Here is a 61,448-nt window from a genome sequence, read left to right as displayed (position 1 = left end):
AGACATGGGCAGCCAACAAGAAGCATATGTGTCTGTCCTGTCATTCTGTCACATGCTTACATGTGTCCTGTCTATCTCATAATAGATGTCTTTGCTTGTCCCTCAAAATTCATTTCATCATTTTGATGCCCTTAATTGATGTTGCTATTTGTAAAGCTCCTAGATTTATGGAATTTTGAGTCTTACCTGCAGTTGCCTTGGCAGGGCCAGAATGAAAGATCTCTCATGCTGTAGATGGCCCAGAGGCTTCCTAGCTGTTCTTCACCACTGTCCTAAATATTACAACATAATATTTACTTCTGTAAAATTCACGGTAGCTATTATAAATCATTTCAAGGTGATTTAAACTCCACAGGAGTTCTGGGCAAGAACTCTTTTTTTTTTTTTTTTTTTTTTTTGCCAATCCTGGGGACTAAACTCAGGGCCTAAGTACTGTCCTTGGGTTTTCCTCAAGGCTAATGCTCTACCACTTGAGCCACAGCACCACTTCAGAGCTATGGGAAAGCACAATGGCTGGACACCCCAGTAACAACAAAAAAAGCAGGAAGTGGATTACAGTCCAGGCAGGCCAGCAGGACATAAAGCAAGACTTGATTTTTTCTAATCTTTATTTTTCTTATTGTTAGTGTAAAACTGATGTACAGATGGGTTACAGTTAGATAAGCCAGGCAATGAGTACATTTTTTTTTGAACAGTGCCTTCCTTTTCTGACCTTTCTCACAGTTTTTCCCTCTGATCATCTTCCCACAACTTTTAAGAGTTCATTTTCAACTTAGTATCTAGTGAGTATCGCTGCTGCATTGATTCATCCTTTGTCTCACCATTTCTCTGCTCCCCCCTATCCTCCCCAAAGCAGATAAAGTTATAGAGAAGACAAAAGATACAGAAAGCAAAAGCAAAATCAGCCATAAAGGAGAAAACAAAAAAATACAAAAAAAAACCCTCAATTCAATTTTTTGGAGTTCATTTTGATAAATATAATTTTATATGATCATATATATATATATGCATAGTTATTGAACCTTTGTGATCCTCTCCTAAGAATATCCTCCTTTGGTATCACTGTGTGACTGTCTAGAATCTTGTATAATTTATCATGACCCTATTTTAAAAGGGAGCTTATAACCTAAGGGAGGACACATTTGTGTTCCATGGGTATCTCCATGTATGAATGTAATGTGTCCCAAACAAATCATCCGTTCTATTTCTCTTCCTGTTTTTTTTTCTCATCCTCAATCACCCTCTCCATTTTCCCACAGAATCAGTTTTATTTTCCTAGTAAGGTATAAAAAATAACCCAAACCAGAAAGGGGCTAGCAAAGGACTCAAGCAGTTGAGTATTTAGCAACTTGAGATGTTAAGTTCAGATCCCAGACAGAAAATTTTAACAGCACATTCACTATAGCTTATGATAGCTTTATTGGTGGAAGTGCCTAACATCACATGAATAAAATATTTTGACCAGGCAACAGAAGGAAACAGATATGAGAATTACAGCTCAAAGCCAGCGCAGACAGGAAAGTCTATGAGACTCTTATCTCTAACTAACCAGCAAAAAGCCAGAGGTGAAGTTGTGATTCAAGTGTTAGAATACTAACCTTGAGTGAAAAAGCTAAGGGACAGCACTCAGACACTGGATTCAAGCTCCAGTACTAGCACAACAATAATATTAATAATATATAATGATAAATTTACTACAATAATAATAATTATTCATAGACTATGAAAGGACCACATAATGAATTTAACATAGTATCTGGACATAAAGAAAACACTTCTAAGTGAACTTTCTTTTTTTTTATTACCATTTTTGGGCAACCAGTTATGGCAGAAACAAGTGGTTTACTAGCTCAAAGCCCTCGAAAATCAAACCTAAATTTTTAGTTGCGTGGCTATGTATCTAGCTAGTAGTCATGGGTCAGCTTTCTTCACAGAAGTTTCTTGGCTTTTTCAGTTGTTTTGTTTTGCACGACAAGCAACATTAAGTGTTGTACTCTGACAGGAAACCTTTCTGAGGGGGAGTGGCTTCCTTTCTCCATCTTCTAATAGTTGGTTCCTCTCGAACTCCAAAAACCATGTTGAGCTGTGTGGCCAGGGTCATTTCCTCAGGAGGAAAGGGGTGAGCAAGAAGCAGTGTGGGTCTCTGTCAACCTCATGAATTTGTTGTCTTAGCCCTAGACTGCCTTCCTTTTAAGCTGTTTTAGAGCACCAGTTCTAGAATCACTTGGAGGGTTAAAACAGATTTCTGTGCCCCTACCACCAAGGTTTTTGATTGAGTGGATTTGGCTCAAACCTCAAGTGTTTACATTTTAACAAATTCCCAGGTGATATACCAAGAATCGCATTTTCAAAGGTGAGGTTTTCTGTATTTATTTTGACATGCTTTTTTGAAATTAAAAAAATAAATGGTTTGAATACATGATTAAATTTTGCAGTTCAATCTTCTTGATCTGGTGAATGACAAAAGAGCATTACAGTGGTTTCAGTCCTACACAAAGTGAAGCAGAAAGCCAAAGCAAACTGCACAATGAGTTGTTCATCAGATGAATACAGAGCACCTAGGATGAGTCTGGAAGATACAACCATAAGCAAGACAGGACGTAATGCCTCACTGATACTCCTGTGGAATTTGGTTGCATCATAATGAACTCCACAACTGGCCAGATGAAATCAGCCCAAGAGTTTTCCATTACTCACAAGCTCTGAAAATGGGGCTGTCAGTGGGCTGTCTCCAGCTCAGGAGCACAGAAATCCCCAAAGAGAGAGCAACTTAGATCATGTTAAATGTAATCATCAATCAGTTTCCACCTGTGCATCAGAAATACCTGAAGAACATGAAAATATGCATGCCTGGCCCCTCCCTCTAGGAATTTTTATTTAATAGGAGAAATACCTGAATACCCAGGTAACTCCTTTGTTGAGCCTAACAGGCATCTAGCCTGACTCAAGAGAAGTGAGGTGCTGCCCTAAAGTTACCTACACAAAAGGGTCACAGTTAAGTGGGGCCTGTCAGATATTTCAAGATTGGGCGCAACATCTGGTTAATTCATTGTCTATGGCAAAAGATGTGTGGGGCTGTAAATAGATTTGCTCCCAGCTTGGGAAAAGAAAACTCCTCACTGTAGCAAGAGATTCCCTAGCAAGAGTGTTCCTTGGTGACAGCCAAACAGATCATTTTAATTAGCACTAGCAAATGAATTTAAGCAGCATCCCAACAATTCCACAGTCTCCCTTAACTACCCTAAATCACTTGTAGGAGGTACTCTAGTGGGATGTGTTGCTGAGAAATAGCAGCACTAAGAAAAAGTAAGTACAAGGCTCTGTGTGTGAGACAGTTTCCCTGGCTTTTATTTTGAAGGTATAGTCAGGTTCGAATGGCACTGTCACTGCAGGGACTCCAGTGTCTCCTGGTGGCCTTGCTCCTTGCCTGAGTAAACACTCTCCTACCTCTGCAGTTGAGGAGCAGAGGAGACTTCCATTCAGAAATTCATTCTACATAGTCTGCTGAAAAAGTCCCCTATACCTTCCAACTTTGTTCCCAGTTCTGCTTTCTGGGAATTCTTTCTCTGCTATCCTGTGTGGAGGCATAGGGACAGCTGGTCTAACGGTCCTATTTGAGCTGACTACTTGTTCCTGAAGGAGCTGGAAAAATAATAAACCTGTTTGTGAACCCTGAAATATCTTCTGCTTAGATTTCTCTACCTGCTGCAGTTCTGTGGGATGGACTGTGGGTACTTTTGATCCACCTTTCACTGCAAGAAAAGGAAGGGAAGTCTTGCTTAACCTTTCACCACAGGCATGAGCCTGTTCCTTTTGTGTGGGGAGGGAGAAATGTTTCTCAGGCCCTATCAGAGAGCTGTGGGTTATCTTTCCAGCTGGCCTACCTTCCTGTGGACAAAGTCCCACCAGAGTCCTTACTCTATGTAAACAATATGAAATTGCATGAGCTCAACATTCCTGTGTTCCATTTTTAATCTAGTATCTTTTGAACATAAATCCAGAAAGAGACAATTGTTTAATACTGATTTGGGGGATGAAGGTAATAGTGTTGACTTTCTTTTGTTGGTTCTCTGCTTTAAAAGCAACTACAGTTTGGAATCGCGAGGCATTTTAAAGATACTGAAGATTCATATCTCACGTCTTTCTTTTTTTCCATATATTTTTATTGTAATTAATAGAAGGGTTACATTATATTCACCAGATAGAAGGTGCATTACTTCACAAACATTGATACCCTTTCTCATGTCATGGTCCCCATTTCCCTCCCCCACCCCTGCCCCTCATCTTGTTTCCCCCCCTTCCTTATCCTATTTCAAATAACCAAATACACGTATATCCAATATATCAGATAAAAAGGTGAAATACTGTATCAATATAAGATAATCAAGGGACAGCAAAAGAGATGAGAGATAACATAGTACATTAAGGACAACAATCACTCATTATAGGGTTTTGTTTCTATATCCTGGAGGTCCTTTCATCTAGCGTCATACTATATGGTCTTATGTATCAAGGTTTTGCTCTATTGCAAATATTTGCTAAGAGAGCCCAAGGTTTCTACTGAACATGACAAATGAGGGAAACCATTGAGCCTATGTTCCTTTGAGTCTGGCTTACTTCCCTTAATATGATTTTTTTCTAAGTCTTTCCATTTCCTTACAAATGGTCATATCCCCACATCTTTCTTATTTCTCTTTTTCTTTGTTTTCTGTGTGTGTGTGTGTACACATGCGTGTGTATGTTTCAGTCCTGGGGCTTGAACTCGAGCCCTGGATGTTATCCTTAAATTTTTACATTTTTACACTCTACCACTTTTTTATAAAGAATTTATTAACGTTGATTTTTACATCATATTTTAAATGACAGGTTAACAAATGAATGTTCAAAAAGGGAATCTATTTACAGTCACTGGGACTTAGTATTTAGAACCTAATCAAAATTAGGCTAAGGGTTTATACATCATAGAAACATATTAATTTATGAAATAAAACATTATGTCTATAGAGTCATAGGTTTTTATATCTATATAGTTATGTTTATATTTCCATTACCATGTCCATAGCACTGGGTATGCAGATACTGAGTCCTCACTCTTGTACTCTTTGGATTTAATAGCCACATATTAAGGATACCATGCACCTTTTGTTCCTTAGGTCTTGACTTGTCTCATCAACATGATTCGCTCTAGATTCATCCACTTCCCTGGGAATGCCATTATTTTATCTTGTCTGTTGGCTATGTAGAATTCCATTGTGTATATATACCACATTTTCTGTATCCATTCATCTGCAGTAGGGCATCTGGATTGTTTCCATGGCCTGGCTATTGTGAATAGTGCAGAGATGAACATGGCTGAGCAGGTGTCCTTATCACATGTTGGGTTATGATGTTCAGAATAGATGCCCAGAAGTGGTATGGCGGGATCATAGGGAAGGTCTATTTTCAGTTCTTTAAGAAGCCTCCACATTGCTTTCCAGACTGGCTGAACTAGTCTACATTCACATCAGCAGTGCAGTAGGGTTCCTTTTCCTCCACAACTCCACCAGCAACTGTCATTGTCTGAGTTCAAAATCTTGGCCATTCTTGTTGGGGCAAGGTGGTATCTTAGGGATGTTTTTATTTGCATTTCCTTTATGACCATAGATGATGAACATTTTTTCATATGCTTTTCTGCCATTTTAATCTCTTCTTCTGATAAGTCTCTCTTTAGTTCCCTTGCCCATTTAGTTAATGGTTTATTGGATTTGGGGGGATTAATTTCTTGAGTTCCCTGTAGATACTGGATATTAAGCATTTGTCAGATGTATTATTGGTAAATATCTTTTCCCAGTTGGTTGGTTGTCTCTCTACTTTTGCGACTATGTTTTCATCTGTACAGAAACTTTTTATTTTTAGGTAGTCCCATTTATTGAGTCTCTCTCCTATCTGTTGTGACCCTGGGATTCTGTTCAGGAATCTTTTGCCTGTGCCTATGAGGTCCAGTGTCTCTCCTACTTTATCATGTAGCAGTTTCATGGTTTCTGGTCTGACGTTGAGGTCTTTGATCCACTTTGAGTTAATGCTTGTGCATGACGAAAGGCTAGGGTCAATTTTTAGTTTTCTGCATGTGGCTGCCCAGTTTTGCCAGCACCAATAATTGAATAGACTGTGTTTGTTCCACTGCATATCTTTGGTTCCTTTGTCAAATACAAATTGCCTATAGGTATGTTGTTCTATTTCTGGGTCTTCTATTCTGTTCCACTGATCTTCTGGTCTGTTTTTGTGCCAATACCAAGCAGTTTTTGTTATTATGGCTCTATAATAGAGTTTGAAGTCTGGTATTGTAATACCTCCAGCATTGCTCTTTTTGCCTAGAATTGTTTTGGCTATTCTAGGTCTTTTCTTGTTCCATATGAATCTTTGAATTATATCTTCTATTTCAGTAAAGAATGTCTTTGGGATTTTGATGGGGATTGCATTGAATTTGTATATCAATTTTGGCAGTATAGCCATTTTCACTATGTTGGTTCTCCCTAGCCAGGAGCATGGGATGTCTTTCCATTTCCTAGTGTCCTCTTTAATTTCTTTCATTAGGCTTTTATAGTTTTCATTGAATAATTCCTTTACATCTTTGGTTAAGTATATTCCTAGGGGGTTGGGAGTTTGGCCTAGTGGTTAAAGTGCTTGCCTGTATGCATGAAGACCCGGGTTCGATTCCTCGGTACCACATACATAGAAAAAAGCCGGAAGTGGTGCTGAGGCTCAAGTGCTCTATCCTTGGGAAAACCCAAGGACAGTGCTCAGGCCCTGAGCTCCAGGCCAGGACTGGCAAAAAAAAAAGTATATTCCTAGGTATTCTTCTTTTGGGGGCTATTGGGAATGGGATCATTTTCTTGATTTGACCTTCTGTTTGTGTATTGTTGGTATACAAAAAGGCTACTGACTTCTGTAGGTTAATTTTCTATCCTGCCACTTCGCTAAAGTGGTTTATTAATTCTAGAAGTTTGGGAGTGGAGTTTGTTGGGTCACTCAAGTAGAGGATCATGTCATCTCCGAATAGGGATAGTTTAATTTCTTCTTTCCCTATGTAGATCCCTTTGATATCCTTTTCTTACCTTATTGCTCTGGCTAAGGGTTCCAGCACTATATTGAAGAGAAGTGGAGAGAGTGGGCATCCCTGTCTAGTTCCTGATTTTAAGGTGAATGGTTCCAGTCTTTCACCATTTAGTATAATACTGGCTATAGGTTTTTCATATATGGCTTTAACTATTTTGAGGAATGTACCTCTTATTGCTATTTTTTCTAGTGCTTTCAACATGAATGGATGTTGTATTTTGTCAAATCCTTCTCCACATCCAGATAAATTATTATATGATTCTTATCCTTAACTCTATTAATGTGATGTATTACATTGATTGATTTGAGAATGTTAAACCAGCCTTGCATCTGTGGGATGAAGCCCACTTGATCATAGTGTATGACTTTTTAAAATTTGTTTCTGGATTCTGTTGGCTAATATTTTATTGAGGAGTTTTGTGCCTGTGTTCATTAGAGAGATAGGTCTGTAGTTTTCTTTTTTTGTTGGGTCTTTCCCTGGTTTGGGGATGAGAGTAATATTAGCTTCATAAAATGAGTTTGGTATTGCTCCTTCTGTTTCTATTTCTCAGAAGAGTTTCAAGAGTATAGGTGTTATTTCTTCTTTAAACATCTTGTAGAATTCCGCAGTGAAACCATCTGGACCTGGGCTCTTTTTGGTTGGCATTTCCCTGATTGCTTCCACAATTTCATTGTAAGAGATTGGTTTGTTCATTGTTCAGTATGGGTAGTCTATATTTATTTAAGAAATCATCCATTTCTACTAGATTTTCTTGTTTCTTTGAATATAAGCCCTGGTAGTACTTATTCATTATGGACTGAATTTCTTGGAAATTAGTTGTGATTGTTCCCGTGGGGTCTCTAATCTTGTTTATTTGAGTCTTCCCTCTCCTTTTTTTGATTAATCTTGCCAGGGGTCTGTCTATTTTGTTGACTCTTTCAAAGAACCAACTTTTTGATTTATCAATTTTTTGTATAGTAGATCTTATTTCAATCTGTGATATTTCTGATTTTATTTTTGTTATTTCTGTCCTTCTAGTTGTTTTAGAATTAACTTCTTCTTGCTCCTCTAGGTGTTTCAGGTTTTTTTAAGGTTATTTACATGATCTTCTGTCTTTTTAATATGCGCTCCTAGTGCAATAAATTTGCCTCTTAGAACTGCCTTTGCTGTGTCCCATAAGTTCCTTTGTGATGTTTCTTGATTGTCATTACATTCAAGGAAGTTTTTAATTTCATTTCTGATCTGATCTGTTACCCAGGAGTTATTTAGAAGTGTGTTATTCAGTTTCCAAGTGATTGAATGTTTTCTGACTTTGACTGCATTGTTCAGAATTAGTCTGACTCCACTGTGGTCTGATAGGATGCATGGGATTATATCAGTCCCCTTGTATCTGCTTAAGTTTTCTGTATGAACTATTATATGATCTATTTTGGAGTGTGTTCCATGTGCTGCTGAAAAAAATGTAAAAAGTTTCGCCGTTGGGTGGAAGACTCTGTGTATATCTGTTAAGCCCAGCTGGGCTATGGTGTCGTTTAAGTTGATTGTGTATTCTTAACTTTTGTTGAGTTGACCTGTCATTTGTTGAGAGTGGTGTATTGAAGTCTCCCACTATGATTGTGTTTGAGTCTATCTTGTTCTGTAATTCTAAGAGAGTTTGTTTGACGAATTTGGGTACTCCCGTATTGGGGAAGTAAATGTTTATAACTGTAATATTATGGGCATGGATTGTACCCTTTACTAATATGTAATGGCTGTCTCTATCTTTATGTACTGATTTTACTGAGAAGTTAATTTTGTCGGAGATTAAGATTGCTACTCCTGCTTTTTTGCATGATGCATTGAAGTGGAAAATTCGTCTCCATCATTTCACTTGGAATTTCTGTCTTTGGTGGTAAGGTGAGTCTCTTGGAGGCAACATAAGGATGGGTGGTGTTTCTTAATCCAGTCTGCTGCTCCATGTCTTTTGATTGGATTGTTCAGCCTGTTCACATTTAGGGAAATTATGGAGAAGTGGTCAGTGTCCATTGTCATTATTTATTTTTACTTCTAAGTTTCTTTCTCTCTTTTCCCCCTTTTTATGTTTAGTGAATTATAGATATTTGCTTCTTGATGGGGGTTCTTGATGTTCTACAATTTTTTCTCGATTAGTTAATATTTTTTGTAATGCTGGTTTAATGTGCACGTATTCATAAAGCTTCTCTTTGGAGTGAAATATTCTTGTTTCTCCCTCAAATGTAAATGCTAGCTTTGCTGGATATATCGGTCTGGGTTGGTAGTTGTTGGTCTTCAGGACATCAATGATATTTTTCCAAGCTTTTCTTGCATTTAGGGTTTGCGTGGAGTGATCTGCTGTAATTCGAATTTTTTCCCATTGTAGTATAGCCCTTTCTTTGTTTTTGCAGCATTTAAGATCAATTCCTTGGTATTAGGGTCTAGGGTCTTTAGTATGATATGTCTAGATGAGTTCCTTCTAGGATCTTGCCTGTTTGGAGTCCTGAAACCTTCAATAATGTATTTTCCCTTTTGAGGTTGGGGAAGTTCTCTGCTATGATTTTGGTGAATAAGGGTTACATTCCTTTGTCCTGAAATTCTGTGCCCTCCTCAATCCCTATTATATGAAGGTTAGACTTCTTTGTTGCATCTGCTAGGTCCTGGAGTTCTCTCTGGTGGATTCTGACTAATCTTTCCAAGATGGTGATTCTCTGTTCCAGCTCTTGTGTTTTATCTTACGTTCCTGATGTTCTATTCTCCATCTCAGTCAATCTGCTGCTTAATGCCTCCATTTTTGCTTGAAGTATGGACACTGATCTGATCAAGTCTGCTGAGAGGGCACTGAACTTTTCTTCCACTTCTCTTTTGAATTCGAAGAGTTCCTTGGAAATTTCTTGCTTTTTAACAACACCTCTACTTCTAGATCTTTGCTACTTAATGGGAGATGGACTTTCATAGATTTTTCTGCATGGGCTGGCTTTGCACTTCAATTATCAGATCTCAGCCTCCTGAGTAGCTAGGATTACAGGTGTGAACCACCAGTGCCCAGCTAGTTTTGATATTTAATCCAACCCTAGATGGACATTTTTTTGTGTGTGACAGCAGATTCACTGTCTTAAGTGTCAATACATCTGATGGTTGTGCAGGCCTCTCGCGTTCCTTTCAAGTGGTGCTCATAAATTTCTTTCCATATATGGTTTTAGGAAAATGTCTATTAGACTTAGGATAGTTAAAATCATTTATAAAGTACAAGACCAAAACCCCAGTACAATATTTCAGGAATGATTAAACAATTACAGTAAAACTGTTACGGTTCTTAATTTGATATTCTGTGTTCATTAACTTAAGCACACTATGAGGACACTCATTTTAGCTGAATTATAGTGGTGCAGTTGTTTTCACGGACCAAATAAATGTGCTTGGTGGGCATGTGTTGTCTTTGGATTCCCAGCATCCATCCCCTTTCTTCATGTACCTTCTTCTTGGCTGGCCACTTGTTTCCTTTCCTAGTCTGTACTTAGGAATTGACCATAACCCAGGACTGAAAAATCAGAGCATTTTTTCCCCTTACCAAAGTGACTGGACCTTTTTTTTTTTTTTGTAGAAGTGCTGAGATGAAGTCAGAGGAGCTCTTTCCCCACAAGATTACAAGGCTGCTCTCAGAAGTGCTTTTAGTTACTGCTGAATTAGTCACATGAAAGAAAGTAGAAATGCATAACAAGAGAGAGACATTGATCTTCATGACTTCATTTAAGTTAGAAACAGCTTCGCACTGCACCCAAAATCAGACTTAACTTGGAGATCAAGGTAGAAAAATTTAGAAGTTCATATCATATATTCGGGGGGAAATAAAAAAACAGGTTGTATTTAGGAGAAACCTCAACAGTTATAAGAAATTGAGTACATAACAACGATAGAAAGTACAAACGACCATTGTTCCCTATCACAACTGGTGGCTTGAAACTTAATTCCATTTAGGGTAGGACTATTACATGAGGTTTATGAGTTATAGCTGCTTGGCTAAGAACTTTGAAGTTCAAGCTGATCTTGGAAAGCTTGTGTTTTGTTTTGGTTAGAGTTTGTGTTGCCAACAGATAAGAACAGTTTGAAGTCTGGGATATATATGGTTATGGATGTTTGTTTTAGGGGTAGATTTAAACTATGGTGTCCAAAAAAGTTTACCTTTAAGAACCTTTACTCTCCCTTTTGGTCTCTCAGTTGACCCAATAATGTGAGCGTTACAATTACTGAGTGTTACCTTCAGTCCTTGTTCTTATTTTCTTTTCCCAAGGTCATTCCCAAGGTCTAGTATACTAGAATACCAATGTTGTTACTACTACTAATAACAAGGGCAGCGAATTTGGCCTAGAATTAGAGTGCATGCACAAAGACTTGGATTTGATTCCTCAGTACCACATACATAGAAAAAGCTGGAAATGGTGCTGCGGCTCAAGTGGTAGAGCTCTAGCCTTGAGAAAGACCAAGGACAGCACTCAGGTCATAAGTTCAAGCTCCAGGACTGGAATAATAATAATAATAATAATAATAATAATAACAACAACAACAGCAACAGCAACAGCAGCAACAACTTAGATTTCTGTCATGCTGTTCATATGGATATCCTCTGGTAAGTTAATGGCTTCTGACAAATATTTAAGCCTCTTGAGATAATACAATTCAAGAGATATCAATATGACTAATAGGAGGGTAACCCCAAGAATAAAATAATATTCCCAAGCCAAGGCCCCCTAGATGGAAAATTCAGCCAGTTGAATAGACCAACTATTTTGAAATTTCTCCAATAGATGGGCTATATAGATTTGACTTTTTAGCTCTTTAAGACTGAGGACTCAAATTCCTGGTTTACTCACATAAAAATACCATCTCCTCCCCACCCCTGATTCTAATAAGACCAAAAAGGTTCTCCTTATTAAGCACTCAGTTATCAAGAAGGTTCTGTATTGATGTGGGCCTGAACTAAACAGCTCATTTCAGATCGTATCTCTTAGAGAGAATTTAAGGAGCAATTAAGTGTGTTTAAAGTGTTTAAAAAATATTGATTCATGCTATTTTCTGATTCAAAGACTTGAGAGAAGAGGGCTCTAACAAAAGAAGTAAATATACAGCTTCTTCACAGTAAAAACTTATTTATGAAATAGTAGTCTACCTATAAATAATCACAATTGAGAATTTGTTTTGCAGTTAAGAAAGTTACATTTTGCTATCTGAGTAAGAGAAAAACCCAATCACAATATTCAGAGTACTTTGGTGGAAAATCTTTTTATATTTTATTATCACAAAGAATGAACAACCTGGTAGCATTAATGGAATAAGGATTAATATGAATATTGTATAATTTTCTTCATGTTGGGTACCTGCAGATTGCCACTTTGAATATTGATGGCTTTAACCAGGTTAAGTGCATGAAATACTATTCATGATTTTAATAGAATAATCCATGCATTTTACTATCAAAGACAATTGATTGATCTCCTTTCCAGATGTACCATAAATACTGATCCACTTGATATACAAAAGAGTCATCTACCTTACATAATGGCACAAAATAGAGGTAATTCCACGAACCGGTATAATTTCCAGTGGATGGTGTCAAGTGAGTTCCTTAATGATGCTCTAGAGTTTCACTCACTTTCAATTCATGATTCCTTGTTATTACACATAGAATCTCCATTATCTGAAAGAGTTTGACCATGGAGAGAATCTGAGAGGGTACTGAAGATAAATCTAGTACCATTCAGTTTTTTGTGCAGAAAATGAGTCACCAGAAACAGTTTCCAGCCCTTATGGATCATCCTTGGCTTCCAGATGCCTCATCCTAATGCCAAACCAGGGCACCATGAAGATTTAGCTGACTTCAAGGTCAGACATTTTGGTAAAATCATTTTCCTGAATTCATCACCCAGGTCTGTCTAAGAATTGATTCCAATATGAATTATAATTCTCCCCAAGATTCAAACGGCTACGTAACCATCAACAATTATTTTAGTTAATGGAGGAAGCTGTTGAACTGTAGACTGTACAATGTGTTAAACCTGAGTAATGCAGGTTATTAAAGAGGTAAAAATATATGAGTTTAAGCATTGTGTTGCTTTGCAAAGTAATAGGATCAAAATGACGTTATGGGAAGTAAGGAAAAGTTCTAGAAAGATAAAGGGGAATTCAATGAGACTTGGTTCTGTGTCCTCAGACAAACAGTTGTCCTTCTTGTGTCCATTAGTTGTGTTGTCATCTGCTCCTGGGGAAACCTTTCCCAGACATCTTAAGTAAGCAGTACACAGACAAAGAGTCTTAGGAGCTGTCTTCAGTTCAAAGATATAGAAACTATGAAATGTAAGTGTTCTATGAGAGATTAAAGGAAGCTTAGTGGGTCCTATTTGGTGTGGTGTTCATTTGTACTAGAATATCCAGGTACTGAATTCTAATAAATAAGACAAACAATCATCGGGTCTCTCAAAGCTTCTTGTATTTATTACACATAGCCTTTGGAATCTGGAATGGGTACTCTGAGTTATTGTGTCACGGGAGAGTTTCCCTAATTGGATGAACATGGGACTGTATTACTGAGGGGCTGGTTCTCTCTAGTAGGAATCTCTTAAGGAGTCATTTTGTGTTTTTCAGAAGGTACAGCTTGTAGAAACTAAAGGCAACACTGAGGTGAAGACAATCTTGTGCTTTCAATTTATTTCTCCTTTTAATTTTAGAATATTGTATGTTCATTTAACTTTTCCTGAAGATTAAAAATGGTAAGGCCCATGATAGTATGATATTTGACAGACCTTGTTTATTTCACAAAAAATTTCCAGCAAGATTAATTTGCTACCAGAAATTTTGTTTAGGATTTGCCTAAAAGTTTAAAAAAGCATTTAAAAAAATTTTTACAGCAATTTCGTGTATCTGCGGCCTGAAATGAGGGCTGTGGTTCAAGGGGTAGAGCACTAGCTTTGAGAAAGCTCAAGGACAGTGCCCTGAGTTCAAACCCTCACAAAAAAAATAGTTACCTCTAAACATGAGTAAATGAAAGAAATCGATCTAAAAATGTTCAAGTAGTCTTTCAGATTGATAGGTTTAACAGATCAGACCTGTCTACACATCTTGGCCATTGTGTAGTAATCACTCCACTAGTGGGTTTTCATGATTTCCATCAATTTCATATTGAACTCAAGGCCTTTTAAGAGGACATTTCAAGGACTGGGGAAATACCAAGAAAATATCTGGACCTTCCATGAGTCTTCATTTTGTATTCACTTTACATATTTTGCTATTACTATTCTTGCTACTCTGTTTCATGAACATGCTACTCTTCATGAAATAAATGTCCTAGGTTATTGCTTTGGAATGCAACTTTATGGGGTTCCTTCAAGTTACAGAGTTTTTATATACTAGGTACCTCTTGAGTGGCTGTCTTACCATGAACATCACTCATCAAATTTCCTTGATATTCTGATTTATGAGTACGAGCTTCAGATTATAAGATGGCAATTTGTGAAGGTTGTAATAACACTGAAATTCACTTTTAATAAGACACTTAAAGCAATCTCCTATTCTGATTACATACAAAGTATCATGGACTGTTCTGAAAGCAAACTTGCTATTTATAGTCTTACCTGTAACTAGGCTTGAATAGAGGTAAATAAGTCTACCTTTTGGGTTGAATTAAGGTAATGAAGAAGTACTTCTCTTTCTAATAATCCATGCTGTGTTGTGAAATCATACACTGTTTGGTATATTCCTTTTGAATTTTTGGTATGGAAGTCAAAAATATATAGGATGCCAATTCTGAGTGTCTAATGAATGTGAATCTAGTCTTGTTATTGTGAATCTAATCTAAGACTCAGATTTTGAGAAACCAATTTGATATAATTATGATTCTTAACCTTTGTTGAGCAAAACTCAGAATGAAACAACATTCAGAAGTTCAATGAATAGGATATAAAGATTGTGTGTGTGTGTGTGTGTGTGTGTGTGTGTGTGTGTGTGTGTGTGTGTGTGTGTGTACGTACTATGGCTTAAACTCAGAGCCTCATGCTTTCACTCAGCTTTTTCATTCATGGCTGGCACTCTTCCTTTTGAGCCATGCCTGCAGTTCCAGCATTTTACTGGAATAAGAGTTTCTTGGAGATAAGAGTCTCTTGGTTTCTCAACTGGCTTCAAACCACATTCCTCAGATCTCAGACTCCCGAGTAGCTAGAATTATTATAGGCACGAGCTACCAGGGCCAGCTGAGATCTAAATTCGAGAAAGCTCAAAGCAGAATATCTTAAGATCTCTTAGGTGAAAAAAAAATTGGAAGCTTCAGTATTTAATACCTTTCTAAACCATAAGGAAACTGCAGACATAAATGATTTCATTGAATGAGCTCCTGAAAGGATTGATTCTATAATTTTAGCATCTGCTGTGACTATTTTTAGACAAGTTACATATGTCCTAACTAGTGAATCCAGTTATGGGCTGTTACAAGCTAGATATCTATTTTGTAACTCTGTGTTATTGAATGAGGATACATAAAGTATTGTTATATGGGAAATTTAGAGTAACTGAGTAAATTTAGAGTCCTAATGCAGGAGAATTTTGTAAAACTGTTTGAATGTAGTTGACACCTTTTCATATCTTGTTTTCTAAAAGAAGAGGTTTCAGGTACTGAGTAGTTAGGTCATAGAGTGAAGAGATCAACTGAGGAAAAACTGGGTTCCCAAGATGTACAGTTGTTTTTTTCTTTCCAGGTTTGAGGAAATCTGTGATTTGCTTTGTCACTAGTCTGAGATTTTATATAACATTTATTCTTTCCTGAAACAGGAAGATTTTTTTTTGAGGCTAAATCCTGACCTCAGCAATGTACTACTATTTGTGAGAATTGAAGTTTACTCAGGAAGCTTTATGGCCTTTGAAAGCCATTTGTTGTAGTAATACATTGGATCAGTTTCAGAGACCTCTTTGGTTGAAAAGCAAAGAAGCAAATCATCTACATATTGATCTTCTGGGAAATGGCAGGGTTTTAAAATCCTGATGTAAAATTTCTGAAAGCACCAAGGAGACTCAGCTCATTCAGAGTCATTACGATCCAAGTTTATTGCTAATTTTCCCAAGTAAAAGCAAATGTATTAGTTCTTTTTTTTCCCTTACAGGAATGCTAAAGAGAACTGAACAGAAGTGCTCTCGTGCAAACCATTTGGTTTCAGTTAGCGTATTTGCCAATGGATTTTTGCATAAGATACCACAACAAATCTTGGGATAACTTTTATTTATAGCTCTCAAGACTTTGTATGAGTCTCCATTTTTGTCCTGATGATTTTTTTAAGAGCTCAGTATAAGGAATAAAAAGCCTGTGATTAACTGCATTTTACTACTATAAGAGTGAATTTTTATATGGCTTTAGATTTTTGAGTTCTTAGGAACCTAAAAGATGGCTTTTACTTATAAAATAAAATAAAATTAAGCTTTAGGTCAATCTAAATTTCAGTAGGTCTAACTTTTTAAAAATTCTTTTTCCACAGAGTGTCCAGATTTATACTACTTATATTTTTAATGGACTTCAATAATCTCATTAGGATAATAAATTTAAATCTGGATTATACATCATGCTTCACTGTCAGGTGCATCTGCAATTTATATAGTTATTTCTCCTAGGTAAAATGTTATTTGGCCTCCTAATTTAGAAAAAACATCTCTGCCTAGGCTATCTTAGAACAGTATCACATTGTAAAAAAAACACGGTCCTTCAGAGACAGAGCCAAGAGTGACAGATACGAATTCCTTCCTTTTCACTAATTTATTATTAGTAGTAGTATTGTGGTAGTTGTTGTTGTTACTATTGCTACTACTATTATTACTATACTACTACTATTATTATTATTATTATTATTATTATTATTATTATTATGCTGTCCTGAATCTATCACAGAAAGGTTTGGAATACAGTGAATTGCTTAGAGTCTACCAAAATAGTACAAATTTCTCTGTTCAAGTCAGTTTCTTGTTGTTGACTTAAAGCAGTTATTTAAAGTAGTTTATCAAGGGATTCCTTGAAGCTCCAATAAAATAGAGAGGTATCAGGAGAGATGGGAGGTTAAGAGTCTTCCTTTCATGGTCATGCTCAGTCAGGTTGTAGAGATAGCTGTATAATAAGGAAACCCTTTCTCCAACATCCCTGCTGTTTGCAATGATAAGTGTCTTTGTCCAAAGAGTTATAAGGGATATGTGTTTTCAAGTTAGGTCAAGGATCTTGAATGGAAGTGAAAGTGTAGCTCAAGTGGTTGAGTGCCAGCCTTGAGTAGAACAAGACAGCAAGAGTGTGATACCCTGAATTTAAGGCCCAGTATGGGCACACACCTACATGCACAGACACGAACACACACAGACACACACACACACACACACACACACACACACTCACACTGGGAATTGTTGAAAATGTAAGGCCACATATATGCCAGATAGTTTCTTTCCTGTAGGTTCTTTAGAAATTGTTATGCTAAACATTGTAACCCTAAAGTCACTTTCTGTTCCAGTTTACATTTCTTCAATAACTTTCTTATTTCTGTATACTACCCATTGATAATAATGGGATAAGAAGACCATCTCATCAGCCACTAAGAACAGAGAGCTTTTCAAGTATCTCTATAATAGCCCACAGCAGATTCTCCCATTTTTCTTTTTCTAGGACTAAAATATGGCTCAATCTATTCTTAAAGGATAGAGCTCAAGAATGGCCTCAAGACTTAAATGTCCAGTTTTCCACATCTTTGAAAAAATTCTGCCCTGATGGGTATATTTGGTAAGATCTTCAAAATCTTTAGTGAGATCCCTTCAATCTATTTTTGAAAGTTTTTTATATAGTATATCTAGGATGGGCTGTAGGATACACAAATTGATACAAATTGTGTATTCTTGGATCACAAACATTTTGACCAACTAGTCATCTGTATAAATAGTTTGATTTTCTTTTGCCATGAAACCCAATTCTGCTAAGTCTGCCACCCTAAGTTAAGGGCCTGGGTACTGTCCCTGAGCTCTCTAGCTCAAAACTAGCACTGTACTTCAGCCACAGCTCCACTTCTGGATTTTTTGATCATTAATTATAGGTAAGAGTCTTATGGGCTTTCTTGCTTGGGCTGGCTTCATCATGATTTTCAGATCTTAGCCTCCTGAGTAGCTAGGGCTACAGGTGTGAGTCAATGGCTCCTAGATTATTTTAATTTTCTTTTTTAAAGTTTGCATCTAGTAATTTCACAAGGGTGTTTCCATATTGCTTGCAATTTACCCTGAGCAGATTTAACTCCTCTATGACCCTCTGCCCTTCCTTAAAAACTATTTCAACAAGCTATACTGTTCTATTTCATAGATGTGTATACAGAACTTCGATCATATTCACTCTCTTTCACCCTCTCCATTCACTCTCCCTTCTCCCACTTGCAGCCTCCATTTACCATACAGAACCTGTTCAGTATTTCTCTTGTTCATGTTTAGGTGCATGTTGATTTTTCAAAGATGTCTGTCTCAGCATGCATTTCTCAGATGGGTCTACTACCCTCATCGGAGTTAGCCCAGGAATTATTCTCTCTCCTCTACTGTATCCTGACATATATTCCCTGGGACCTGTGCATAGCAGTTCTGCTGCTGAACTGTGATGAAATTTCTATTTTTAGATGTTCTCTTTTGTGCAGTCTCTACACTGGTTTCCATAGCGACTGTTCTAGTTTACATTACCATCAACAATGTGCTAGTGTTTCTTTTTCTCTGCAACCTCAGTGTTTGTGTTTTTGGATGACCGTACTGAAGTTTCAATGCCACTTTGATTTGTACTTTCTTTGTGTGTGTGCGTGTGCGTGTGTGTGTGTGTGTGTGTGTGTGTGTGTGTGTGTGTGTGTGTGTTGTGGTCCTGGAGCTTAAACTCAAGGCCTTACACTCTCATTTGGCTTTTTCACTCATGGCTGGTGGTCTACTATTTGAGCAATCTCTCTTGCGTTCCCTTTATGGGCAAGGATGGTTGGGCAGTTCTACGTGTATTTATTGGTGATTTGCGCTGTTTTTGTTGTTTGAGAATTGTTTGGTCAGTTCTGTTGTCCACTGTTGGTTGATTCATTGTGATTTCAGTTTTTGAACTCGTGTATTCTGATTATTAATGTATTATTAATTGTTAATGTGATGGATGTGTAGCTGGATTTTCTCCTGTTCTGTAGCTTATTGCACCGCTATAGTATCTATCTCCTTTGTTGTGCAGAAGCTTTTATTTCTGTGCAATGCCAGTTATTGCCAAGGCCTATATTGTTACAGTGTTTCGTTTCCCCTCTCTTTTTCTTTTTCTTATTTCAGTTTTATGTTGAAAGACCTTTGGTATGCTTTGAATTGATACTGTTACAGGGAGAGAGGCAATGATCTAGTTTTGGTCTTCTATATGTAGATACTAAGTTTTCCCAGAACCATTTGTTAAACAGGCTGATTTTTACTTCAAAGTATATTTTGGGCTGCCCTGTCAAAAATCAGATGACTGTAACTGTATAGATTCATTTCTGGGTCTTCCATTCTGTTTCCCTGATTTTCTGTTTCTGTGTCATGCTATTTTTTATTAATACAGTTCTGTAATATTGTTTGAAATCTTGGCTGTTGATACCTCCAGCAATGCTTTAAAAAAAAAACCCTGCAGATTGATTTAGTTGCTCAGGTCTTTTGTGCTTCTATAGAAATTGTGGGATTAATTTTTTTCTTTCTGTGAATGACCTTATAACTTTTGTGGGTAATGCATTGAATCTCTGTCTAGATTTTGGTAGCGTGACCACCCCCATAATATTAATTTTACTAATCTATGAACATGGGTGGTCTTTCCAGCTTCTGTGTTTTTTTCCTTCTATTTCCTTCTTCAAGTCTTTATAGTTTTAGTTGTAGAGGCCTGTCATGTCCTTGTTTTTTTTTTTTTTTAATGAGAAGACTAGAATAGTTTCCTTATTCCTTTCTTAGCCTGTTCACTGTTAGTATATGAAAAAAGCTTTTGATTTTGTATGTTTTTTTATAACCTGCTATATTGTTGAAATCATCATATCATTAGTTTTTATTTGGAATCTTTGGGATCTCATAAATACAGGCTTATATCATCCATATATAGAAATACTTTGTTCTCTTTATTTCCTATTAGATATATTTTATTCTTTATTTTTTCCCTATTGCTCTGTCTAGATTTCTATACATTTAGTGAGAGTAAAGACTGTAGACACTCTGTTTCCTAACTTTAGAAGGAATATCTTCAGTTTTCCCTTTGAATAATGAATTTAGGTCTATTAGAAAGATAGTTACTATCATGTTGAAGTTTATTTTTTCTATTTCTAGTCTCTTCCGAGTTTTTGTAATGAAGTTATGTCAAGGTTGTCAAAGCCTTTTCTGTATCAGTTGGAATGATCTTATGATTCTCATCTTTGATTATTTTTATGTGGTGGTTTATCTTTATAAATAAGCAACTTAGGATGATATATGATCTTTTTCATGCGTTGTTGAGTTGTGTTTGTATTTGAGCGAAAATTTTGTATTTGTGTTCAACAAAGAGATTGGTCTATAATTCTCTGTGTTTTTTCTTATACAGTTTGGAGCTTCATGGAATGAGTTTGATAGTTTCCCTTTTCTTTCTGTTTCATGGGAAAGTTTGTTGAATATTGGCATTAACCCTTCTTTAAAAGTCTGATAGAATTCATTAGTGAATCCATCAAATTCTAGATTTTGTTGGGAAAATTCTTATTTATTTATACCTCCTTATCCTTAATGATATAAGTCTGTGTAGATGCTTTATAGCCTTTTGGTTCCATTTTGTTAAGTCCCATCCATCCAGAAACATACCCACCTCTTCTAGGATTCCAGTTTACTTTGAGTATCGGTATTTAAAATATTCCCTCAGAGCAAAGTAGAATAGATAAAGAAAGACACATTTTGAAAAAGAAACAAAAGAGACTCTGGTATGGAACAGATTCACACAGAACATTCCGTCTTGCTTCTATAGATTTATTGAGTGAAAAAATTCAAATTTCTGGGGCCGGGAGTTTGGCCTAGTGGTTAAAGTGCTTGCCTAGCACGCATGAAGACCTGGGTTCGATTCCTCGGTACCACATACATAGAAAAAAGCTGGAAGTGGTGCTGAGGCTCAAGTGGTAGAGCTCTAGCCTTGAGAAAGTCCAAGGACAGTGTTCAGGCCCTGAGCTCAAGCCCAGGACTGGCAAAAAAAAAAAATTCAAATTTCTCTACCTACTCTCTGGCACTTTACCAACACTTTACTAACTTGAACTCAGGGCCTGGGCACTGTCCTTAACTTTTTTGCTCAAAGCTAGCACTCTACCACTTGAGTAATGGCTCCACTTCTAGCTTTTTGGTGGCTAATTAGACATAAGAATCTTATGGACTTTCCTGCGCTGGCTAGCTTTGAACCATGATTCTTAATTGCATCTTCCTGAGTAGCTAGGATTGTAGGCATGAATCAATGATGCTTGACTTTTAATTTCTTATTAGTGCATTGTAAAGATTTTTTTTAGGGAGAATTATAGGATCATTGTATCTTTTAGAAACTTCTGTATGTCAGCCAAATAATATATGTCACTATTTTGAGGAAATTTTATAGCCCTTTTTAAGAGTACCTCTAAGTTTTATCTAAGTTAAAATTTCCTCAAAGTGGGCACTAAAATTTCAATTAAACTTAGTAAAATTCTTACATTTTCCCCTTAAAATCTTGATCTTTAATTTAAACAGGTAACCAGCTAGACTTCTACATCAAAGTTTTCTGGTTGCCTTAGACTTGAGAAAGAAAAAAGAAAAAACCCATTCTGGCCTTTGATTTTGCAAAAATGTCAAGTAAACTATGGTGAATCTAACTAAATGAAGAACTGATCCCAGGAGAATACAGAATAATCACATCTCCACCACTTCCTATTCCCATCCCATTTGAACAGGAAATGGCAACATACTCAAACTCAGAGAAATAGAAATGGAATAGCTTCTTTATGTACAACAGAGATCCCCAATACACAATTAGATTTTAAGATGAGAAATACAAACCCTAGAACTCTGGGGCAGCAATAAAAAAATCACTATAGTGGGTTCTGGGGTTCCAGCATCTGGTTATTCTTAGGCTTGGACTTGTGATCTTCCTGACTCAGGCTCCTAAGTGCTAGAATTGTATGTATGTACTACCACCATACCTGGTTGTCTATCTTCATCATCATCACAAGTGTGTGTGTGTGTGTGTGTGTGTGTGTGTGTGTGTGTGTGTGTGTGTGAATGTAAAATGGCACAGATCAGAAACAATTGGATCTGGAATTCAGTCTTTGTTATTTTCAATTTTGTGTCTCTGATATTTTTCTTCCAACAAGTTTGTAATTTCATATGGGTCTCCAGTTCTGCATCTGCTGTATTTAAAGAAACAAATGAATTATTTTCCATATCTTTCTTCAATTTTAGATGTATTTCTCTCTTGAATAGTATTTTCTAGAGCTTTAGAAAAATTTGGAGGTACTGGGGTTTGTACTTGAACTTGCTAGGCAGATTGTTTGCCACTTGAACCACACCTTTTTTGTCTTCCATACCTCACAGTCCTTTTAAAAAATACTATTTCAGGTCTTGTTTATTTTTGGCTAGGGCTAGCCCCAGATTACAACCCCCCACTTAATATTCTCTTGTGTAGCTAAGATAATATTCATGTGCCACTATACCTGGAGTATTTATTTATTTATTGGGGTCATTCTTGAGGTTTGAACTCTAAGCCTGGGTGCTGTCTCTGAGCACTTTAGCTCAAGGCTAGCCTTCTATCATTTGAACCACAGCACCATTGTGGTTTTCTGCTGGTTAACTAGAGATAAGAGCCTCCTGGACTTTTGTGCCCAGGCTGGCTTTGAACCTCAACCATCAGTTCTCAGCCTCTTGAGTAGCTAGGATTACAGATGAGAGCCACCAGTGCCAGCCTGGAGTATTTATTGAGATGAGATCTTGCTGACTTTTTATCTTAGCTTGCCTTGAACCATAATCCTCCTAATCTCTCTCTCCCCAGCAGCTAGAATTACATCTATGAGCTATCATGCCCACCCTTCTTGTTTAAAAGCATGCCTGCACAGGTAGAATTTAGATTTGTTTTTCTTTTTGCTTGGCCCAGATATTTGTACCCAGCATGATCAAGCCTATGATCTTCCAACTATGACTATAGCCTTTTAACACTTCATATAACCATCCTTTCAGTTATTACCCTTGAAGGATTTATCCTCTAAATGAGGTAATATTTTAGGTAAGATCCTCAACCAAATCTCTTGGATAAAACTGTAGTTTCTTCCTTAAATTCAATGTTCATATTTATGATGATTATTCATAGTATTTATGCTTCCCTATATAGGCCTCTGAGATCAGAAGCACTATAGCTGAACTCATTAGCATTCTTATAAGAATCATCTCCACTTTTTCTCCTCTTTATCTCTTCTTTCTTCTATCTTTCAGTTGAAGAAACTCTTTCTCTGGTTAGGGCCATGAACTGGTCAATGCATTCTTCCTCATCCCCAGTATTGCGTCCCATCCCTAGCTGGGATTTAGCCTTCTGTAGCTTTGTCATAATTTTGCTTAGCCGACTCCTGTTCTTGAGTAGCACCTACACCGATGGTGCTTCACACCCAAAGTCTCTTTATTTCAGTTTATTTAGAGGAAAAGGATATGAAAATGTAGTCAAGGCAACCAAGTCTCTCACTTGTCAAATCAGGAAGCTATATGGTGACATCATTCAAAGGGAGCTACTTTTCATGGATTCTAGTCCCACCTTGGCTACTTGCTGAGTCTGTGATCTTGAAAAAGCCACTCTAACTCTCTAGTCTTCTTTTTACCATCTGCTAGGTAGAAATATATTCCATGACTATATCTCAGAGCTATGCTCCAAATGCAATAAGATGCTGTACATACAGATGTTTGAGAAATACATACAGGGGAGATTCTATTAAGAACATCTGAAGACTTCTTTAAAAATGTGGGAGATAAAATGGACAGATTTGTTATCCACTCATGATAAAATAATTTACTTTACTAATTCAACATCACAGGGAAAACAGAAAGAAGCCAAATTGATTTGCTGAATCCATTGATCTTTTCCTTCCTTTTTTCCACACACATACATACATACCACACATATATATGCATGCACCTAGACACAGGCATGCATAAAGACACAAACAATTCGACATAAAGATATAATCATAATTATATTATGCTTGATTAAAAAAGACACGCCCCTTTCTTGTTTGTTTGGTTTTTTGCCAGTCCTGGGCTTGAGCTCAGGGCCTGAGTCCTGTCCTTGGACTTTCTCAAGGCTAGAGCTCTATCACTTCAGCCTCAGTACCACTTCCAGCTTTTTTTTTTTTTCTATGCATGTGGCACCGAGGAATCGAATCCAGGTCTTCATGCATGCTAGGCAAGCATTCTACCACTAGGTTAAACTCCCAGCCCCAGATACAACCCTTTCATATTCGCTTATCATTGTTTGCTTTCCTTCCTCCCTCCCTCCATTCCTTCCTTCCTTCCTTCCTTCCTTCCTTCCTTCCTTCCTTCCTTCCTTCCTTCCTTCCTTCCTTCCTATACTCTAGACTGAACCTAGGGCCTTGTACATGCTGGCTGAGTGTTCTCTTAGACACACTCCAAACCCTTTTGTTTTTGTGTTTTGCTTTTAAGATAGGATCTTGCCTCCAACTCTCAATCCTCATAGCTCTGTCTCCTGAGTACCCGGGACTGGACTACCATGCCAGATTTCATTTGATTTTTAATTGACAACTTCACTAGTGAAAATATTCAGCTAGACACAGAACAAAGGAACTTTAGGTCTAGAGGAATTGGTTTTTTTTCTTTTTAGACAAGCCTTAATGAAGCAAGGTCTACTGATAAACATGGTAATTAACTGCTTCCCAATCACTTTAAAACCTCTCTGCATTCCTTGCTTCTAAGGAAAGGGGAAAGAGAAGAGATAGAATATTGACTTGGCTTTTTGTTGGCAATTTAATGTTGGTAATTTATAATTGATAAAATTAATCACTGCCTTTCTCAGTAGTTTGTCTAGAAGGTTTGTTTAGGATCAGGTCTCAAGGAAGGCTTGGTCTACACTGTAATTCCTCCCTAATTTGAAGTCAACTTTCAGGAATAGGGGTTTTACAATGGATTTATAAGTGAAAAACAAAGTAATTTAAAAGTCACTCATGAAATGTGAATTACGAGAGATACATGACTTTCAGGAAATCATAATTTATATGTATTTATTTATATGTGTGAAACCCAGGAGGAGGGGGACAAAGAGGAGGACGAAGAGGAGGAGGAGGAGGAGGAGAAGGATCACACCCTGAACTGTAGAGTTGGGTCTTTTTAACCCAAAGTCCCCATCCCCACCCCCTGATCTGTGAAAAATGATAGCCCTAGTTTAAGGCCAAGAGCTCTCCTTTCCTACATATAGGAGGAGTTGATGGTGCATAACTAAGTTTCTGAAAGTTAATGACACATTAATTCCATTTTCCTTGACTGACATTCCCCATGCCCAGAAAACATAATGAAAGTTTGAGGACTTGTCACCCATCAACTCTTCCTGTGCAGAGTTCACATGTGTGCCTTCACTTTGATTTTCATTAATACACCTGTACCTACTTGAGCATCAAAAAAAGCTCTTGACCAAAATGTCTAGCACCAGTCCTTGTGAATGCTCTATGAGTTCCAGACCCTTCCACTGAGGAATCTTTAATGAACATGGTACCAGATGAATGATGGAAAATGGTACTAGCAATGTGGCAGCTTCCATCATTGCAGATGGTGCTGTCAAGCCCAGTCCTGGGCATGTAACAGACAGCAGTCCCTAGAGTGTGTAGGGAGACCCTGCCAGGGGTTGTGTCACTCTGACCTTTAATCCTGTTTTTTTGTTTGTTTGTTTGTTTGTTTTATTAAGGGGACTGTGCTTAGGAGTACATACCACACAATACACACACACACACACACACACACACACACACACACACACACACACACCCCAGGTGTCTTCTATTCGGGACCGAGGCGTTTTTCCTCTTCTCCCAGATTTGGGGATTATTACCTCCCCAGGAGACAACACCAGTTTCACCCCTACAACTCAGATTTTATCCCCTTCCTAACTTGGTCTTGGCATACTCTTAGTCTCTTAAAAAATATACTATAAAAGAAGGCCGAAAGTGTAGTTTAGTGGTAGAGTGCTTGCCTAGCATGCACAAAGCTCTGGGTTTGATTCCTCAGTACCACATACAGACAGTGGTACCATGGCTCAAGAGGTAGAGCGCTAGCCTTGAGAAAGCCCAGAGACAGTGCTCAGGCCCTGAGTTCAAGTTCCAGACTGACAACTTCATTGTAAACGGAGTCATAATTGGGTCTTGTGGGGGTAGGGAGAAAGAGAGAGGAGAGAGAGAGAGAGGAGGGGGAACACAGAGAGACAGGAAGGGCACTCACATGACAGAGACACAAAGCAAGTGCGAATTAATCAAGCTCATGCATAAACCATGGCAGTTTACTGATTCATGTCATGCATGTGCAGCTCTCAAGCAGATGGAAACCCGGGTCAGTCCTTAGTGGGGATTTTCATCAAGTGGCTGCTCTGTATCAGATGTTGCAAATACAGAAGTGAACGAGACAAATGGGGTCTCTGCCCTTACATGGCTAGCATCTGTTAACAGGTGCATGCATCCTCTCCCTGTAGGAAAAAAAATCACACCAGAAGCTGGTTTATGATCTGCATGCTGTTTCAAGAGGCCTGAAGTCAAAAGCAAACTCACATCAAGGTACATGACCTTCAACAGCTAGTGGTGCCCTGCCAAACATCAACATGGTACACTCATCTGCGTGTGAGTTTGTGGGAGCAAGACCTTTCCCCCAGAAGATGCTAGAGACAATAACTAGTTTGGGTTATTTGTGGCTGTACTAGGGTGTGAACTCAGGATGCTGTTCCTTAGCTGGTTTGCTCAAGGTTAGGACACTGCACTACTTCTCCCTTTTTGGTGGTTAATTGGGGTTGTGTCTTATAGACTTTCCTGCCCAGATTGGCTTTGAACTGTGATCCTCAGATCTCAGCCACCTGAGTAGATAGAATTACATTGGTGAGCCACCAATGCCTGGCGTGGCATGTTTTAAGTGTATGAATGTAAAGTCTGTGGGGAAGCTGGGTGTGGTGGCACATGACTGCAATCCCAGCATTCCTTGGGAGTCTGGGTTTGGGAAGATCACAAGCGATAGGCAGTGTGGGGTAGATAGTGAGACCCAGACTCAAACACACAAAGGAACAAAACTTGGAAATAAAATAACATTATTAAGGGGAAATTTTGTGCAATGATTCTTGGTAGACAATGTAATAATCACTGTGTATTTTCCTATTATATTAAATAAGAAAAATGTCACTTTACAAAGAATATGCATATTGGGTCCGGAGTTTGGTCTAGTAGTAGAATGCTTGCCTAGCATGCACCGAGACCTGGGTTCCATTCCTTGGTACCGTATACGTAGAAAATAAAAGCTGGAAGTGGTGCTGCGGCTCAAGTGGTAGAGCTCTGGCCTTGAGAAAGTCCAGGAAAGTGCTCAGGCCCTGAGCTCAAGCCCAGGACTGGCAAAAAAAAAAGAATATGCATATGTATGTATAAGATATATTCATGCATGATATAATATGTACGCATTCTCTCACACACACTATATTTATACATATCTATCTATCTATCTATCTATCTATCTATCTATCTATCTATCTATCTATCTATGGCACATTCAGAGGAAAGGAACCTTCCATCCATTTCTCTTGGCAATGAAGAGCCTATCCTTGAGCTTTGCAGCCAAGCAAGTGTAACCTAAAGATGTATCTGTCTGGAACACAGAGTCTTGTAGGAATGTATCTACTAACGTGTCAGTAGCATGCACCTAAAACACTGTAGCAAGCAAACCCTTAGAGGTGAGATTTAGGCTTGTAGGGATGTCTCATGCTATGGTTTACTTTGATCCAGCTGCTGCTACCAGTCCTGTCCTTTCCTACTCTTTAGAGGATTCATCGCTTCCCATGGTCCCTCATGGAATAGGCTTGTTCCTCCTCTGTCTTTTTTCTAGAGTTCCTGGGGTCAGAATCTCTGAGAATAGGGCCCCTCACAGTAGTACTTTTTTTAAAGCTCCCAGACAATGTAATTTGCACCGAAGGCAACACAATTCTGTATTCAGGTTGTGAGGACACAGGTTTCTTTGAAACTTCTCTGCACTCCTCACAAAAGAATATTCCATAGGCAAGTTAGGAAGATGTGATTTGACCACTGGGAAAGTTACAGACTATTGGAATTAAAGGAATTTATGGCACATAACACACAAGAAATTATCTTCAGTTCTTCTTCTAGTGAATAGTAGAGCAGGAATAGGACCTCATAGGGGTAAGATGACTCTGTGTGTGTGTGTGTGTGTGTGTGTGTGTGTGTGTGTGTGCCAGTCCTAGGGCTTGAACTCAGGGTCTGGGTACTGTCCTTTAACTTCTTTGCTCAAGTGTTTTACTACTTGACTCACTGACCCATTTCTGGCTTTTTTGGTGTCTAAATCGAGATGAGTCCCAAGGACCCAAGGACTTCCTTGCCTGAGCTGGCTATATTTTTTATTTCTTGCTATTCCTGGGGCTTGAACTCAGGGACTGGGCACTATCTCTGAGCTTCATTTTTGCTCAAGACTGCTCTACCACTTGAGCCACAGCTCCACTTCCAGGCTTTTTGGCAGTTAATTGCAGGTAAGAGTCTAGCCAATTTTCCTGCCAGGCTTGGCTTCCAATTGTGATCCTCAGATCTAGAATTACACTAGCACCCAGTGTAATTTTCCATTTTAACGGAAAAGGAGGCCTTAAATCCCAAATAGGACAAATGAGTGGCCCAGAATTCTACTGCTAGAAAGTGACAGTGCTGAAGTTCACATCAGTTGCCAAATCCCATGATTTTGTGCTGATGAGATTCTCTGGTCTTGTATGGTTAGGGATTCTGTAACAAGTACAATGAACTGCATGGCCCCAGCCACAGAAATGTACTCTCCCATTCTGAACCTGAACTCTGACATCAGTGTGTCAGCAGGCAATCCTTCAGAGACAGCAAAGGGAGGATGCGTTCCAGGATTCCATTTAGCTTCTGGTAGTGGGTTGTCAATCACTGCTGTTCCTTGGATCATTGATGTGTCACCTAATCTATTCGTATGGCATTTTCAGCAGGAATCTCTGACTTTCTCTGTGTCTGCTTTCTTGTTCTTATAGGAGACAGCCATGTTGATTAGGGCTAACCAACCCTAATAACTTCATTTTGAAGTATAAATTGACATGCAGTGGGCTTGCATGCTTGTGTTTATAGCAGCACTAGCCAAATTGTTGAACTACACTAGGTGCCTATCAACAAATGAATACACACACACACACACACACACACACACACACACACACACACAAATGGCCACAAAGAAGAATGAAATCATGTTGTTCACAAGAAAATGGATAAACTGGAGAGCATTGTTTTACATGAAATAATCTAGACTCAAAAGAGAAAATAAGATTATGTGCTCGTGCTCTCTCTCTACCCCCCCCTCTCCCTCTCTCTCTCTCTCTCTCTCTCTCTCTCTCTCTCTCTCTCTCTCTCTCTCTCTCTCTCTCTCTCTCTCTCTCTCTCTCTCTCTCTCTCTCCCTCTCCTTTTTGCCAGTCCTGGGGTTTGAACTTGAGCCTAAGCACTGTCCCTGTGCTGCTTTCGCTCAAGGCTAGCACTCTCCCACTTGAGCCACAGTACCACTTCTGGCTTTTTCTGTTTATGTGATACTGAGGAATTGAATCCAGGGCTACAGACATGCCAGGCAAGCACTCTACCGCTAAGCCATATTCCTAGCAATTACGTGCTTTCTCTTACATGAGGAATCTACAGCTACAAGAAAAACAGCACACACCCAGGAGGGATAATATTTTAGGAGTCAAACCAGTGGAAAATAGGAAGGAGAAAAGAAAGGAAAACATAGTCAAAGTATACTGCATGAACCTATAAAAGGATCATAATGAAAACCACTAAAAATTTGGAAGAAAACTATAAAGGTGAGAATGGTGTAGGAGAAAGGATAAGAAAAAGTAATAGTGAGGCAAATATGCTAAAAGCTTGTTGTCTACCGGTTTGTAAGCAATCATAATGAACCTCTTTACTTTTTATAATTAATATATGCTAATAAACATAAAGAAAAACTGGTGCTGGTTCTGAGGCTGAACTCAGGGCCTAGGCACTGTCCCTGAGCTTTATTGCTCAAGGCTAGTGTTCTAAAACTTGAACCACAGCTCCCCTTCCAGCATTTTTAGTACTTAGTTGGGGATAAGAGTCTCCTAGACTTTCCTGCCGGGTTTGGCTTTGAATGGTGATCCTCAGATTTCAGCCTTGAGTAGCTAGGATTATAGGTGTGAGCCAGTGGTGCCAGCAATATCTCTTAGAGAGGTACACTTCAGCCTAGTATAGACCTCAAGCTGTAGTTTTTACTTAAAAGGCAAGAGAAGCACAGCTCTTTTCAGATGCATGTGGTTTCACCTCATAAATATTAGCTTGAGAAGATTGATCTCAGTACCCAGGCTCCAGGCCCAGGAGTAAAAGCATACTTGTGTTTTCTCTGTTTCCAGTTTGTGATCTGCCCTATACCTCTAGGCTGGGTCTGTGTCCTCAGATCCTAGGAGAAGGAGGTTGTCAGATCCTCTTGACCTGGAGCACCAGTGCCCCATTCTGTAATGTATGTCTTACCAGCAGGATGGTGGAGTGGCCTCTGGTCTCCACTGGTTGAGCCCTGGGGTGGAGTAGGGTATCACTGGGCCATTGATGGGAAAAAAAGTGGCATCTGGACAATCTGGCCCCTTGTCTCAGGTATCAGATTAGCTCTGCTGCCATCCTTTCATTTGTGTCTTTTTCATCATCTTCCTGGAGATACACATGGCAACAGAAAGAAAAACCCAGCTTTTGTTCCTCCTGTTCAGCCAGCCTGGCTCTCTTGCTTTATTTTCATCATAGGATTTAACATTAGTTTAGTGTCTGTAGTCTGCAAAACATTTTTTCTCCCCTGACCTTTGCCTGACACCATGCTTGGAGAAAATAGTTTATTCCTATTTTTGTGGATGGGGAAGTGATTTGCTTCATGTCATTCCATGTTTGATATAAATACTACCTGCTAGGTGCCCAGAAAGAGCCTGGCTTCTTCATGGAAGCAGCTCAGTGGCCTTTTCCAATAGAGTTTTATTTCCACCTGCTGTGGAGAGCACTTCAACTTTCCTCACTCTAAGAGGCAGTATGTCAGGTCTCCATCCATCTTGAAATTTGCATCTGTACTCATGTACCCTTAAACCTTGGCATTTCATTTCTGGAAAGAAACCAAGGTTTTCCTTTGGTAAATTCATTGTTTGCTATCCTCTGGCTCTTAAGGGAAACCTAGGGAACTCATGTGTGAGACAGGAAATGACTTTATAAAATACCTTTTGCAATGTGTTGACAGTTGTCAATATAGCACTAATCTGAAACAATTTTTTTTTAATCCAGAGGAATTGCTGATTAAAAGAAAGACATTCTTGGCTCCTTTGTCCTTGTCCATTATTCTTTCTTTTCCATCTTAACTTCTCTTTTCCCCTCTTCCATGTCTTTATTCCCTTACCACCACTCCACCCCCCCCAACATCTCTCATTTCCTGTCTTTCACTCCCTTGACCTCTTTTCTCCTCCCGTTAGCCTTCTCAAAGAACAAAGCAAATTATTATATTTTATTTGGAAAGAATGTTTAATTTCCAAGGCACAAGGATAATGAAATTGTCCCTTTTCTTGGAGTTCCCTGGAGCATCCTGTGTTTTAATGAAATAAATGGCCGGGAGAAAGCTGTGGTGTATGGGTCGGAGGAAGCTGTCTGGGTCTGAGTCCCCCTCTCCCTGCCTGTCTGCACTCTGCAGCTGTAAGCGGATGAACAGGGCAGGACACTCTTGTCACTGGCCCCTTGTCTCGGGTGATTTACCAAATAGAAATAAATGACAGGTGAGCCTAGAGATTTGGAAGAAAATGAAGGGGAGAAGGAGAAGCCCCTCTTGGCACTAAATCTTGGAGCTGATAGAAAAACATAGTCCTCTTTCCTGAGTGCCAAATTTTAATTTCCATGGACACACTGGCCTGGGGGAGTCCGAGTTCTCTCTTATCTCAATAAATTAGTGTAACACAGCTGCAGTAGGTGAAAGATGAGCAATCGTTCTGGTGATGTGGCATTCTACCTGACCAGAAGGATGCAGAGCTGCCCAGAAAGTGTGCTGTTTAGATGGTGGCAGTTCTTTTTTAAAATTAGAAAGTCTGTGTGTGAAGGACAAAGACTTTGGCTGCAGACATATATACTTAGGGCTATTATTTTCTTGCTATGAAATATTTCTTTTTTCTTTGTATTTTTTTCTGGTCCTGAGGCTTGACCTCAAGGTCTGGGCACCGTGTCTGGGTCTCCTTGTACTCAAGGCTAGCGTTGTACCACTTGAGCTATAGCACCACTTCTGGCTTTTTCTGAGAAATTTATTGGCAATAAGAGTTTCCTTGGCTTTCCTGCCTGGGCTAGCTTTGAACCATGATCCTTAGATCTCATCCTCTTGAGTAGCTAAGATTACAGGTGTGAGCCACCAGTGCCAGGCTTGCCTCTAAAATCTTAAGTATATGGCAGGACTACTTTGTACCTTGGTTTCCTTTTCTGTCAAATGGAGCTATTAATGGCCTCTGTTCACTGGGTTGTTATGTGAAATTGTCTGGTAGTGATGGTAGTGTACCTGTGTCCCAGGCCTACAGCTAATTGTATATATTACCTTGTATCATGTATAAATACTTGATTTAACAATGGACATTTGATGACATTTCTTTTTTATTTATTTTTTGTGGTTTGTGGGGCTTGAACTCTGGGCTTTGGGCCCTGTCCCTGAGCTCTTCAGCTCAAGGTTAGTGCTCTACCACTTGGAGCCACAGAGCCACTTCCATTTGATGACATTTTAAGCAGCAATATTACCCAACATTCTGTGGGAGATTAAGTCAATTACTTCAGGAATATGATCATTGAAGATACATGACCGATATTTTAGGCCCTTTCTCTCTGGTGAGATAGAGATATTTCAGTTTCCCTTGAGTACAGAGGAAATGATATTAGAGATGCACCTAAATACCAAGACGCAGAAGGGAGATGCATTCACATGATCAAGGAACATCTGACTGCAGAAGGCAATGCACATCCAAATCCCCGTGCCTAATTCTATATAACCCAAAGGGGTTCTGCTTACCTCTACTACCTGGAGTCTTTGCATGACAGATATTCCATTGTGGCAGCTATGTGCACAATAACAAAACCTCTATGAGGAGATGGAGGAGAGGAGCAAGCATTACATGCTTCTACTGAGAAGGAATTCAGATCTCTCTTGTTTACCTTTGCTTGGCCAGAGCGAGGCCCGTGACCACATAGAACCTAGGTCTGATGGGAGAAATGCCGTCTGCCATACACATATACTAGGAGAATGACAGAATTTGTGAATGGCTTAGTGACGGTGGATCCAAGTTATCAACCATTACCAAAACGTGAATTCTTGATGGTGGATAGCATTAGCACTCTATTGATTAAAATTAGTAAAAGCAATTATGAACTAGATCTCTACTCACTGAGTAGTCTGTTTGTTTTAGGACAATTTCTCCCTATGCAGTCAAGGCTCATCTCTAACATGTTATTCTCCTGCCTCAGTTTCCTGTGTTGGGATTACTGGCGTGAGCCACCACACCTAGCTCAGGCTTGGATTCTAGGATAGAAAATTGCATTTATATAAGTCAGTTGGCCAGTGCTACCTTCATATTAGAATGTAGAAATTGAGTTTCACAAATGTAAATTTCCAAGGTAGTAAGGGCAGGATAAGCATAATTTACATAGTTTTTATTTTATTTTTTAATTTATAAGGAAGTTTTTTCCAAAAGAATAAGACACACTAGGAGACAACAGAAACTGATTTCTAGCACTTTTTCCTAAATTTTAAACTCTGAGCACACATAACAGGATGGCAAATAGATCTTGGGTGTCAACTCTGACATTTGTTTTGGATTCTGGACAGCTATGCCAAGAGAAGCCTTTCCCATTAGAAAGAAAAATGTGATTGATTAATAAAGTCTGTGCTACAGGCCTAGGCAAGAGCATGGGGAACAGGTATATCTCAAAGCAGTTTTCTTCTCGTTCAGTTACATCACCTTCAAAAGAAGTTTACTGTACATTACTTGAATGAAGGTAGGAACCTAGCCAAGATGATTTATCTCTTCTCTTCTCTCCTCTCCTCTCCTCTCCCCTCCCCTCCCTCCCTCCCTTCCTTCTTTCCTTTCTTTCTCTCTCACTTTTTCTTTCTCTATCTTTGTCCCCCTCCTTCTCCTCTTCCTCCTCCTCCTCTTCCTCTTCTGTCAGTTATGGGTTTAAACTCAGGGCTTTTGGATTGTCCCTGATCTCTTTTGCTAAAGGCTAGCACTCTAACACTAGAGTCATAGCACCACTTCCAGTTTTCTAGTGGTTAATTGGAAGTAAGAGTCTCATGGACTTACCTGCCGGGGCTGGCTTTGAACCACAATTCTCAGTTATCAGCTTCCTGATTAGCTAGTATTAAAGGCCTGAGCCATTGGCATTGGGCCAATATGATTTCTTGATGTCTTCTGGGAGGGTCAAATCTTCTTCTCCTAGTCCCATATATTCCAACTGATTTTATACACATGATGCCATCATATATATATCTATATCATATATATATATTCATGACAATCCATTTGTATGTGTGAGATGAGCTTGAGTACGACTGAATAATTGAAAACAGTTTCTGTGGAGGGCAGAGCTGGAAGCCTTTGGCAGGAAGGATAAATCACGTATTAGCACTCCAGGTGTGAATCGTCACTGCCCTACCAGATCATCTGTGAAGTGAATGTGCCTCTTGATCTCTAAACTTGAGAACTGTGTTTCTTGGCATGGGTTGGTAGGATGGGTTGTATATTGTCAGATAACCATATGCCCCCTTTTTGGTGGCATTCGGAGGGGAATATATACAATATTTATTTTCTTAGAATTTACAAGTTGTATTATCTGAAGTCCTGGAAGGAAAAATATGACACACACTCTAGAAGATGTGATGGAAGATATTGAGCAAAGATTGTACTTCGGGAAGTGTGGTCAGAGTGGAGAGGAACGGAGTGATTCAGGGCTGAGCATTCAGGGATGAGCAACAGTAGTGAGTATATTCACTTCCAAAGTATGAGAGCTGGCAGGAGGGAAAGGCTGGGAAAGGGAGCTGGCAGGAGGGGCCTGTGAGTTCTGTCCTCAAGCAAGAGGGATGCTCATTGGAGCCAGAGCTCGAGAAACTCACTTGCTTCCCAGAAAACCATTGGCTAGAGAGACAGTGAGGAGAGAACACACAGTATATTCCCTCCTCTTGTCTTTGATCTCTTTCAAGAAGCTTGGTTCCTGATGGGGACAAAGTGGGGACAGATCCCTCCAGATGGGGACAGAGTGGGGACAGGTCCCTTGGACCACACAGCCAAGCAGGACAAGGTGAAAATGGCTCCACGGGACAGCTCGAGAAGGCTCAGCACACAAGAATAGACCTAAAAAACAACAAGCAGGATTCACATTCATTTCAGGAAATGTCACACTGGAGAACAGAGAGAAAGAAACACTAGAACAATGGGACCTTGTTCATTTTTTGGGGGGGGGGGGCATGAGTCCAGACCAGGATGTGGGAATTTGAAGCCCTGTAGAATTTAAGCCCTACTTTTCTCGACCGTGTATCTTTGGAAACATGTTCCTTCTTGTTTTTGTCTAGATAATCTAATTATGGAAAGATTTCTTTGAATACATTACTTTTTACCCTTAAAGTTAGACAAGATCAGTATATAATATTTTTACCTAACTTGGATTAGAGGCTTAAGAGATTTAAGGTTTAAGGTTAAGATGTGTGAGCTAGGTATAGAGGTTTATACCTATAGTTTCACACAATGGAGGCAGAAGCAAGAGCATCTCTAGGTTGAAGCCAGCCTGCATAGTGGGGTGGGAAGGAAGGAAGGAAGGAAGGAAAGAAGGGATGGAATAAGAGGAGGAAGGGGAAGAAGAAGAGGAGGAGGAGGAGGAGGAAGAAGAAGAAAAAGAGGAGGAGGAGGAGAAAAAGAGGAGGAGGAGGAGAAAGAAGAGGAGAAGGCAGAGGGAGAAGAAAAAGAAAGAGGAGGAGGAGGAAGAGAAGTAGAAGAGAAGAGGGAGGAGGCTATCTCCTCATTTCTTACCTTTTTGCTTCTACTACCACTCTCTCTCTCCCAAAGACACACCTCTGGCCCTAGAAACAGCTACTTCTATGAAGACAAATGAATGTCTCATCTACATTGCCTGACAGAGTTCCTCTAGCGACATGTGCCCATTTAAATTGAAAATGAAACTCACTGGAGTTACATATGTAAAAATATGCTACTGAGTCTTTCTCTTTGCACTTCTAGTGTGCAATGGCCGCCTAGACTGGTGGCTAATCAATATCAAAGGATATTTGGGACACTACAGAAATCTATTTAGTATTTTACATATGCCAGACACTATGCTAAAAGTTTTGAACAGATACAACCTGTCATTTAATTACTATTGCTATTTGGAGGAATTATAATAATAATTCCATTATTATCATTTCCCTGTTAACAATGCAGAAACAGGCTCAGAGACATTGTGCCTGCATAACTACCAGGTTACTATAAAATGATTTCCAAGATTCGGCTTCTTTGGGGGGAAATAGCAATTGGTTCACTGAGTTCACTGTCACAGAAAGTGGCAGAGCCAGATTTAAAATCCAGACCAAGTTCAATGTGGCTCAACTTCTATAAGTGACCACTTGGAAACCAGAGACAAATGAAAGATTCAATGAAATAATGTTAGTTCTGGCACACAGTGAGGCCCAGGAAGTGCTCTTTGTGGTTTAACTGCATTCCATCTGCCAGCTGTACAGGCCAGGGAGATGCTGCACAGCTGTCTGAGCAGATGTAGCCAGGGAGATTGGAAGGAAGAGATCTAATGCCATTTTACTAGATCCCACTCCAGGAACCTGGAAGATTCTATCTCTCCTATCAAGACCTCATGGAGCCCTGTCTATAATCTTCATCATCTCCATTCACATCTCTCCTTTTGAGAGAGACAGTTTGGCTCATTCTTTCCAGGCGTTGAGCCCTGGGAAGAATGATGAACACTAGCTCCTCCCGTTCCCTGTGCAAGCCCAGAAGTTACACTTCATCATTAGATCGGAGGTGTCAGAAGGAACCGAAAGGCTACAGCTGGGTAGGAGGAGTGGCTGCTATGTTCGAGAGATCACTGGCTCTATGACCTGAATGCTGGACCTCTGACATTGTGCAACTCTGCATGACTCTACTGGCTTGGGAATTCTTCCTTTTTTTTGTTGTTGTTGTTGGTGGTGGTGGTAGTCATGGGGCTTGAACTCAGGACTGGGCACTGTCCCTGAGCTCTTTTTCTCAAGACTAGCACTCTACCATTTTGAACCACAGCGCCACTTCTGGTTTCCTAGTGGTTAATTGGAGATAAGAGTATCTCCTAGACTTTCCTGCCCAGACTGGCTTTGAACCATATTCCTCACATCTCAGCCTTCTGAGTAGCTAGGATAATAGGCACCCACCTGACTTCTTTTATTTGGCAAGAGAAAACAGTTTTACCATGGTTGAAGGGTCTGTTGTTGGGGATGGGTGGGGATTTAGAACATGGGGATAATTTTCTTTTGTTTTTCATATATTTTATTGTAATTAATAGAAGGGTTACATTATATTCGCCAGATAGAAGGTGCATTAATTCATATACATTGATACCCTTTCTCATGTCTTGATCCCCATTTCCCTCCCTCCCACCCTCACCCCTCATCTTGTTTTCCCCCATGGGGATAATTTTCATCCATCCAAGCCAACTGTGCCTTTAAGAAGCAATTGCATGAGATTACCATATTTAGCAAGAGGAAGATATAGGACTGGATAAATTTGAATTTTAGATAGGCCACAATTTTTTTATACACTAGAAGTTATTGTTCATTTGAAAGTCAATATTTCCTGTTGGTATGATTTGAACATGTTCTCTCCCACACTCACAAATTGCAATGTGGGATATTTACGAGACAATTAGGCCTTGAGTCTTCTCCCTTGTGAATGGAGTCAAGCCTTCTCAAGGAGGCTCCAGCAGTGTTCAGTGAGCTTGGCCCTGCACCAGCTTGACTTTTCCTCTGGAGGATATTGCCATAGGGCTCTCTTTGGCAACAGAGAATGGCTTTCATCCAACATGCTGGCGTTGTGATCTCAAAATTCCAACTTCCCAAACTATGGGGGAAGTATGTTTCTTTATACACTACCCAGTTTGCAGCATTCTGGCATAGCAGCATAAAGCAGCTAAGATAACTTGGCCTCCTTGATTTTATTTAGCAACTTTGCAGCTGTAGCAGGGAGGGAGACCTTGACCCAGATGGAGCCTGGTTTTATCACTTTATCTCTGCATGGGAGGGGCAGAGTTAAATAAGGGGAAAAAAGCTAAGGGACAGCAGAAGAAACAAACAAATAAACAAACAACAAATCACAAAACTACTATTCAAGAGGCTTAGATCTGGGGGCGGGAGTGTGGCTTAGGGACAGAGTGCTAGACTAGCATACACAAAGCCCTGGGTTTGATGCCTAGTACCACATATACAAAAAAAGCCATAAGTGGTGCCTCCACCACTTGAGCCACATCTCCACTTCTAGCTCGTATTTGGTGATTAACTGGAGATGGCTTCAAACTAAGATTCTCAAGTTTCAGCCTCTGGAGTAGTTAGGATTGCAGGTGTGAGCCACTGGCACCTGGCTTCAATGATTACTCCTGTTTATGACACAAGTAAGGGTCCTGTCACACCATAAGATAAATTTGAGAGTCAGTATGGCAAGCTCCACCAGGGGCAAATCCTGTGTACTCAGTTTGAATGGAGCCTTTCATTTCAGAATGTCAATTTCCAATAGCCCTCCTGAGGGAGGTTGGAATGGAGAGGAAAGGATGGGGAAGAGATACGATTCATTTCCTGGGGACATCAGCTTCCCAGCCCACAGCCCAGTGAGGGCTTTCATTCAAAAGCTCAGAACAATTGTTCAAAAGGCAAGTTTGAATATTTCCACCTCTTGGTAGAAAGGAGAGCGACAGGGTGAATTCCACACTCAGGGCCCATTCTATAAGTCAAGCTAGGGGTCCTATGCTATGTATAGACCAAAGTTCTTCAATTTGGATATTACTCACAGTTTGAGTCAGAGATTTTGCTGTTTGGGGGCTGTTCTGTACAGCAATATTTAAGGCCTCTACTACCAGATTTCAAGACCCTATTTCTCCCATTCTTTCTCATGGTAGTGACAATCAGAAAGTCATTGCCAAAAGTCCCTTGGGGAACTAAATTGCTGGTCCAGAAAAAAAAAAATCTGTTAAATAACAGCCAAATAATTTTAACAACTATTTATTGAACATTTACAAGTTCAATATTGTGTCTGGTGCACATATTCATATAATTGGTAGGTATTATAACCTGCACTTTATTTAATTTTATTTATTCTTTTTTTTTGGGGGGGGGGGTCATGGGGCTTGAACTTGGCCTGGGCACTGTCCCTGAGCTCTTCAGCTCAAGCTACCACCCTACCCTTGGGCCAAGCCCCACTTCCGTTTTTCTAGAGGTTAATTGGGGATGACAGTCTCAGGTCCTCTTGTGTCCAGGCTGGGTTTGAACCTTGATCCTCAGATCTCAGCCTCCTGAGTAGCTAGGATTACAGGTGTGAGCCACCACACTTGGCTTAACCTGCATTTTAAAATGGAAGAAACTGAGACTCACAAGGTCCTAGTAACTAGCCTCAGCCCATATAATCAATGCACCTTGGATTCTGAGTGAGAAGTTTGCCCAGTTCCAGAGTTCATACAAGCTCCTGGCTTAAGTAGCACTCTTTCTCTCTGGACAATTCAGATTCATTTCTTTTTCAAATTAAGGGAATTCTCATGTTAATTCCAGTCCAGAAGTGTGTACTGCGCCAGCTACCACAAGAAGCTATATGAGAAATCCAAGATGGCCCAGTGAAGGCATTTTTGGGACATCAGGTGCAAACCTGTTAATGAGTAACACGAGGTGTTCTGATTTGGGCCCAGACTGCACATTTCTAAAGGGAGAACTTGGGAACTGTGCCCCCTTTGTGTATTGCAGCTTCACCATCCTTTTGCTGCTAGTTGTGGTAACGATGTGTTTTTCCTCGTAGCTTTGGGGTTGGAAATCAGGAACTTACACTTGCTAGATAGGTACTCTATCATTTAAACTATTCTCCCAGCTCTTTAGCCTTTCATTATGTTTGGAGATAAGGATTCATCTTTATGATCAGGCTGGTCCGGACCACAATATTCTTGTTTATATTTCCCACCTAGCTAGGCTGATAATTCATCCCATCCCATCCAGCTTTTCATTGGTTGCCATGGAGGTCACAGGCTGCAAGCTCCTGGTCTCTGCCTTCTGGATAGCAAGTAGTAATGGGAGACATTGATTCTGGTGATAATAACATTTTTTTTTAAGGGAGCAAGGAAGCCTTGAAGTCTGTGGGATCCATCAGCATATACATGCTCTGTGCACATCAACTCCTTGTGGTCGACGGTGTGTTGCTTCGAGCCAGACACTCGGCCATTTTCTTTCTGGCTCTCTGTGTGAAGTTCACCTTTCCCCTCTCTCTCCGTATGGCGGTGTATTCGTAAGCTTTGAGCTTGCTGTAGTAATCGGAGAACTTGTTGTAGAGGATGGAAATGGGCATGCCATTGAGAATGATCCCAAAAGCAATGCAGAAGAAGGCAAAAAGCCTGCCCAGGTGGGTCTCTGGGTACATGTCTCCGTAGCCCACTGTGGAGATGCTCACCTGCACAGGGCACACAGCAGGGTGATGGTGGGGGGTTAGTACTCAAGGGAAGACAGAGGGAGAGAAGCAGGCAGGAAAGTGGTCTCCATCTCCCTGCAGGTGCACAGGACAAGTGTAACAATGCCTGGGAAGCCAGCTTGAGAACACATACTAGAAGATCTCCCTGGAGAAGTGTGTCAAGGAAATGGTGTAAGCAGTGAAGCTGAAAGGCTTTGGTTTACATCCTGAGTTTAATTCATCAATGTTCTTATATGCAGCATGGGAGAAATAAATGACATCACAGTGAAGTACACTCCAAGATATGGAATTAAGAGACTTCTCCCTCCCTCCTTCCCTCCTTCCCTCCCTCTCTCCCTCCTTCCTTCCTTCCCTCCCTCCCTCCCTTTCTTCCTTCTTTCTTTTTAGTTAGTTTTTGATGATTCTGTCTTCTTTACCTTATATATGGTGTATTCAAGAGTACATCTTTGGGAAAGCAGGGGACAGGGCACAGAACTCGAGGGGAAAAAAGGTGGAAAAGTAGAGCAGTGGAGGTCACTTTCTATAGATAAAAGTGAACTATACAACTTGTAGGTGGAGAATGAAGGAAGAGAAGACACTGTATGAAAGGAAAGGAAATGAACTCATTACCTCACTCTCATAATTATAATCCTTTTGTATATCACCTCTACGATAACAATAAAGTAAATTTGAAAATATCTGCTTTAAAGGAAAATATCTGCTGTAAAGAACACCTAGAATAATGTATGTTGAGTTCATGGTATTAGCATGTGTTCAGTAAATTTAGGTCTTTGTCTCCTCACCTCCTTCTAGCTTGGACCAGTGTCATCAAGAGCTCCCTGTATTATATCCTGCATCCTGCATGTAGTAACAAAAACCTCAGGCTTAGAACAATAAAAACAAAGTTCAAATCCAGTCTCTGACCCTTCCCAACTTGGAGTCTTTGGGCACAAACAACCCCAAAGCCCACGTATACCCTCAAAATTCTTAGTTTCTTCATGTAAAATAGTAGACTGCCCCATAAGTTTCAAGATTCCTGTGAATAGTCTTCCCGTGAAGACTATTTTAGAAGGAACATAAAGCACTCAAGACACAACACATGCACAAGATATCAAACTCCTGTATTCCTTTTCTCTCATCTTTAAAAGGAGGACAATTATAGCCCTTCTCAGAGTTGTTATGGTTCAAATGAGATTTTTTTTTCATGAGGCTTGTGTAATTGCAAATGCCTGCGAAAACACACTTTCGTTATTTTGAAGACTTCGCTACCCCAAAATAACTACAACCGGTATTAAATTATTTCCATCATTCTTGTCATGCTGTTTTAAATCCCCCTAATTAGAGATTTATGTAGGCTAACAATCATCTGTTTTAGAATGAAGATACCCAAGGGACTCGTTATTAGTTATCACAATCAGAATGTACCTGGAGACTGTTTTTTTATGCTTCATAGAAAAAAAAAACTAGTCCCTAGATTACTGGCTAAATTGCTAGAAGCTTCTGACGCAGGGCAGTTGTTTATACTTGTATGGGGGAGATAATCGCTCCATGGATTTTTATGGTTATTTCCACCGTCCTCCAGTAGATGGCAATAGTGATATAACGTCACCTCTTGACCTTAGGTGGTGTTTTGCTCAGAAATGGAAACACTCGTTTCCATGGTACATGGGTTGAACACAAGAGAGTGGTTGATTAGAATGAAATGGAGAAATGAGCCAGCTGGGCCAATCTGGTGGTGCAGATAAAAATTCCAGATCCAACCTGCCCATAAAAAGGGGAAGATGCACTTTCTCTTGGGAGCAGGTGAGGCGACCAAGGCTCAGTGCTCCATCCCTGACAGAAGACATGTGAAAGTGGGGATAGGGAGTTGCGATTTTCCTGTGGTGAACAGAAGCAGGGGACAAAGCATGGATGCGTGGACGAGACAGAAGCATGCTCCTGCACTTGTTTCTGAGTCTGACTCCACTTCCTAGCCACGTGCGTTGCGCAAGTCCTTCACCTCTGTTTTTATTTTTGAGAGAATAACAGTAGCTGGCTGGAGCGATTGTTACAGGAATGGAAGGAATGCCTGGCACAGGTGTAATGTTAAGTGCATAGATCATGCAGGGAAAAACCCCACGGCTCATCTCTGAAAGATGGCCCCAGCATAAGGGAAGCAAAGACCAGCATTTGAGGAGCACACCAGGAACTTGACGTCTATTATATAACACACAGACAGGAGAACAAGTATCTCCCCAAAGCTGTTCAATACTAGGGGAGGGGGGGGCTAAGGCAAGGTGCTGGCTGCGGCAAAGAATATCTTTTTCTCTCCTGTTTGAAAGGGCGACTATGTGACTGTGTTGTCACTGAGCACAACAAAAATGAAAGAATCGTGTGTGTGTGTGTGTGTGTGTGTGTGTGTGTGTGTGTGCATGTGTGTAATGGTGTACAACTGTAGTCTCAACTCTGGGTGGGTGAAGGTAGGAAGATCTTGGGTTTGAGGCTGTCCTGGAGTACATAAAAAGACCCTCTCTGTGGCTCAAAGTAGTGGAGTGCTAGCCTTGAGCAAAAAAGCTTAGGGACACTGCCCAGGCCCTGAGTTCAAGCCCCATGCCGGACCAAAAAAAAAGGTTCATATCAGTTGTAATGGACAGATGAAAGGTGCTTTTCGCACACACCAAGAAAGAGATCTGATTGACCTTTCCTCCCCTCTCCCCATCTCCCCTCCCCCACCTACTTTCCTTCCTTCCTTCCTTCCCTTTTCTTCCTTTTTCCTTTCCTTTGTTCCTCTTTCTTTCTTTTTTTTCTCTTTCTTTTTATCTCTCTCTTTTTTCTTTTCTTCTGATAGGGTCTTTCTATGTAGTCCAGGGTAGTCCCAAACTCAAGATCTTTTTTTTCATATATATTTTTTTGTAATTAATAGAAGGGTTACATTATATTTCTCCAGTACCAGCATGCGCACGCGCGTGCGTGTGTGTGCGCGCGCGCACACACACAAACACACACACACACACACACATAGGGGGATTAGGGATTGGGGGCAGAGGGTTGAGTATCCATCAAGGAATCTTTTTGCAGCCATAGGAGACTGCACAATAATGAAAATGACTGTGCACTCATTAGAACCCTGAGATAAATTACAGAGGAATTTTTGTTATAAAGGAAAGGAAGATTGTTAAAAGCAAGTCACATTTGAAGTTGTCTTTAAAGTACTAATAATCCACGGGACAGTGATTTGGGGATCGCTTTCTTGTAAGGGATGCAAATTCCACAGGGGCTACAGCTCTGAAATGGTGTATGAAAATATGGCTGGGCATGGTTGTAATCCCAGCTATTCAGAAATCAGAGGCAGAAGGATTGGGAATTTGAGGCCAGCCCAGGCCAAGTTAGTGACACTGTATCTAAAAACAAAAACTATAAACAAAAGGGCTGGGGTCATGGCTCAAGAAACAGTACTTGCTTAGTAAGTTTGAAACCTTGGATTTAAACCCCAGTACTGAAAAAATAAAATAAAATAATGTGTGTGTGTGTGTGTGATTTTACTTTACCTTATCTTGAACTGATCTGAATTTATTGATGGGTATTATATACTTCAGTAACTGTATTATTGGACTTAATTATTTATATTGTCCTGTTGTCAAGGTATTTGGCATGGAACTAACAGTGTTTGCCTGGTGCAAATGGGCTGACCTCTCTAAACTCTTGATGGAGTGTGGCCATAGGATTTGCTTTGGTGGTAAGCAAATATGGGCAAAATGACTATGGGTGCTTCAATGATTACACTTATGCTCTCTCTCTTGACTTCTGCCATAGCCATGAGTACATGAGGGACATGAAGCCCAGTGTTTAACCCCCTCATTCCACCTGTCATTCCACCTGTCATCAAGCTGATCATCCAGCACAGAGAATGACTGTCAGCCAATAAGAACAACTTTCCAATTAAAACCAGATTAAACTACTCACTTTTATACTCCTGCTGAAATGCTTGTTTGATATTTTATGCCCCTGAGTTTTGGAAAGGTTTGTAACCATTATTGTGTCCACAGATAACTTGCAAATTATTTACAATGCATGAAATACATTACAAATTATATTGGAACTTGAACTCAGGGCCTTGTACTTACCTAGTTTGTGTGCTCAACTGGAGCCATATCTACAGCCCTGCCTTTTGCTGGTTATTTCTAGAGACAGAGTGTAGTAGACCTTTCTTTCAAGGCTAGCTTCAAACTGTGATATTCTGGATCTCAGCCATCTCAGTGATTAGAATCACAGGCATAAGCCACTGGCTCCTAGCTTAAATACACATTTATCTTGGGTTTAGGTTCAAAGAAAATACTTATGATGTATATGACTAATAAGTACTTGGAGACCACTGGCTCCAGAGTTACTTTGGGGATTCTATTTCTCAGATTCTAATATGTGTCAAGTCTTTTGCATTCAAATCAGTTCCTTTGCATCCTTTAAATGTTATCATAGTTCTGGATTGAGGATGTGACTCACTATAGAATGCTTTCCTAAGATACTCCAATACATAATCTATCAGGCCATTGGAAGTACAGAGAAGATGAAGCCCATCAGTTGTGAGAACTAGAAGCTTCAGCACCATCCAGAGGGCATCACTTCTGTTGTACAGATAGATTTGCGTAGAAAACCAACAAGTTAGCCACTATTCACCTACTTCATAATGATTCTGCTAAATCTCAGAATGAAATGGGCAAAAGTCAGGGGAAGAGCTGGAACATGCAAATCTAGTCTGTGAGAATAGTGGGTAATAGAGATAATAGCTATCAAAGAAAAATGAAAATCCTCACACTGGTAAAAATCATCCTTAGTAAAATTTGTTGTAGATTTTTTTAATAAAGAAAGAGTGGTAATTTGTGTTGTGGAATTTATAGAAACTATGATTTTGAATAAAAGATAACAGTTGTCAAAAGGGGATACTTTGATATTTACTTCATTGCAATTGAACGGAAATAAAGTAGATCAGTGGTCATTGACTTCAGGAAACATCTAATAACCATTCTGATAAACATACTTAGTCATAAATCACTAAAAATAAAAAGAAGTGCTGTCAGTTAAAACAAGCACAAAAGAGTCCATCTACTGCTTATGCTAGTCTTATTTGAATAGATTAAAAAATTGACTCTAAAACTTTGAATTATATCATCAGCAGCAGATTTGCTCATTTGCCTTCCTGCTTAAGTCACCTCCAAAGTAAATGTCATTTGCTGGGGACAAATCACTCCCCCCCCAGCTCCATCTGTACACATGGTTTATCTCCTATGGTGATGACCTCTCATCACTTGAATATGATCAGAGGAGAGGCATTTGGCTACCTCATTTGGAAGAGCCTCGTGTCAGCCCGTCATTGAAGAAAGCTCACAAGTCCTGATGTAGATATGAGCTCTGCTTTCATAGAAAGGGAGACTCATTGAATACAAAGCTCAATAGTCTGACCTGCTCTTTGGGAGATATGGAAACCAAGGACAGAAAAAGATGGAGTCAAGTTTCTTAAACAATTACCCAGAACAACAGTTGATTACTGGGCAATCTCACACTAGAACCAGATGCCATCATGCTGCACTGTATTTCAATAGTCTCAGGTTGATTTATATCTGAATTTTCTACCAGACTATGAGTTCTGATATACCCAATGTTAATATAAATGTCTGCTTCCTTTTTTATATTTGTTTAGTGCATTTAAAGTCAATTCAGGCAACCTTAAAAAAAAAACAAAAGAAGACTACAACCAATTCTTTCCTCTATATGTCAGCTGATTTGTTGATCTGAGAGAACCTATTAATATTTACTTCCAGGGGTTCATTTAATACATCAGAAATGTAGATATTTGAGTAGTGTGTCTTACATTATAATAAAAGAGCAAAGGGAGAAAATGGCAAAAAATAATTAATGTATTAACTGTACAAATTGGGCGAGGTATGCAAAAGCTTGGAGGAACAGTGCTGGAATGTGGACAGGGCATGGACTTTGGAGTTGGATTTTAATCTGGGTTCTACTTCATCTAGCTGTGTGTCTACACTCAAACTCTCTGTATAAAGTAGGACCATCATACTAGTCCTGAAAGAACTTTAATGTTAGAATGCATTTAGTTCTGTTATGCTGTTAACCGCAGTCAATTCTTCCTGCATCTAGATCTACATAGAACCAGAGGCAGGAACTTTCCACTAGGATAGTCTTACCTCATAACCTGCACAAATCAGCAGTGTCCTGCAAAACTCAAAGCCACTTCCTGCTTGTCTTCTTGAAAGAAATGATCATATCTCACAGTTAGGATACTTCAATGAAACAAAGTTTCTAAGCCATTTAGGACACTGGGTGTCTAATAAATGAGGGTTGAAAATGACAATAAGGATGATGGATGCTCCCACATCCGGCAACAGCAAATCTTTCTCAAAAATCTGCCTTTCAGGGGTATTAAGACTAAATCTGAACTTGAAGACTCTGAAGGCCAAGTCATAGACTACAGTGTCGAACTCTTAACATCTGCCTCCATTTGTTAGCTGGAGGCAGAGACGGTGTGTGTGTGTGTGTGTATGTGTGTGTGTGTGTGTGTGTGTGTGTGTATGCACAAGCGTGAGGGCATCCTCGCACATACATGCCTGCCAGTATTGGGGCTTGAACTCAAGGCCTCCAGTGCTGTCCCCTAGCGTTTGCCCTCAAGGGTAGTATTCTGCCTCTTGAGTCTCAGCCCCACTTCTGGCCTTGCACACAAGGATGTCACGGGCTTTTTGCTGTCCAGGCTGGCTTCGAACCGTGATCCTCAGATCTCAGCCTCCCTAGGGGCTTAGGATTGCAGTCCTGAGCCACCCACTCTGGGGATGCGAGTCGGGTCCTTTTGGCAAATCCCGGGTGCGGGGGCAGGGGGACGAATCGGGAGCCAAGCTTAGAAGGCTGGTGATTCGCAAGGAGAGGAGGAAACAGCTTGTGGGGATGGTGGGGAGGGGGTGGTGACGAAGGGCCCTTTCTGTACTCACCGCGGCCCACCACCAGGCGTGCAGGACGCTGGTGAAGTTGGTGCCGGGCACGTCGTGCTCCACGGAGTAGACGGCCGCGGAGAAGGCGAAGATGCCCATGGCGATGAAGAGCAGGAGGCAGCCGACCTGCTGGTAGCACTGGCGCAGCGTGAAGCCGAAGGCGCGCAAGCCCGTGGAGTGGCGCGCCAGCTTGAGGATGCGGAAGACGCGCAGGAGACGCATGACGCGCAGCACCTGGCCCACCTTGCCCACGCGGCCCACCGTCTCCAGATCGTGCTCCAGGCCCGAGCCCTGGCCCTTGGGCCGCGGATCCTCCCCGGTGAAGCCTTCGAGCAGCAGCTGCAGGTAGAAAGGCAGGATGGCCATCAGATCCACCAGGTTGAGGGCGCTGCGCGCGAAGCGCCTGAGATCCGGAGTGGAGACGAGGCGCAGCGCGAACTCCAGCGTGAAGAAGGCCACGCACAGCGTCTCCACGTGCTCCAGGATGGGCCGCGGGTCGCCTCCCCCTTTGCCCTGCTCCGCCTGCTGCTGCATCTCCTCCACTGTGTGCAGCGCCAGCGCCACCACCGACACCAGCACGAAGAGATTGGACGCCACGCCCATGGCCTTGGCGGCCACCGAGGAGAACGGCTTCTCCATGAGGTTCCACAGGCGCTGGCGCTGCGGTCCGCAGAAGCGCAGGTCGCGGAAGAGCTCCTCGGCCGCCTCGGCCTGCGCCTGGGCGCGCAGCTCCCGCTGGATCTTGAGCTGCTCGCTCAGCTCGTCCCTCCGCTCCTCGAAGCAGATGCGACAGCAGCGCGGGGTGTACTTGAGCCGCACCCCCCAATAACCCAACTCCTCCAAGAAACCCCGAGGACACAGCTCGTCCAGCACCCGCAGCACCCCGGATGTGTAGAAGTTGTAGATGAGTTGGAAGACGGCGGGATCGCGGTCAAAAAAGTATTCGTCGTTCTGGGCCTCGTAGTCATCGCACAGGCCCAGCTGGCGACTGCGGCTGGTGGAGGTGGCCAGGCGCCCCAGGCGTGTCTTGGGGTGACAAGCCAGCTCGCTGTAATCCAGGAGGTAGCTGTGGCCACCCACATTAACTTTCAGCGTGGACAGCTGGACGGGGGTGTCAGTGTATCCGCAGGGCTGGGCCCTGGTGATGTCTTCTTCCTTCTCCTCCTCCAGCTCATGCTTCCACTCTTCCTCCTCCTCCTCCTCCTCCTCCTCCTCCCCGTCTTCCTCATCCTCTTCTATGTAGTAGTTGTAGTTGCCCTCTGGCCACGGTGGGATGCTGGCCTGGGAGTTAGTTCGAGCCCCCAGTGAACAGAGGCTTCTGCGGTGCTGGCTGCTTGCGGCCAGGTTGGGTTCTTCCTCACTCTCTGGATTGCCCCAGGGTTTGGAGCTCCAAGAGCGTCTTCTCTCACTGCTCTGTTTCAACATGGTGGCTGAAATGGGGCCCCCCCTTGCCTGTCCCTCTTTCCTATCTTCTCACTGCCACTGGGAGAAGGGATCGAGCGATCTGCCTGGTCTCCAGACTGTCCTGTGTACCCCGTGTCCCAGGCATGGTTCCCCCAGAACCTGCTCTAGCTAGCTAGAGGTCTAAATGCAATCTGCCCAGCCCTGGCGACCACTCTTAATCCTGCTGATAGGGAAGAGGCAAGTGTTAGAAGGGGATTTGGGCCTCTTAGCCGGTTCCCTCCGCCTCCCCTCTCTGACGTGGAGGATGGTGATTATGTGGCCTTAAATCTCCAGATAATCAGAAGAAGGCAGAGCTTATGGCTAATAAAAGTGTCACTTAACCTTGCCCTTAAGCAAGTGCCTCTGGTGTGCCTGCTGAGGTAGAAACGCACGGCATTGTTGGTGGCCAGGCTTCCTGGAAAGGTTCGATTCCTCCGTACCACATACATAGAAAAAAAAAAGCCGGAAGTGGTGCTGAGGCTCAAGTGGTAGAGCTCTAGCCTTGAGAAAGTCCAAGGGCAGTGCTCAGGCCCTGAGCTCAAGCCCAGGACTGGCAAAAAAAAAAAAAAAAAAATCAAGGCCAGGAGTGTGGCCTAGTAGTAGTAGAGTGCTTGCCTAGCATGCAGGAAACCCTGGGTTTCAGTCTTTGGTGCCACATGCCAGAAGTGGTGCTGTGGTTCAAGTGCTAGCCTTGAGAAAGCTTGAGGACAGTGCCCAGGGCCTGAGTTCAAGCCCCAGGACTGGCAAAAATAAATAAATAATTAAATCAAACAATATAAATGCAACTTACAGTGAAAAGTATCTGTCTCACATTGCTAAGGAAACAACTTAGATTACTATTTTCTGGCTGTACTTCCAGGAACATTTTTGACACACAAATAAGTATCTACCCATATCTATTTATTAGGTGGTTAGCTGCTGTTCGCACAAGTCCTGGAATACTATACACTATACTTGGTCTTGTCCAGTGAATCACATATCTCAGAGGAGTTTTAATATCTGAACATAAATATTTTTCTCAGTTTTGAAATAGTCACATAGAGTACAGTAATCCAAGCTATTCAAAAGGCTGAACTATGAAAGTAGCAGTTTGAAGTCAGCTTGGGCAGAAAAGTCTATGAGGCTCTCTCTCCAAATTGACCAGAAAAAAAGCTTAGCTGGGGGTGTGACTCAAGTGGTGGAATGCTAGCTCAGTAAGCAAGCACAGAAGAGCTTGAGGCCCTGAGTTAAAACCCTGATAATACCAAAAATAAATAAACAAGCCACGTAAGGTGACTGTGATAGAAAACAAAGCTGTTTTCAATTTTTGCTTTTGTAACAGTGGTTAGCCATTTTCATAAAAGAATAGTATGCATAACAATGGTTATGCATAACTTTTTGTTTGTTTGTTTGTTCCGGTTACTAGTCCTGGGGCTTGGACTGAGGGCCTGAGCACTATCCCTGAGCTTTCTTGCTCAAGGCTAGGGCTCTACATAGCCTCTTGAGAAGCCATAACTGCAGGTGTGTGCCACCAGAGTTTAACATTTCTAACTTTGTTTTTTATTTTTCTAATGTTCCCCACCCCAGGTTTTATTAGTGTCTATTTCTACATCTCTAGTTCTGAGCAAAAAGGCACCCTCTGACCAAGACTTTAGAAAAGCAGACATGAGCCTTTAGATGCTGCTTTCCATGTAGAGAAAAAAACAATGCTTTCACCCAAAGTGGGTTTTTTTGTTCGTTTTTTTTTTCCCATCTCCAAATTCGCATTCAAAAATTCTGCTCAGGAAGAGCAATACACCAGTGAATAAAAATCTGCGCTGATCCTGGCATTATGGTAATGACAAGAGGCTCCTGAAGCAGGGGAACGGAAACCAGATGATGCTCCTGAGGAGATTTACCGATTTGAAAAGTGGCATCTGTAAAACCTAGTAAGAATATAGGGAATGTGCTGGAACAGATGGTACATGAAGAATGTTGAAATCCAACCCTTCTCTGAAAATCGTTTTAAGGATTAATAGATATGGTGAAGAGAACTGATTGCAAATGATTGATGGTGACTTGCTCCTATTATGCAAATTTTCCATGTCACTTAACTTCCCAGCTAATTGTGCTGTACAGGTCGTCCGTTGTCAGTCGTGGCAAAATTATGTAGTGATAACTTTTCCTGTAGCTCGCAGAAAGAGCTGTTCAGCACTGAGGGACTATTTGTAAAGGCAGAACAGAAGGGGGTAGTTCTCAAGTGATGAATGCCTGTGTGGGAGTTAGACTAGGTGAGAGGCAAAAAATAAAAGGTATAAGTAATATACTGCAGGTATATCAGTTCTTGGGTTGATGCAGATTGAATTTTGGAGCAGAGAATTTCATAAGAGTCAGTTTTCTGGATAGAAGATTAACCTGAAACTGAATTAGCTAACAGCCTAAAGGCTCTGAGATAAAAATGATTATAATGGACCCAGCAGCTTTTTGTATATAACTCTGTGTTGGGTGGTATTCAAGGACTTGTAACTATTTTTTTCCTAGAAAGGTAACAAAAGTGGTGACACTGATTGAGATGCATTATACTCACAAACTGATATGTTGAATTGTCCGACTTTATACAACTTTGTACAACTAATTATAGGAAATAATAAAAACAAAAATGAATTTAAAAAAACAAGGTAATGATTTTCCTTGTTTTCCTAACATCACCTTAATTTCTTCTAAAATTCATTTGGCAAAAATCAACCATAGCTCCTGCTTATGTAATAGTACCAAAACTATGACCAATATCTTAGTTTAAATATTTTTTTTTCATTTTTGACAGTTGTGGGTCCTGAAATCAGGGCCTGTGCACTGTTCTTGAGCTTTCTCAAGGCTAGTATTCTATCGTTTGAGCCACAGAACCATTTCCAGCTTTTTCTGTGTATGTGATACCAAGGAATCCACCTCAGGACTTCGTGCATACTAGGGAAGCACTCTGCAAGGCCACTCGCTAAAGAAGTTTTTGTTGTTGTTGTTGTCTCATTGTTATTCTTATGGTTATGGGGCTTGAACTCAGGGCCAGGATACTGCCCTTGAGCTTCTTTTGCTCAAGGCTAGTATTCTATTACTTGAGCCACAGCTCTTCCAGGTTTTGTTAGTATTTAGTAGTTTGTTGAAGGTATGAATCTCATGGATTTTCCTGCTGGGCCTGACTGTAAATTGTGATATTCAGATGTCAGCCTCCTGAGTGGCTAGGATTACAGTCATGAACCACTGGTGCCTGGCTCAGTCTCATTAATCTTAATAATGTTAAATGTATAATGATTATATGGTCAGGACTTTTATATTTGCTTAAAAAGTTTTTCCAGGGTCTAAGTTCACCAAGTTATATCACTATAAATTCTTTCATTACTGTTAGAGTTTTTATGTTCAAATCTAAAACTCATCTGGGATCAATTGATGTGGATAGATGGCTTAAGATAAGCCTGCAATTACGTCACTGGAGCTTGGGCTTGGGGCCTGAGCACTGTCCTTGGACTTTCTCAAGGCTAGAGCTCTACCGCTTGAGCCACAGCATCACTCCTGACTTTTTTTTTCTATGTATGTGGTACCAAGGAATCGAACCCAGGTCTTTGTGCATGCTAGGTAAGCACTCTACCACTAGGCCAAACTCCCAGCCCCTCATGTATATTACTTTCTATTATTTACTAAGTAGTGCATTCTTTCTCAAGTAGTGTGGTGTTACTAATGGTATTCAAGTTTCTATAGTTGTGTAGGCTAGAGCTGGACTATCTGAGCTGGCCTTTCTTCTTCTGGTGTGTTTCAGAGATAAATTTCACATTGTGTCAACTGTTGCTAATACCAAGCTTTATAAGAAGTTTTGATATATGTATGTGGGATATGGTCTTTCAAATCTGGTTGCTTTCTTCCTTTAAGAGTGTGTTTTCTGATCTTTTCCCTTTGAATTATTTCTACATGAGTTCAGAATCTACTTTTTCACATTTCAAAAAAAAAATACCTCTTGGGGCCAGGTGCTCATGGCTCACATCTGTCATCCTAGCTATTCATGAATTTTGAGAGATGAAGATACATGTTTGAAGCCAACCTGGGCAGGAAAGTCCATGAGACTTACATCCAATTAAATACTAATAAAGCTAGAAGTAGAGATGTGGCTCAGGGGTCAAGTGCTAGCTTTGTGTTCAGAACCACAAAGACAGCTCCCAAGCCTTAAGTTTAAGCGCCAGAGTGAGCACAAACAAACATAAACCTGAACAGTTGGTTTGTTAGACTAGAACTGAGTTAATGTCACATATCCATCTGGGAGACTTGCTATTAGACAATATATTATATATCGCTGCATTTATTTAAGGTTACTTTAGTTGCTTTCACTGAAGTTTTGAACAAGGATCATTATCTACATATCTAAATAGCTTAAGTTTTGCTGCTATTGCTTGTGGACTCTCTTGGTACACGTGTTCTTCCCTTTCAAAGGCTGAGCTTTAATTCCTTACTGGTGTGCACTGAGTGACTAGCTCCTGAGGAATAAAAGTAGAAGTCAGAGGCTGGGTCATAAAAGGTGGCTCCTCCAATCAGTCTCTCTGCAGGAAGGCAACTTCATATTATGAGGACAGCAAAAAAGCACTATGGGGGCCCAAAGAGAGAAATGAGACAGACTAATAACCAGCAAGCACTGGGCCTGCAATCTCTAGCCATGAGTAGGTCATGTCAGCCAAAGATACATATGACTACAGCTCCCACTGACATATGCCTGCAATTTCATAAGAGACCCTGAGCCACAACTATTTAGTTCTCAAGAACTCTGCAAAACAATGTTTGCTGCTTCAAGCCAACAACTTGGAAAATAATTTCTTACAAGAATAACTTGCAGACTGGCACCAGTGGCTCACGCCTGTAATCCTAGCTACTCAGGAGGCTGAGATCTGAGGACTGCAATTTGAAGGCAGCCAGGCAATCCTGGAGACTGTTACCTCCAATGAACTACTCAGAACAAGCCAGAATTGGCACTGTGGCTCAAATGGTAGAGTGCTAGTCTTGAGCAAAAAGAAGCTCAAAGAGGCCCAAAGTTCAAGCCCTAGGACCGGAAAACAACAGCAGCAGCAGCAGCTGCTGCAACAACAACAGAGAGACCCAAAAGAATAATTTGCAATCACATCCCCCTTTCTTTGTAATGATATTAGGGTCTGAACTCAGGGACTGGAACTTGCTAGACAGGCATTTGATCACCTGAGCTATGCTTCCAGAGAGTCTCAGCTTTAGTTGTTTTCCAGGGGTGGCTTCATGTGTTTTGCTTGGGCTCCTATGTAGCTAGAATAGCAGCAATGGATCACCATGTCTATTTTGTTCATTGAGGAGTTTGGTGACTTTTTACCCATGCTGGCTTCACACTATCATCCTTCTAATCCTGCTTCCAACTAATTCATCCTTTAAAATTTTATGTTTTCTGTTTATTGCTTATATAGACAAATGGATTTTCACTTCCTTTTAGCTAGCATGCTTTCTTAATCTCAACAGCAATGCATTTTCTACAAATTGAATTTTGTGTAGACAATCATTTTGTACGCACTTATTGGCAGCTTCGTTGCTTTCCAATCTTTATTTTCCTTTTCTTAATGTAGATGGCATAGTCTTCAGAATAATATTGACTGGAAGAAATGATAATGGGTTTCCTTCTTCCATTTCTGACTTTAAGATTTTTATTTCTCCTGTTTCTGATACATGTTTTTTTTAGTAACATAGCTCTTTCTTACCCTTAATTGTTTTCTTCAACACCCCGTCCCACACACACAGCTGGTGTATCTGTAACATATTCTTTGCATGAATTGATAAATAAAAAGGCACAAACATTTAAAATGTCATGCCATGCTGCTAAATCGCTATGTAAAAAGTTACACCAACAAGATACTAACCAATAATGTACGGTAAATGCCTGTTTTTCTGCATTTCACCAAACACTTTCCCCAGTGACCCTCAATTGTGTTAATAACAAGAGCAGCCATACAGCAGTCATTAGGTTCTACTGCTCTCAGGCTTCATTTACATTAGTTTCTCTAATCCTCACAATGAGATAGAAGTAAAACCTAGTGAGGCAGGATGCGGGAAAGGAGTTCAGAGGAAAGTTGTACAGGTCACCCTATATAGTTTGCCAGGTTGTAAAAGGTCATTAGCAGGATAAGAAACCATCGAACAGCTAGAAACCATTCTAGTAAAGAGGGAAAACTGAAGGTGTGATCTCCAAGGAAGACTGGAATGCAGATTTCAAAACTGGCTAATCCTAAAGGAGGAAAAACCAGATTTGGAGCTAAGAGGTATAATTTAGCAATCAAGAAGAAAGGCTAGTCCACCAGTCATGGAAAGCCAAGTCATCTCCCACCAACGTTGAAAAGTGAAAACACTTATTGTCAGTTGTGGGGGTTAAACTCAAGGCCTGATCACTGTCTCTGAACTTTTTTTGCTCAAGGCTAGTGCTTTACCACTTTGAGGCACAGCCCTACTTTTGGTTTTTAGGTAATTAATTGAAGGTAAGAGTCTTCCCAGGCCGTCTTTGAACCATGATTCTCAGATGTCAGTCTCCTGAGTAGCTCCTGATTATAGGCACGAGCTACCAGCACCTGGCTAAAAACTTGTAAACAGAATCTTTTGACCAAAGGATCCTAGAAGGTCCAGTTTTTCTAACACTTTCCCTTTCAGGAGTGCTTCTGCTTTCTCTATCAATTAAACCCTGTTTTTATTTCTCCGTCAACAAAACTCAACTCTTTTGGTTCATTCTTCATTGTCCACAGTTTGAAATTTCATGAGACAGCATTCCCAGAGACTTTGTAACATCTGAAGTAAGGCTTCAACAAGAACTGTTTGAAGGCTAGATGTGACATGCCTGTGGGCCAGAGGCAGGAAGGTCCTAAGCAAAAAAGGCACGGAAACTTTATTTACTTATTTATTTTTGCCGGTCCTGGAGTTTGAACTCAGGGCCTGGGTGCTGTCCTTGAGCCTCTTTGTGTTCAAGGCTAGTGCTCTACTGCTTGAGCCACAACACCACTTATGGTTTTTTCTGAGTACTTCATTGGATATAGGAATGTCATGGACTTTTCTGCCTGGGTTGCCTTCAAACTGCAATCCTCAGATCTCAGCCTCCTGCGTATGCTCAGCCTGTAAACCTTATCTTTTTTTTAAATTGTATTTTATTGTTGGGGTAATGTATAGAGGGGTAAGAGTTACATTCCTCAGGTGGTGGGTACATTACCTGATTGGGTACATTGATACTCATTCTCATGTTTTTGTTCCCCTTCCCTTCCCCCTTCCCAATCATTTTGTTTTCCCCCTTCCCTTCCCTATTTCAAATAAACAAATAAATGTATATACAATAGACCAGGCAACAAAGTCAGATGAAACTTTATCCAAGTGTTTGCCTACCATGCACAAGTCCTGAGTTCAATCTCTAGGATATGCAACCAAAATGAAGCATAAAACTCTCTGAGAAAGGTTTCCTGACTATCTCTAGGTTTCAGGTGAGTGCCCAGACAGATTTAAAAACATTTCCAGGGTCTCTCCATTAGTGACACCATCAAGATGTATACAAAGATTCTGTGTTCCAACTCCATTCTTTTTATTATTATTTTAAAAATTATTATCTTCTAATCAACTTTACTCTCTTAAACATTGTACCGATTGATGGATATGGTCAGCATTGTTGTAACACAATTCATCATCATAACCAGCTTCTCCACTGAGTATAATTACCACCCAGTACTCAGCACAACATTGTACCCCATGTATTTGTCACTCAATAAAATCGATGGTTTTGATGGTGGCTTGATCTTACGATTGCCACTCTTGAGCTCTTTGGTTTCTCAAAAAGTGATTCCTGCAAGTCATCTGGTGTTTCCTGGAGCTGCACTTGCATTATGACAGATGATAATGATTTGGGAGAAAGGCATTGCAGTTCAAATTCCTGGAGAATTATTTTCATATCCCTTCTGCATAAGGGACCATTCAAGAAAATGAAAGGCTTGGATTTGACCTTTTCTTTTCTACTTATCAAGAAGGATGTATTTAATTTTCAGTCTGAGCCTGTTTTGCATCTGTAAAACAGGGACAGTAATAACTACTTGAAGATAGCTTTAAGAGAATTAAATAAGGTAGTACATATAAAGTATAGCATTATGGCATTTTCTCTACCAATGTGAGTTCCTATTTTCGTCCCTAAAAGCAGTTGAGTGTTAGGGAAGCAGATCTCTGTGTGTGAAAGGGATGAAACTAAAATTAACTAAAACCTAAAACCTAGTAAATAACTCACACATTGACAAGTGATGGATTACATGTGGCTCAGTAGTTAAGTGCTCACCTAGCATTGTTGAATATATATGGGCAACGACCTTCTCACTAACATGAATTATGATAATTTACTGTGTGTCAGGTATAAGCAAACAAATGCTTATTTGTTTTTGCGGGGATAAGGAGCCAACTCAGGGCCTCCTATATGCTAAGTGAACACCTGACCACTGAGCTCCATTCCCACCTCAGATACAATTTAAGATATATAACAGGTCTTTAAGAGCTTTAATACTCAAACAGCACTGTGCATTGTGTAAAACTGTTACTATTATGAAGAATAAATAACTTAAGTAAGGTTCATTTGATTGCAGAGCTACAAAGTAGTGGATCTGGGATTCAGACTCAGGCTATGCGGTACCAGAGTCTTGAGTGTGTGTGTGTGTGTGTGTGTGTGTGTGTGTGTGTGTGTGCACGTGCTTGTGTGTGTTCATGTCTCTGTGTGTGTACTGGTATTAGGACTTGAGCTCAGGGACCAGGTGTGTCCTTTAGCTTTTTCACTCCAGGCTGGCCCTCTACCACTTGAGCCACAGCTTTCCTTCTAGTTTTTTCTGTGATGAATTGGAGATAAGAGTTTCATGGATTTGCTGCCTGAACTGGCTTCAAACTGCAATCGTCAGATGCCAAGATTATACATGTAGTCCTGCCAATGGTACCAAAGTTCTAAATTTCATATTATACATCCTGTGTGACAACTCAGAAGATAAGATTTCTAACAAATGTCTTACTGTGAAAAGACCATCTTATTTCAGTTTCTATTTGACAGTGCATTTCTGATAAGCTTTTATTTAGCTATTAAAAATCTTTCTTTTTTCTTTTTTTCTTTTTTTGCTATTCCTGGGGCCTGAACTCAGGGCCTGGACATTGTCCTTGGACACATTTTGGTTCGAGGCTAGTACTCTGCCACCTGAGACATAGCACTACTTCCAGCCTTTTCTGAGAATGTGGCACTAAGGAAATGAATCCAGGGCTTCATGCATGGTAGGCAAACACTCTATCACTAGGCTATGCTCTTGGCCCCCCAAAATCTTCCTTGTTTAGATCCAATAGCACATACAACTAAAGTGAATTTCAATTTTTATTAGTGTTTTCTCCCTTTCCTTTATTAGTGTGCTCCCTTTATGAAAATTAAATCTCTGTTCATCAGTTTGTTTATTCATTCAATGATATTTATTAGGTCCTTATGAATATAGGACAATTATATTAAGAAGACTGGAAATAGAGGCGAGGCATTGTGATATAAGCCTGAAATCCCTGAGACTTTGGAAGCAAAGACAGGAAGTTATCTGCCTGAGTCAAATCTAGGCAAAAAAATGAAAGATTCCATGTTTAAACAACATCAAAATGAATGAACAGAAGTGCAGAAATGGGGGAAGATGGCTGAAGTGGTAGGGCCTTGGCCTCGCAAGGCCTACACCCTGAGTTCCAGATACAATATGACACTCGCTCTCTGCCATGAAAGATATCTTAAAGCCCAATGACCCACCTTGTATGTCTTCATTTCGTGGCTGTGACTGACCTTGAGCAGATCATTTCACTGGCCTGAGTCTTGCTGTCTTTATGTTCAATGAAGGAAACAATCCTTACTGTTCTGGGTTAGTCTGATGGTTAGATGGAAGAGTAATGAGAGGAAAAGTGATTTGGAAGGAAAATGCTATGTAAATGTTATTTGACATAACTCTTGGGAAAAGATGAGTCAGCCAGAAGGCCTTTGCTCACTGGAACAATAGCTGAGCTGTAGAAATAGGAAGTGAATTAAATCTCCCCCTGTCCCTGTGTGGTTCATCTCTTGGGTTGAGCCATCAGCTGAACCACTAAGTGTGCTGACTGAGAGAGGCTTCCAGTGAAGCTGGCTCTGAGAACTCTTGTTTTCTTTGCGTATTTTTACAGTGATGTGGTCAGTGTATCAGCAGAAAATTGCTTCCCTTTGTGGTCCAGAATACAACTGGAAATATTACATGACAACCTTACTTGCATTTCCCTACACAGGAAAAGATGTCTGGAGCAAAACAAGTAGCTCTTATGACTTGGTGGCCAGTGACTTATGAAACAGCACAGGGTATCTTATAGTCTTCAGACATTCCAGAAACATTTCACACAGCAAGGAACACTGATTTAAATTGCAGATGACTTTCTATTTTCTTGTAGAAAATTGTCCCTTTTGCCAAAGTCTTTTAAGGCAACTGGTTCCTGGAGTGACGGAGCTGCATTAGAATCAATTAATGAAAAGTGAGTCACTCAAATTCTGATTCCCAGACTACCCTTTACACTTGAGCTCTGACTTGATCCTGAGAATCTACATCTTGAAAGGCTTCCCAGAGTAAATTCACAGCTCAAGAAGGAAGGTGTACTAAGAAAGCGAAGGCGGTAGCACTGCTGATTTGGAGGGAGTAAGTAGGTTGTTGGAATGTTTTACCTTCTTTTCCCATTACCCACTCTGCCTTTTTGGGAAATGCAGTGCACAGAATTGTTGCTGGGACAACAGTAGCAAGCCCGTTACAAATCACTGTCATCTCTGCTGTTCAGCCATTTCATGAAAATAGAAATGAATGATTTCTAGAGGTTATTTGCATTATTATCAGGTCTCTGGGCAGTTATGTGATTGATGATAGACAACACTGTTTTCATGAGAGAATCTCACTGTGTTGATCCCCCCCACGTGATACCCCGGGCTGTCTTTGTGCTGCGGGGTGCAAGAACTGCTGAGTTGGACTGTGTTTGAGCAGTAAGGTCCATTCAGTGTCAAGGAAGAGAAAGGGCAGCAAAGCTGTTGACCTGAGAGGGTCTTAGGAAATGAGAAAAATTGTGGATGAAGGTCTGAAACTCAATTTCCCAAGAGGTTGAAACACACACACACACACACACACACACACACACACACACACACGACATGGTCATGCAACACACTCAGATCCAAGTCAGCTGTAGGGAAAGAATGTTGAAAACAACCCCCTCTCCTAGTCAAGTCCTAGGAGATACCCAATGAGTTCAATCTCCTCCCTAGAACCTCTCCTAGTCACTCCTTCTCCAGGTAATTAGTGATCAGTTTGCAGTTACAGCTTCTCTCTAGGGGCAGTAAAATTGCCAGCCAGTTCTAACCAAACCTGGGTGGTGGAACTGAATCTGACCTTTGCCAGACAAACTCCTACCCTAGGAGTTTATGCGTTGCATCTCATACATATGTACTTAAATCCATTGGATAGCAACCTTGTACGTGGTGCAGATCTGTTCCAAAATGATGGTGAATCATTACCCTTTATTTTCCCGAGGATCCTACCATTACACCACGAACTCCTCCCGTATTTCAAAGCCTGCAAACCCCAAATTCCTTAACCATATTTTGTTCCTGAGCCATCTAGCCATAGCTAGATGTTTCCCTAAATGGTGTTGGTAAGCTCTTTCATCCTCTCTCCCCTCTCTGACTCTCTTGTCTCTGTCTCTGTCTTGCTACTTTACAAATATATGCATGTCTTCATTCAATTATTTATTGTTTCCCAAGAATTTGGGATTATTCATCTCTATGACCTCCCACTGATAAGAATCTTGTGGTGATTTCGAAGTTCTAAGATCAAACCTGTGAATATCTGTACCCACTACAAGTTAGTTTCGGTGCAATCCAGAATCTGTTCCTACCCCTCAGTTTGTACCAGGTATAAAATAGAGACTGTTGCACAATAGTGAATTCTGAATGAAAATCTCAGCAGCTGAACTACGTATAGCAATGCTGTA

The 61,448-nt window shown here is 40.4% G+C and overlaps 1 protein-coding gene across 1 annotated transcript; it reads right to left on the bottom strand.

Annotated features, from left to right (window-relative positions):
- Nucleotides 1–40,743: 40,743 nt before the first annotated feature.
- On the bottom strand, nt 40,744–49,415 carry Kcnv2 (potassium voltage-gated channel modifier subfamily V member 2). The gene is made up of 2 exons (XM_090329296.1): nt 47,991–49,415; nt 40,744–41,019 (listed from the first exon to the last, which is right to left on the bottom strand). Exons 1-2 carry the CDS (start codon nt 49,413–49,415, stop codon nt 40,744–40,746), a joined length of 1,701 nt encoding a protein of 566 aa, XP_090185422.1.
- Between the last annotated feature and the right edge of the window lie 12,033 nt (nt 49,416–61,448).

Source organism: Megascapheus bottae, chromosome 3 (genome assembly GCF_031878675.1).
Source record: "Megascapheus bottae isolate mThoBot1 chromosome 3, mThoBot2.hap1, whole genome shotgun sequence".
NCBI lineage: Eukaryota > Metazoa > Chordata > Mammalia > Rodentia > Geomyidae > Megascapheus > Megascapheus bottae.
The sequence above is the reverse complement of the archived record's forward strand: the minus strand, read 5'-3'. Positions and strand labels throughout refer to the sequence as shown.

Bases quoted from the DNA above. Each gene is read 5' to 3' on its own strand.
- Kcnv2 (XM_090329296.1), bottom strand. From the start codon at position 49,415: ATGTTGAAACAGAGCAGTGAGAGAAGACGCTCTTGGAGCTCCAAACCC. The intron at 41,020-47,990 runs GTGAGTACAGAA...TGCCCTGTGCAG, and splicing joins ACGCCTGGTGGTGGGCCGCG to GTGAGCATCTCCACAGTGGG.